At 40.9% G+C, this 72,089-nt stretch overlaps 1 protein-coding gene and 1 pseudogene across 1 annotated transcript; one reads left to right on the top strand and one right to left on the bottom strand.

Annotated features, from left to right (window-relative positions):
• Window positions 1–13,705: 13,705 nt before the first annotated feature.
• On the bottom strand, window positions 13,706–14,146 carry LOC127101543 (uncharacterized). The gene has a single exon (XM_051038987.1). It carries the CDS (start codon window positions 14,144–14,146, stop codon window positions 13,706–13,708), a length of 441 nt encoding a protein of 146 aa, XP_050894944.1.
• Window positions 14,147–31,249: 17,103 nt separating this feature from the next.
• Window positions 31,250–33,702, top strand: LOC127101533 (mitotic spindle checkpoint protein BUBR1-like; annotated as a pseudogene).
• Window positions 33,703–72,089: the final 38,387 nt, after the last annotated feature.

The following is a 72,089-nucleotide window of genomic DNA, read 5'->3' as shown; positions in this document are numbered from 1 at the left end:
CTGAGGATGAGGTTGGGACTCCGTTCCAAGCCTTGTCTATTGTTGAGCCTTCTAAGAAAGGAACTTCTTCATTTGCATCCTACAATGATGCGAAGTTGGCCATTGAGCATGACGCAACTACTGGTTTAGGACAAATGATAAAGCTGGAAGACAATAAATCCTGGGATGGCATAGGGTACTCTTCAGGCACTTTCAACAAGCACGGTCTGTTTTAGAGTGGTGGTTTCATCCACACGGTCGAAGACCAGGAAGCTGCTGCTATAGTGGAAGATGATGCAGAGGAAGATTCTAGCAACTTTGTCATCCCTGGAGGAGTCTGCAATAATTGGGTCGCTGTTGATGTTCCAACAGTTGTCCATAAGTCCACGTAATGTTCATTTTTGTTTAAAAACCCTTCTCCCATGCCAAAAGGAGAAGTGATGACATTGTTGGCACATAAATACAATGATATTCATTCAATAATTACATGTTAAATGTTTGTTTTTCCAAATTATTTTCACTTTTTGCTTTTTTGCATGAAATTGGTGATCACAAAAAACCCTAAAAAAGAGAATAAAATCAATCTTTTCATCTGCATAATGATTTTCCTTGTTTGAATTCTAAAATCTCTTTTATATCCAAAATCATTATGCAGGTTGATCAAACCGATTGAACATAATGATCCAACACCATCTCCCAACTTTGAGTTCCCTATATTTGAGGCCGGAGAAGATGATGTTGAAGAGATTCCTAATGAGATCACCCGTCTGCTTGAGTACGAAGAGAAGATCATTCAGCCGCATCTTGAGAATCTGGAAACAGTCAACTTGGGGTCTGAAGATTGTGTTCGAGAAGTAAAGATTGGGGCACTCCTGGAAGAGTCTGTAAAGAAGGGGTTGATTGAGTTGCTAGAATATGTCGACGTCTTTGCCTGGTCATACAAAGACATGCCTGGTCTGGATACTGATATCGTGCAACATTTCCTACCTTTGAAGCCTGAGTGTGTGCCTGTGAAGCAGAAGCTCAGAAGAAGTCATCCCGATATGGCAGTGAAAATTAAAGATGAAGTTCAGAAGCAAATTGATACAGGGTTTCTGGTGACTTCTACATATCCTCAATGTGTGGCCAATATTGTGCCCGTGCCTAAGAAAGATGGAAAAGTTCGAATGTGTATGGACTATAGAGACTTGAATAAAGCTAGTCCGAAAGACGATTTTCCTCTACCACATATTGATATGTTGGTAGATAATACAGCTAAATTCAATGTCTTCTTATTTAAGGACGGATTTTCCGGTTATAATCAGATCAAAATGGCACCCGAGGATATGGAGAAGACAACATTCATCACACCTTGGGGAACATTCTGTTATCGAGTGATGCCCTTCGGTTTGAAGAGCGCCGGAGCCACGTAGCAACGAGCTATGACTACCTTGTTTCACGATATGATGCACAAAGAGATTGAGGTGTATGTTGATGATATGATTGCAAAGTCGAGAACGGAAGTTGAACATGTAGAGCACTTGTTGAAGCTTTTTCAACGTTTAAGGAAGTACAAACTTCGTCTGAATCCGAGCAAGTGTATATTTGGAGTCTGTTCCGGCAAGTTATTGGGCTTTATTGTCAGTGAAAGAGGTATTGAAGTTGATCCTGCCAATGTCAAAGCAATACAAGAGATGCCTGCGCCCAAAACTGAGAAGCAAGTCCGAGGTTTTCTTGGTCGCTTGAATTATATTTCCAGATTTATATCCCACATGACTGCCATATGTGCGCCAATATTCAAGCTCCTCCAGAAAGATCAGCATCATGATTGGACCGAGGATTTCCAGAAGGCTTTTGACAGTATCAAAGAGTATCTGTCCGAACCTCCGATTCTGTCTCCGCCTATGGAAGGGAGACCCCTGATTATGTACTTGACAGTTCTTGAGGACTCTATGGGTTATGTATTGGGTCAGCAAGATGAATCAGGGAAGAAAGAATATGCTATATACTATCTGAGTAAGAAGTTCACTGATTGTGAGTCTCGATACTCAATGCTTGAGAAAACATATTGTGCTTTGGCTTGGGCTGCTAAACGCTTATGCCAGTATATGTTGAATCATACGACTTGGTTGATATCCAAAATGGATCCAATCAAGTATATCTTTGAGAAGACTGCTTTAACTGGGAGGATTGCCCGTTGGCAGATGTTGTTGTCTGAGTATGACATTGAGTATCGAGCTCAGAAAGCTATTAAAGGTAGTATCTTGGCTGACCAGTTGGCACATCAACCAATTGAGGATTATCAGTCTGTTCAGTACGACTTCCCTGATGAGGAGATTCTGTATTTGAAAATGAAAGATTGTGATGAGCCTACGCTCGATGAAGGGCCAGAGCCTGGTTCCCGATGGAGCATGGTGTTTGATGGCGTTGTAAATCAATATGGAAATGGTATTGGGGCAGTGATTATTACTCCTCAGGGTATACATTTTCCTTTTACAGCAAGGCTAACTTTCAAATGCACGAATAATATGGAAGAGTATGAGGCCTGTATTATGGGTTTAGAAGAGTGTATTGATCTTAGGATCAAGCATCTTGATGTTTATGGTGATTCGGCCCTTGTTGTTAATCAGATTAAGGGTGAATGGGAGACGAATCAGCCTGGCCTCATCCCATACAGAGATTATGCGAGGAGAATTTCAACTTTCTTTACTGAGGTTGACTTTCATCACATTCCTCGAGATGAGAATCAGATGGCAGATGCTCTTGCTACGCTTGCTTCGATGATTATGGTGAAATTCTGGAATGAAGTCCCCAATATTACTGTGATGCGCTTGGATAGACCAGCTCATGTATTTGCAGTAGAAGAAGTGAAAGATGATAAGCCATGGTATTATGATATCAAGTGTTTTCTTCAGAGTCAGATTTACCCGCCTGGGGAATCTATTAAAGATAAGAAAACTTTGAGGAGATTATCTGGTAGTTTCTACCTCAATGGCGATGTGCTTTATAAGAGGAATTTTGACATGATTTTGCTCAGATGCGTGGATAGACATGAAGCAGACATGTTAATGACTGAAGTCCATGAGGGTTCATTTGGTACTCATTCCAATGGACATGCCATGGCAAAGAAGATGTTGAGAGCAGGCTACTATTGGCTAACAATGGAGTCTGATTGCTGCAAATATGTGAAGAAATGCCATAAGTGTCAGATTTATGCGGATAAGATTCATATTCCCCCGACACTTCTGAATGTAATTTCATCACCATGGCCTTTCTCCATGTGGGGAATTGACATGATTGGCATGATAGAGCCAAAAGCGTCCAACGGTCACAGATTTATTCTCATAGCAATTGATTACTTCACCAAGTGGGTTGAAGTGACATCATATGCAAATGTGACCAGGCAAGTAGTTGTGAAGTTTATCAAGAGCCAACTCATATGTCGTTATGGTGTGCCAGACAAGATCATAACTGATAATGGATCTAACTTGAACAACAAGATGATGAAAGAGTTGTGTAGCGAGTTCAAGATTGCACATCATAATTCTTCTCCTTATAGACCCAAGATGAATGGGGCGATTATTTAAATTTAAATTAAATGATAATAGAATATTGAATATATCTTAAAATAGATATTTCTATTTTTATTTCTATTGAAGATAATATTCTATATACTCTTTACTATTTTCTATATATATATTATCTATTTCGATCCGATTTATTATCCCCAATCAATCCAAAAAGGAACTAATGTTTCTGAATAAAAAAAATATTATTTTATATTATTTTTATAATTTCTATCAAAATAAACAAATGTTGTTAGTTAATGAATATATTACTTTTAATAATATTTTGTTTCACTAGCAAAATATGGAAAGCATATATACTTTCCATAAATCGTCGAGAACCCTTTCAATCAAGTAATGTAATGATTCAAGGGGTTCTCACAAACAACAAACATATTCAATTATAATTTCAATTTTTTAAGTGAATATAAAATCTAACGGAAAAATATTTTTTTTATCTTTTTGATTCATTTATTCACAAAAATCATCGTTAATGATATATATGGTCTAGTAATCAGAAATTTTGTAATATTATTCCAATCAATATTTAGAAAATATATTCTATTACCTTCATTGATAATCACTAAAAATATAATTCGTATATAAAATGAAAGAAGGTTACAACCAGCAGAATTCTATTAAATCCATATAGTAGAAAGAAATAAAATCAATTTGTTTCTACTATATTATCTATTACGGTAGGAAGGATAAAAATAGAATGTTTTACTAAAAAAAAAAAGAGTGAATATGGAGGAACCAATCTATCATTTTCTTTTCATATGGATATATGGTTGAAGCTGCTAACAAGAACATCAAGAAGATTATCCAAAAGATGGTTGTTACGTACAAAGATTGGCATGAGATGCTCCCATTTGCTTTGCATGGTTATCGTACATCTGTCCGCACTTCAACAGGGGCAACCCCTTTCTCCCTTGTTTATGGCATGGAGGTTGTGCTCCCCGTGGAGGTTGAGATCCCATCAATGAGAGTCTTGATGGAAGCCAAGTTGACTGAGGCTGAATGGGTTCAAAGTCGTTATGACCAGCTGAATTTAATTGAAGAGAAGAGATTGACTGCCATGTGCCATGGTCAATTATATCAATAAAGGATGAAGAAAGCCTTTGATAAGAAGGTCAAGCCTCGTGTGTTCCGAGAAGGTGACCTTGTGCTCAAGAAAGTTTTGTCTTTCGCGCCCGATTCCAGGGGCAAGTGGACTCCAAACTATGAAGGTCCATATGTTGTTAAGATAGCCTTTTTAGGCGGTGCTTTGATGCTTACAACTATGGATGGGAAGGATTTCACTCGTCCTGTGAATTCAGATGCAGTCAAGAAATACTTCGCCTAAAATAAAAACAGAATAGCTCGCTAAGTTAAAAACCCGAAAGGGCGACTTAGGCAAAAATGAGCGTCTCGGTGGGTTGAAAACCCGAAAGGGCGATCCAGGCAAAAGTTAGAGACAAAAAAATGAATATATATATCCCGCTAGATTGAGTACCTCACCCTGGGGCAATCTAGGCAAAAATTAGGGATTTGACAAGTAACTGCATCCTGACAAGACTTTGTTTTTCGGCCGTCTTCTGTCAAAGATTCTCACTCAGTCATCATCAACTGAAGCTTCAAATACATCGGATTCAGAGTTGGTGGAGAAATGGTCATTATGTTCAATGTATCCCTTTTTCCAATATATATCACCAATTTCAATTTTGTAAAGATTCATGGAGTCTTGCCATTTGCAGACTATCATTCCATCAAATAAATTTGAGCCTTTATCCAATTCCTTGCACTCTTATTTGTTTTTGTTTAACAAATGTTTGCATGTTTTAATTGATAGATATCATTGTTTTAAACAAATAAAGTTTTTTATAACCTGTTTTTAAACAAAGTGAACATTCTCAATGACTGAAAGGATGAAATGGAAAGTCTTCAGTGCTCTCCCAAGGATAGTATGATCTCCAAAAGGGTAAGACATTTGTTCATATTCCTAGCATATCTGTTATCCTCTTCATCATCTTTCAAGTTTGTCTCCTCAGTGAGTGCAGAAGAAGGTAATACACTACCAAAATCCCCAGAGAATCTGGAGTTTGGTCTCAGTCTTCTAGCTCCCAAGTAAGTCTGGATCTAGCATATGTGTTTTATCAATTATATGGTTGTCATCCCTTATGTGGATTGACCTAAAATCCCTTATAGATTGATAAATTGATGTGCTATCTTTTTCGAGGAAGTTGGTATTCCCTCATTCAGATTGGAAATCTCCCGCAGAGTGAGCAGGTGATCCTAACATGAGTAGAATTTTTCAACCAGTTGGTTTGTAGCTTATCCTCAGCGGATTCACATACATTGATCTCCAGCAGGTTTGCCTCCTGTTCATCCTCAACAGGGTTGCTCCCATTAGACTTCCCCAGTTTGGTCACCAGCAGGTTATTCCAGCTAATCACCTACAGGATATCTCTGGTTCAATCATCAGCACTTTTCCCTAATGGAGTTGCCTGATCGGAGCTTGAACGTTGTTACTTCCTCCTTCTCAAATATTTTCCTCCTAGCAGAGCGGGTGATGAAAATGTTTATTTTTTATCCCCAACGGAGCGTTGTTTCTCTTCTCGGCAGAGATGGTTTCTCCAGCAGTATGAGGAATGTGTTGGTTATTGGAACTTTCTGTTTGGTGGATATTCCCCAAAGAGTTTCATATATTCTCCTTAGTTTTTCCCCAGTAGAGTTACCACTACGGTGGATCTTATCCGTGTTGAGCTCCCTAGTGGTGACTGAGTAGTTTCTCCAGCTAAGGCTCTACCTGATCTCAGTTTGGCTTTGGAACTTCGAGGAAGATGCGTTGATTCCTTCCCTAGTGGAGTGACTGGTTCTCCTTCTCCACAGCAAAGATGTTTTCCTTCTATGGTTAGAAACGAATGTTGTTTGATGTGTTTCTGTTTGGTGGTTGTTCCCCACAGAAATCCATATCACCCCCTGATGAGATCCCCGATAGAGTTCTTCTATGACTGATCTTATCCTTGTCTCTGTGTAATGTTGGAAGATCCCCAGCTTTAGTGGTTGTGACGCTTTGCTTATTCCCAACAGCGGTCTCTGATCCCCGGTGATCCTGCTCGTTCCCCTAGCAGTGGTCTTTGTCCCTGGCAGCGACTTTGCTCGATCCTCAACGATGATTGGTTTCCTGGTATTTGTTGCCCCCCACCAGATTGGATTATTTACTTTGGGCTTGGCTTTCTCTTTCGAGATATTGTACCGGATATCTGTCCAATTGATCCTTGGACCTATTTGTGCTAGATATGTCTGTTTGTTAGCATTAATCATACATAAACCACGCATATACATGCATAATTACAGCATTCAAATATTCATGTTGCATTCTTTGCCATATATCTTTGTTTGTTATCTCCTGCTAGTGGTGAAATATTTCCCCAAGTTGATGATTGTGTATGATCTCTCCATATAGAGTCAGCCCCTTAGGCTGAAAGTGTCTATCCTTTCTTCCATATTCCCCACTGAGTTATGTCCTCGTGGATGATTTTTGGTTTCAGTTTCCTCCCAAAACATGTATTGAGATGGAATTACTCCCCTGAGTTTGTATCCTCATTGGGTTGAGTCTTGTTTCATTGCATCTCTCTAGTTTGTTCCTAAACTGACTCCTTTCTTGTTATTTCCCCTGCAATTCCCTGTGGTTCAGGTGATCAATTACTCAGTAAACAGTAATTGTTCATTCTTCCCCCAGCGGATGTTGTGGCCTTCTACCCAGTAATCAGTAGTTGTAAGTCCTATTTCTGTGGTTTACTACCCAGTAACTGGTAGTTGTAAACCCCATTTTGTCCCCTTGCAGAGTTAACCTTTGCTTGTCGTTCATCCTAACCGATGACGGTTACTCTCTTCTGTGGTTTTCTACCCAGTAACCGGTAGATGTAATCCCCTCTTTGTTGATTATCTTTATCCAATATTCGATATTGATATTCCTTTGTTTCTTGAGTATACCACCCAGTAACCAGTGATATATCTCTTGGATAATTGCGCTGATCAAGCAATTGATCCCCAGCGAGTCATCTTTCATTTACCCTTGTTTGGTAATGTTTGTTTCTCCCTTTGATTGGTTATCATTTTATACCCAGTAACCGGTATCCCGATGTCCTTTCTTTTTCGGTCGATTTATCCTTTATTAACCCAGTAACCGGTTATGGATAATCTTCCATGCGAGTATGTTATCTACGTTCTGACGGTAATAGATAATATATCTCATGCGCTCTTCAGTCGAAGTCTTTTTCTTCCCCAGTCGAGTAAGGTTCGTATTTCCTTATGGAATCGAATGTCCATCCTGTAAATCGAGTTTTCTTTTTCAGCCCTCCTTTCGGATGATGAGTGTCTTGGAAATATTCCCCAATTCACGCCTGGTTGGTCACCTATTATATGCCCAGTAACCGGTATCCCTGGTGTTCCTTCCTTTCTGCTCCCTATTATGACTTTTTGTCCCCTGCGGAGTCAGATTTTCCTGAGTTGAAATATACCTTTTAGGTCTTCCTCAGATGTTTTGGATGATTGATATCTCTCACCCTCATACCGGTCTTAGATATTCCTTCTCCCTGAGCATGTTGTTCTCTCACCCTTATACCGGCATTGTGATCACATGTCTCTCTTTGAGATTATTACCCAGATGTTGGTAATATCTCGTTTTGTTTTCCTCAGCCGAGTCCTTAGTGGATATTCCCCACCTGAGTCCGGATTTTTTATCCGAAGTATCCTTTGGGGATGGTTTCGCTGTATTGGCATATTCCCCAATACATGCATCTTTGCGTCAGCTCGAGTCTTTCCATTGATTTATTTTCATGGAATCCCTTCGTGTCTCCCAGCAAATTTGAAGTCGTGACCTGCTCACACATTTTCCCCTTTATTCCCCAGTAAAGTCCCCATAGTCTCTGTCCCATTTATGAGTGTATTACTCATGTGGATTTTCAGTTTCTCCTAATTTCTTTTTCTTTGTGGACATATATCCCCATAAAGTATTAACTTTTGCATACATACATTTGCATCATGAGGTCTCTTAGGGACCAAAATTCGTCTCTTTGTTATTATTTAAGCCCATTCTACCTCGTCGAGACGAGGATTTTAACCTTCATATCTCCGGCTAGAATGACCTTAAATAGGGGCATTTGTAAGACCCTAATTTTGACCCTAAGATCCCTCATGGCATCATATCATTGCACATTGCATTTGCCTCAAGGATCATAGAACCTTGACTCCTTAACCCTAGGGTTGGGACTTGTGTGAGTTGGTTTGAGACCACCAAACATACTTGAATTGTATATTATTGCTTTTCTTATTTTGTTTACTAACTAAAAGCACAAAAATATGTCACTAACTTTGTTTGTTTTGAAGCTTAAGCAGTCATGTGATCCAAGGCTCCTAGGAGGCTCTCATGCCCATTGAAGTGGCCAGATGAAAGTGAAAGCAAGCATGACAATGGTTCCCAAAGCTCTCAATCATCATATATGCCTCCGAAATATCTCAATTTCTCAATTTGATCAAGATAAACCAAAAGGCTTGAGGCTGGTTCCCCAAGGAAACCCTAATTCGGCTGTGCATTGACTGTGCCTTGCTCATGAAGCAAACTCAACCTATGATCAAATACAATCAAGGTAAGTTCTTTAATTCATCATTTAATGCATATATGATCCTATGTGAGTGTCCTCAATCATTAATTCATCAAGACTTGAAGTTTGGACTTGAGAAGTTGATCAGTCAATTCATCTAACTATTTTGAAATCCACTGGGACCTAACTTTTGATGTGTTTGTAAAATGAAGATGACCCCAAGAGAAACAATGTTCTTAAGAACCATATGAATAACTTTCATGTTCATAAAAAATTCATTTGAGACATGGAAGGTCATCATTCATTTCAAAACATTATAGGTCATTTTGACTGAAACCCTAATTTTGGGTCAACTTCCCAAGGACCTAACTCCTTCATTTTTTATGATTTTAAGGTGAGACCAAGTGCATTGGAAATTTTAAGATGCCTACTTAAATTTTTATGTTGGACAAAATTTCATAATCCTAAAATAAACACATGTGATAATACAAAACATTATAGGTCACTTTGGACCAAAGTCATTGAAATGTGAAAAAGTCCAACTTCAAGTGCCCATAACTTTCTCATAAAAAATCCAAATGATGCGAAATTTAAGTCCAAATTGATTGTCTTGAAAATATATACAACTTTTATGTTGAAGGTTTTCTCATTTGAGGCTTTCATCATTAAAACAGAAGGGTTTGAAGTTGGTCCATTTTGGCAAAATTTCCATATACATGTTTTGTACCTTGAACTTCATGGCCAGTTTTTAATATTTTCCAAACTCCAAATGGATTTTTGTTCAACATAACATTTGTTCCTCATGTCAATACCTTTCCAACCATTACCCACATGCCTATGTTTCATTTTTGCAAATGGCATTTTCGAAGAGGTGAAGTTTTGGTTTCAATTAGGCATACCATGTTAAAATTCCATGCACAAGCTTACACATTGCAATCTGCACGTCCAATTTCATTTGGTTGATGTTTAGCACTCAATTGCCATTTCTTTTGGGCCTCACATGCGCCTGTACAGGCCCATGCATGGAGGACCCAAGCTCATGCACACACGAATTCTTCATGGCATTGCATCACCCTTGGCTATAAATAGAATACCTTGCACACTTCAAACTTCAACCTAAAGGCGCCTGAAGCTCTGTACAAGTGAAATCCCAACCCTCCATTAAAGGAATTCTGAGTTTTCTTTTCAATTTTCAAGTTCAAATTTCAACTTCATTGGTTGATCTTTGACCTTCAATTCCTTAGCCTTGCTTCCTTGTTACTTCAAGAACAAGCTGCATTGAAGATTTGGATTGGATCAAGAACTGAAAAGTTGCTCTTCAAAGGTTTTCCCTCCAACTGTTTTCCTTCGAATCTCCTTAGATATTGAACATTTTTTGTATTGGTTGGCACCTCTGAAGTCCTCATGTGAGAGGCAATTGATTTGTGCTTTTAATTTTGTGAATTGAGCAAGTTCAGATTGAACACCTCATTTTTCTATCTCAGATTTCTCCTTCTATGAGAGTCTTGAGTAGAAATTAAGGGTACAGAGGTGATGTACATCACCCCAGCTTTCGAATGATGTATGGATCGTGAGTTTTGGTGAAGGTTTTGAAACCTGCAACTTTGGCCGGAAACAATGAGGTTCACCGGAGAAGACGGTGGTTTCCACCACCGTCCCACGTGGATAAGTTCCTGGCCCTTGGATCCATTGCTTCAGATCTAATCTTGGCTCTTGGTTTGATTGACTATTTTAAATGCTTTGTGCTTCGCTGTTGACTCAAGTGTTCCATGAGCGCGCGCTTCTTAGCCACCAGATGCGCCACGTCAATTAATGAGCCACGATCCAAGCGCTCAGGATTTTTGTTATTTTTAATTTCTATTTTTATTTTCTTTTATTCCATGTTACTTTAAAAGTTCATAACTTCTTTATTTGGAATCACAAAAATATGGGACCAATTGCAAAAAAAATCTCTTAAATTCTAGTTTCTAAAAATGATTTTTAATTATTTTTGTGATTCCATTTAATATTTTTTGTAAATTATTTCTTTTCTGGTTATTTTTAATTCATTTAAAATACTTTTCAATATTCAAAAATGCCAAAAATATTTTCTTAACATCTTTGGATGATGATGAATCTATGAAAAATATTCTCATCAATTTCTTAATTGATTTGAGATTTATTTGAGATTTTAGTTCAATTATGTTATTTTTCTTCATTTTTAATTGTTTAAAATTAGTTTCTGTTTTCAAAAAATGATGAATTTTTTTTTCAAACCTTGTTTGACCATGTTAGACTTATGATGATCCAATTGGACTGTTCCAAGTTGATTTGAATTGGATTTGAAGTTTGACCTTTATTTGTCCATTTTATTTCAAGTATTATTTTAATTCCAAAAAATACCAAAAATATTTTTATTATTTCTTGACTTCTAAGCTTCATCTCACTTCTGTTTACCATTGATTGATGTTGATTCCATTCATGTTTGATCAATGTGATTTGCTTATGTCTTTTGAATTTCAATTATGTACATTCCATTTCCATCTTCTTCTTCTTCTTTTTCTCTTTGACCAATGAGTTAATGATTGGTGGTTAGCCTTGACACATGATAGGCTTAACCTTCTTTAATCCAAATCAAATTCATCTTGATCAAAGATCAAGTGAATTGCTTTGCATTAGAGATAGGTTGCTTCTTGGTCAAGCAAAAAACCTAAAACGATACAAGGTCATTCTCCTTTTCTTTTGGCATGGCAAGTTGTAGAAGCTTGGCTTACTAGTCATGGTCTCTAACTTGTGTTCATTTGCCTATAGTTTTATTGACCGGCCTCAGATAGGTGTGACTACTACATTAGTCCACTTACGATTGCTTAACATAGCGCTAAATTGCCTTATGGCACACTAACATTAACTACTAATTACTAACTTTTAATTCAAGCATTTAATTCTTGCAATTTAATTTAATGCAATTTAATTTCTTGCTCATTAATTCATTTGTCTTTGCCCTTTTCTCACTTGAGCTCATGTTTATGTTAATGCAATTTGCCTTTTGCTCACTTGAGCACATTATTGTGTATATACTATTGCCTTGTGTTTGTTTTGTTTTGTTTGTGTGAACCCAATGCAAATGGAGAAAGGACTTAGATTTAGGACCTTACCTATGTTAAATGAAGTTTTAAGAGCAACTAGGCCTCATGCCTTTAGAATGATAAAATTGTCAAAGAGAAACTAGGCCTCATGCCTTTAGAATGCTAAAATTGTCAAAGAGAAACTAGGCCTCATGCCTTTAGAATGCTTAAATCTTGAAGATGACCTTGAAAGGACTCCTATTTCTAAACTCACTCTTGTCCATTCTTTTTATTGCATTGTGGAACCTTTTGATTTGTGTGTTCTTGTGATAGGGATACCAAACTTGAGCTACTTAGAAGGACCATTTTCATGAGCATCCAAAAATGAGAGACAATAGCCAATTGGAAGATTCCTAGGAGCTTGATTGAATACTTGCTTGATTTTTTAAGTTAATTGCTTATTGCTTGCTAAGTCCAAAGAAATGAGCAACTTGGATCATCTTTATGATCTCAAGAAGGTAACTCCAAGCGGTTTTATTTCTCTTCCCTCATCTTTGCATGTTTAGGACCTAGCCCTTCTCTTCTTCTCTCCACTCTAACCCAAGCCAAACCTTTTTGTGCAAACATTAACATTGCTTTCAAAATTAGAAACCTAGGCACTATGCCTTTGATTTTTTTCAAACTCTTTTCATAACACTTATTTTGAATTGAATCTTAAGTCAACTTTGACCTTATGTTGTGAATAATTTTCATTTGTAAATACAACTCATTCAAATTGTTTTGTGGTTCCAATGACCATTTGTGTTAAGGCTTTTCATAAACATTAGCTATTAGGTTTGAGTTATCGTAGAGGTTGATATAATACTCACCCGTATCCTTAGTGTTGGATTATAAGACTTCCATGCTTATTATAGGGTTAACCCCTCACTAGCATGTTAAAGCTTTCCTCACATGGTGGATTTGTGGTTTAGGTTGAGTTTTCTCGCTTTGATAATAAAAGATCTTAAGGCTTTTGACAAATCAATTCACCAACTTCTTTTGAGATTTTTACCCCGAACTACGAGGTTTTGATCCTACCTTTTTAAGATGGTACGTAGGCAATGGGTTTATCCATTCAAATACAAAATTGTAAATAAATTGTATATTCTTTTCTCATCTCCCCAATCATGTTTGCACAAATATTTTTAGAAATACCAACCTACCATACAACATTTGTAAAACGGGCTCCCTTAGAGTACTAAGGATGTTTTGGGTGCTTAAAACCTTCCCATTGCATAACCAACCCCCTTACCCAGATCTCTGACATTTTTATTGGTTTTTGATTTGATAAAACTTCTCGGTTTTTGTTCGCTTTCTAACCTTTCCTTTGGATAAATAGAAGTGCGGTGGCGACTCAAATTGTATGATTTACTTTTGATTTAGTCAATAAATCTAAAGGTAACGAATACCCCGCTACAACAACTCTCCCTCACTTAAGAAATTTTCGCCCTCGAAAATTACATGAGGAAAGCATAGTCAGATACGACTCCCTCAACTTATTCCCACGATCCTAAGTCATGCTCCCACCAGCTGGTCCACCCTTAACTACCTTCACTAAGGCAATCTCTTTACCATGAATCTGCTTCACTTCTCGATCCTCTATCCGCATAGGTGATACCTTAATAGTCAAGTTATCTCTCACCTGCACATTATCCACCTGAATCACATGAGATGGATCCAAAATGTATCTCCTCAACTGAGACACATGAAACACATCATGAAAATTCGCAAGCGGTGGCGGTAAAGCAATCCGATAGGCCACCTCTCTTATCCTCTGTAAAATCTGGTACGGACCAATAAAACTCGACCTGAGCTTTTGAGACTTCAAAGCTCGACCAACACCAGTTACCAGTGTAACTCTAAAAAACACGTGATCTCCCTCCTGGAACTCAAGTTCTTTCCTGCTATTGTCATGGTAACTTTCTTGACGACTCTGTGACGTTTTCATCATTTCTTGGATCATCTTGATTTTTTAAGTCGTCTAGTGAACAATCTCAGGTCCGAGCACAACAATCTTGCCTGACTCATACCAATACAAATAAGTTATATACCTCCTACCATACAATACCTCATATGGTTCATTTTGATACTAGAATAGAAACTGTTGTTGTAGGTAAACTCAATCAACGACAAATAGTTATCCCAAGTACCTCCTTGTTCTAGCACACAAGTCCTCAACAAGTCCTCCAAAGACCGGATATTCCTCTCTATTTGACCGTCCGTCTACGTAAGGTAAGAAGAACTCAACTTCAGCTTAGTACCCAAAGTAGCTTGCAGACTCTCCCAGAACCTCGATGAAAAACTCAGATCTCTATCTGACATAATACTTGAAAGATAACCATTCAGCTTCACAATCTCATCAATATACAATTCATCCAGCTTTTGCAAAGGATAATTGATACATATTCGTAGTATCAGGATGAATACTCAATCCACATCTATGACCCTCCTCAAGAATAATCCTATTAAATTCGGGTACATCAGAAACACAAAATCTATCTCTGAACATCATCACACCATTTTCATCAACTCTAAAATCACACTCATTACCTTGGTCGATTAATGTGAGACGATCTATAAAACTCAAATCAGATCTCTGACCTTCTTCGATCTCTTCAACGATACCACTCGTCAGATTCAACATACCCAACTTCACACTGTTAGGGGTTTCTCCATCCACTAACTTATATCTTTGAATTTCTCAACCAGTTCTAACTCTCGAGCCATAAGCATCGACCTGTATAAAGAATTCTTACTCATCGCATCAATTATAACATTAGCTTTACCCATATGGTAACTTAAATTAAAAGCATAACCCTTCAGAAGTTCAAGCCATCTCCCATGCCTCATATTCGACTTTTCCCATCAAATAAATATTTCAAACACTTTTGATCACTGAACACTCCGAGTTTGGAGCCAAATAGGTAGTGCCTCCAAATATTCAACATGAATACCATTGTTGTCAACTCAAGATCATGCGTAGGGTAATTCCTTTCATGAAATCTCAATTGTCTCTAAGCATAAGCCACAACCTAACCATTTTGCATCAACACACCGCCCAAACCCATCTTCGAAGCATCACAAAATACAACAAAGGACTCACTTGGATTCATCAAAATCAAAATTGGAGCAGACATCAACTTCTTCTTGATTTCTTGGAAACTCATTTCACAATGCACATCCCAAACATAGGCTTGACCTTTTCAAGTCAACTGAGTTAACGACATTGCTAAATTTGAAAAACTGATCGAAAAAATAGAAGTGTACTATTTTGCCTATTATAGTAATAACGGGGAAATTCTCCGAATATCGATTTCAAGGACTGCACGTCAATATCGAGTTCAAACTATCATTCAATTAAACAAAAAGTATGATTTGGGTTTTTTAATTCAAAATTAGAAAAATAAAGGCAAAGGCAAATAAGAATGAAAATAAGGGTTTGCAAGGTAAGAGGAACAATGTCATGGAAGGTGTATGATTTATCCCCGTAACAACTCTGAGTCACTATTTCATCAACAAATATCAATTACTACCAGTTCTCAAGGGTATTTTCTCCCAAGTCCTTGGTGAGAAAACCTTTAATCAATCTACCCTAATTTCTATGTCCATATGCAATTAAGGTGAAGTTAAGCTTTATTATATTAAGAACACTCTGGTTCATACAGGGTACCCCTAGTCCTAGGTGATATCTACTGCAGAGTAACCTTATGAAAATCTTACCAATGGCGATCCAGCCTAATTGATAACCATAGAACAATCTCGATTGGTCCGAAAGAGAAAGCATTAAACATATCAAAAGGTTGCCGTAAAAATAAAATTATAAATGCAAATGTAAACTCAAATTCGTGACAATTCTAAATCAGGGACATCCCCTAGCATTGGGGGGATTTAGCTACTCATATTGTTCAAAATGAATGTATGATGAAAATTACACATTACAAGTATTTGGATGACTCCGATCTTCAATCGCTTCCGCTCATGAAAACCTTCAGCTCTCCGAACTCCTTGCTCTCTATAATACTTGATTGCTTGACAATAATGTGTTTTGCCTCCTTCCAAGATGATATTTTCTTTGGTAGAAGGTTCTCTTATATAGTGAAAATTCCAAGCAACAGGTGGACATGTCTAAAAATCTCTCTGCAAGTCCGATAATCAAAAGCCCGATGAAAAGGGAAAATTTTGGTATTGGGATGACACGACCCGTGTCAGCTGACACGGGTGGCCGTGTCAGCTCACTGCTTCCTGTGACATGCCCATGGTGCTTGACACAGTTGGGGATAAGGCCTGACACAGCCCGTGTCAGCTGACACGGGTGGCCGTTTCAGGCTACTGTTTTCTTTCTTGCATTCTCCTTCTACCTGACATGGCCCATGTCAGGTGACACGGGTGACCGTGTCAGGCCTCCTGTACCGGGATTTTTCCTTTCCTTTGCTTGTCGAGATTCCGCACTGTCTTGCTCCGAGTTACTCGGTTCTTCCCACCCGGACCTGTTGGACAAAAACACAGACATCCCACGCGTAAAATCATGAAAATATGAATTAAAACATGAGAATGAATGGAAATGCTTAAATATTAAACGGGAAGTAAAATAGCCTTAAAAGGTACCAAAATGCTTGCATAGTGTCTCAAAATCCTCGGTTTCTTGTCAGATAAGTAACAAAAACTTAATGAAAATGGTGACTGATCACAACCCCAAACTTAGCTCATTGCTTGTCCTCGAGTAATGTTTCATATGACACTGCGTGTTACTCCCCAAGATTCTTTATTCTTCCTAACACTGCTGAGATCATTCGCTAACATCTTCACTCTTCCTTTCATAGTTCTTATTTTTCCTTGTGAGTTTTCAGTCGCACTTCCACTTCGAGGCACCGTTTCACCTGTCAGCTTATTTCACATTCTCTCCAATTCTCTCGGGGTTAAGTGTTTTCACTCATAATTCAGAATATGCAATATCGACTCACAAGTTTGAATAGTCTCTCCTTTCCTATCACCTACACACAACACACACACTTTTTGAGGTCTTTCGGGTTGTAACGGGGCTTGGGTTATGGTGTGGATATTACAAAAAAAGGGAAACAAGTGGTTTTTGGTTCAGAGGCAATGTTACCATTATGTTCACTGTGTTGGTTTGTTTTTCTTTAAAATTGTCTTTCTTTTGTTTTTCGCTCGGTTTTTCTTTTCCATTCTTATTTTTCAACCGAGTTCCCTTCTTTGGCTCGTGCTTCTTTTGAACCCTCGAGTTTATTTTCTTTTTTTTTCTTTTTCTCTCTCGATGATTCTCTCTTTTTTCTTTGTTTTCGCATCTACCTGGGCTTTTGGAACTCATGGGGTTTTACCCCAAACTTAGAATTTCAACACAGCTTAATAATATCAACTTGACTCTGGACAAGGTAAGGAAGTGTTTTGGCCGCATGGTACTTTTACGGGGTTATACAAAAAAAATGGATACAGGCTCAAATGGGGTTTACAAGGGATAAAATTATTTGGGACGGCTAGAAAGGCTCAAGGTTATATTCAAACAACGTGGCTCAGTGTATGTAGTCATGCAATGACAGTCCTAGAGAATCTACACAAATTTAGAGTGATAAATACATACCTGAATATCGCTCATGATGATCAATGTGTTTGGCTTTCTATGACTCACCCTGTTAGGTTAAGCTTTGACAGTATCCACAGTACCTCTAGTATGGTGCGACTTCTTTCTTACTTCGGAATGCACATGGCACTTGTGTTGGTTAAGTTGTATACGTTGCGTCCGATCTTTCTTCTCCAGTAGTGTCGACTTCCTGGGGAGATACTTCACAACAAGAAATGGTAAGTGGAGTGATCCTTTCATCCACTCCCAATCATGATCATTACTAATTTCACAATAACACCACATACCGGAAACACTTGCATCATAATGTACCCTAAAACAGAAAAACCAAATATAGAACACAATAAAGTAAAATAACAAAATTATTAGCAAAATAACAAAATACTGAAATTAACAATACTGAAAATAACTTAAAATCTCCTCTACACTTGAACTAAATATTGGCCTCAATGTTTGCGAACAAGAGCGAAAGAGGAAACTCACAGTACTCTACTAAGGAGGTGGGTGTGGAAAATGCAGCATCAATTGCCGCATCATACTGCTCATCTCATCCAACATTGCCCCCTGTCGGGCTTGCTCGATATCTTGCCGTTGTTGCTCCGTCCTTAAGTCTCCCAACTCAGTTTGTACCCAGGTCCATTGGTCAGTGGACCAGGAAGAGGATCCTGCCTTCTGCTGGGTAGGCTCCGGATGTGGGGGTACAAACTGTTCCTAAGGTTCCTCCTCTTCTGCCTCTGTGGCATCTACATGGTCACCTACAAACCGGTCACCTGCAGCAAAATGCTCAGTGTCATGGCCTTCCTCAGTGTCGGGGTCAGCACTTACATATAGCCAGTTTGCACAGTTAGTAATACTAACTCTGTCCGGATCCGGAAGAGCCATAATAAACCGTTTATGGATAAGCACAAAATAATAAGTGGGAGCAACGACAATCATACCTTGCTGCATCAGAGCTGACATGTCAATTTTGGTTTTACCTGCAATTGGAGTGTCTTCGAGCAAAACCACCTGATACCCGAAATGTTCAGCAATTTGGGTGATCATGCCGCCGACGGATATGCCTCCAGAGTCTGCTCGGCCAACCCTGCCCAGATAATCAGCTGCAAAGGCAACTACATTGATGGCTTTGTTTTACGCCATCGAGTACATAAAATAATTCTCGCTGAGTGGCTACCCCTGTGCTATCACCTCTTCCAAACAGGGTGTAAGACAAACCCTTTTAGGCATAGCGAAAACATGGATTTTGGATGTCGGAGGCCTTAGCACCCTTGGAGGTTTAATCCGTCCTCCCCGTGATGGAAATCTAGAAATCCTTTGGCGAGAACCCATCTAGGACCGCTCCTGGTCCGTACAGTGGGAGTCGGAGTATCCCTGCCAATTCTTCCATAGATAATTCATGAAAATTATTGAACAGGCGGAAATGCAAAGTCCCGAAATAGTACCTGGTAGTGTCAATCCAACGCTTTTCGAGTTGGAATTCCAGCGTGCTGAGGAATTCGAGCTTGATGTGCTCATATGCCGGCGCTTCCAGACTCATAAACTTCAACATCCCTAAGACGTTGAACATCCTGTACACCTCAATTTTTAGCCCTAGAGCGTTCAGAGTGTGCTCGCACATATACCTGGTAGGTGTGAGCTTCCGTTTCCAGTGGACTTGATACCGCTTCTCCTGTTCTGGATTGTCAAATAAAATATTGTGCGAATTTGGGTTTCGGTTTGGTCACTTTCGTGACCTTGACATCTCAGCAAGTTGTTGCTTTCCGGTGAGAATTCTCCTCAGGGGCATTTTGGACCTGCAAAAAAATTGAACTTTTTGATATAGGGAGTTAGAAAATTCTGAAACCGTGGTTAGAACGGGGATGGCGAATGGGGATTATGGAAGCTTTTAGGGGGAGTTTTAATGGAGTTTTGTAAGGGTTTAGAGAGAGAGAATGATAATGATGAGGTTTATGAGGTTATGGTAAATCTGAGTAATGATAGGGTAAAATCTGGGAAAGTGTGGTTAAGAGAGAATTAAAAGGTGGGCCCCACATAAATTTTGAATTTTAAAAAAAAAATCAAAAAACCCGTCTGCCTGACACGGGCCGTTTTAGCTGACACGAGTGCCTGTGTCAGGTCACTGCCACGCCCAAATTTCCAATTTTCCTTCAGTGCTCCTGACACAACCCGTGTCAACTGACACGGGTGGCCGTGTCAGGCCACGCCCCAAATATGCTCAACCTTCAGTGCTCCTTACACGGTCCGTGTCAGCTGACATGGGTGGATGTGTCAGGCCACTGTTTTACCCTCTGTTTCCACGATTCACCAAGTTTCTAACACAGGCCGTGTCAGTTGACACGGGCACCCCTGTCAGGATGCACTTTTGGCCATTTTTCGGATTTTTTTTCCGTTCAACCTCCGGTAACGTTATTTTTCCGTTGACATGACTTAGACATTTATTGAAGTGATTTTCCCCTCCTTTGTAGAGCTCCTGTGTAAACCTACAAACATACACATATTGATTAAAATTAAAATTGCGTGGGTTGCCTCCCATGAAGTGCTTCATTTAACATCGCATGGCTCGACGGTCCTTCGTCTTTTAAGGTAAGACGAATTTTGTCTATCAGACCACCCTCCTGGTCTTGTAGGTACGCTTTGACTCTCTGCCTATTTACCTTGAACATGTCCCCGTTTGCCGGATTTCTTAGTTCAACGACTCCATGCAGGAATACTTTTTGTATTATAAAGGGTCCCGACCATCTCGACTTTAGTTTCCCAGAGAACAACTTCAACCTTGAATTAAATAATAATACCAGTTGTCCTTCCTGAAGTTCTTTCTTCTGAATGCGCCAGTCGTGCCATGTTTTGGTTTGTTCTTTGTATATCTCGACATTCTCACCTGCTCGATTTCTAAATTCTTCTAGCTCTTGTAATTAAAGAATCCGGGATTTCCCCGCGTTGGACAGATCATAGTTGAGAAATTTGGTAGCCCAGAATGCCCTATGCTCGAGTTTGAGCGGCAAATAACAAGCTTTACGGTAGGCCAGTTGGTATTGGGACATACCTATGGGAGTTTTGAATGTTGTTCGGTATGCCCATAGTGCATCCTCTAGCTTGATCGACCAATCTTTTCGTGATGCGCAAACTATATTTTCCAGAATCTACTTTATCTGCCGATTTGATACTTCAACCAGTCCACTTGTCTGGGGATGGTACGGTGTGGCGATTTTATGCTTTGCATTGTATTTCCTTAGCAGGTTATCCATCAGCTTGTTCAGAAAGTGGGTACCTTCATCACTAATTCGTGCTCTTGGTACCCCAAACCGAGCGAAGATACAATTCTTTAGGTAATTGATCACCACTTTAGCATCATTCGTGGGTAGTGCTACTGCTTCCATCCATTTTGACACATAGTCAAATGCGACCAGAATGTATTGTTTTCCAAAGGACGGTGGGAAGGGTCCCATAAAATCTATTCCCCACACATCAAACAGTTCTACCTCTAACATGATATTATGAGGCATCTGATTTCTCTTTGACATGTTACCTGTTCTCTGACATCTGTCGCACTCTTTTACTATCTCTTGTGCATCTCTGAACAATGTAGGCCAGTACAGTCCAGACTGGAGGACTTTTTCTGCGGTTCTATCTCCGCTAAAATGTCTTCCATATTCTGAGTTGTGACAAGCTTTGAGGATGTCCCTTTGCTCTTCCTCTGGAACACATCTCTTTACCAGGACATTTATTCCCTTTTTGTACAAGAACGGATCGTCCCACACATAAAACCTGCAATCATGCAATTTTTTATTCTTCTGTTAGAGTCAAAATCATCAGGTATTAGTCCACCTACCACAAAGTTCGCGTAATCTTCGAACCAGGGGATATGCGTAACAGCTAGGATATGTTCGTTGGTGAACTCATCTTTGATGGGGTGTGTTTCTTTTGTTTCTTCAATCGGAGTCATCTGAGACAAGTGATCAACAACAATGTTTTCACTCCTCTTTTTGTCTCTGATTTCCAGGTCAAACTTTTGTAGTAGTAGGATCCATTGTAGCAACCTTGGTTTTTATTCCTGTTTGGCAAAAAGATATTTTAAAGCTACATGGTCAGTATACACAACTACCTTTGATCCCTATAAATAGGATCTGAACTTATCAAAAGCATACACAACCGCAATGAGCTCTTTTTCGGTTGTTGCATAGTTCATTTGAGCAGGGTTTAATACGTGGCTTGCATAGTAGATCACATGCAGAAGCTTCTCCTTTCATTGCCTTAATATTGCCCCTACTGCATTATCACTAGCATCACACATTATCTCAAAAGGGAGAGACCAATCAAGGGCAATAACTATGGGGGTTGACACAAGTTCCTTCTTCAGGGTCTCGAAGGCTTTCATGCATTCTTATTCAAAGAGGAATGGTGTATCTTTCACTAGTAGACTAGTTAGTGGTTTTGCGATCTTGGAGAAATCTCTTATGAACCTGCGGTAGAACCCCGCATGTGCCAAGAAACTTCAGATGCCTTTTTCATTTACCGGAGGTGGTAAATTAGCTATTACCTCAACTTTTTCTATGTCCACTTCGATACCTCTATTGGAAATCTTGTGTCCTAACACTATCCCTTCACGCACCATGAAATGACACTTTTCCCAATTCAGGATCAAATTTGTTTGCTGGCATCTTTCTAACACAAGTGACAAGTTAGTTAAACATTTATCAAATGAAGAACCGAATACTGAAAAGTCATCCATAAATACTTCCATATGCTTTTCGAGCATGTCAGCAAAGATTGATGACATACACCTTTGAAAAGTGGCAGGTGTGTTGCACAACCCAAATGGCATTCTTCTATAAGCGAAAATACCATAGGGGCATATGAAGGCAGTCTTCTCTTGATCTTCAAGGGCAACCATAATCTAATTGTATCTCGAGTACCCATCTAGGAAACAATAGTAGTCATGTCCGGCTAACCTTTCCAGCATTTGATCAATGAATGGTAAGGGAAAGTGGTCCTTTCGTGTTGCCATGTTCAGTCTCCTGTAGTCGATGCACACTCTCCAACCTGTAACAGTTCTGGTTAGAATTAACTCATTCTTCTCATTCTTAATCACCGTAGTTCCCCTTTTTTTTGGTACCACATGGACTGGACTTACCCATGAGCTGTCGGAAATAGGATAAATTAATCCTGCATCCAACAATTTTATAACCTCTTTTGTGTACCACTTCTTCCATTGTTGGGTTAAGTCTTCGTTGTGGTTGCACCACCGGCTTGTAATAATCTCCCATTAAGATCTTGTGCATGCAAACGGTCAGGCTTATACCTTTCAAATCCTCAATTGCCCATCTGATTGTGCCCTTGTATTTTTTAGCACTTGAATGAGTTCTGCTTCTTGGACACTTTTTAGACTGGCATTGATAATATCTGGGCATTTTTTTTCAGTATCCAGAAATACATACTTCAGATTTGTTGGTAGTTGCTTCAAATTTACCCCTGTTTTGGGTTCTTTAGTGACATCTGATGGTGGCGGTGGTCTTAAATCTTCCCACTGGTGTGGTTTAGATCTAATCCATTCAGGTTGTTTTTCCATCATAGTGAGCACCTCAGAATCCCCCTCATCTTCATCACTTTCAAAAATCGATAGACTTAAGACACGTTCTAATGATGACTGGGGCATATGCTTTTCAATTTCTTGAGCAATTACCTGATCTATTATCTTTACAGTGTGGCTTATGCCAATATCATCTTTGTATTACATTGTGTTCCACACATATATCTTTAACTCTTCATCATAGACTTTGAGTGTCATTGTTCCTTCCTCTATGTCTATCATACATCGTCCTGTTTCCAAGAATGGTCTGCCCAATATGAGAGGAATCTCCTCATCTTTGGGCATTTCCAGAATGACGAAGTCAACTGGGAAAACAAACTTGTCAATTTTTACAAAAACGTCTTCCACAATCCCATAAGGTCGCCTAACAGAGCAATCCGCAAACTGAAGTGTCATTTGAGTATCTTGAACGGTGCCAATGCCTAATTTCTTATAGATGGATAGTGGCATCAAGCTTACACTTGCTCCTAAGTCAATAGAGCCTTCTTGAATTTTCTATCACCAATAGTGCATGGAACCAATCCCCTATCTTTCTTTTTTACTGGGATTTCCATACCTTAAATAATGGCACTACATGTTTCAGTTAGGATGATCGGGTCTATATCAGTGGAACGCTTTTTGGAGATGATGTCTTTCATGAACTTGGCATATATTGGCATTTGTTCTAATGCCTCATAAAAATGGATGTTTATATCAAGCTTTTTAAAAATTTCCAGGAGCCTCTCAATTTTTTTTTCATGTTGATCTTTCTTCTTCTGTCTTGGAGGGTAAGGGAGTTTGATGACCGGTTTCGGAACTTTTTCTTTCTCCTTGAAAGGTGGCACTACCACTTCTTCATCTTGGTCATTGGTTTCCTTGATTTCTAAATCCACTTCTAATAATTCATCTTCCTCCATATTGTTTTCTTCCGTTGACTTCCCACTTTGGGTTACGACAGTGTTAACATTGTTATGTTCCCGCGGATTTGTTACTGTACCACTGGGTAGGGTACCCGAGGCTTGAGAATTTGAAGCTAACTGTTGTGCTATCTGACCCATTTGGACTTCGAAATTTTTTATGGAGGCAGTGGTGTTTTTCTGATTGGTTAACAATGGAGGTCCAACAGAATTGATAACCATAGAACAATCTCGATTGGCCCGAAAGAGAAAGCATTAAACATATCAAAAGGTTACCGTAAAAATAATCTTATAAATGCAAATGTAAACTCAAATTCGTTACAATTCTAAATCAGGGACACCCCCCTAACATTAGGGGGTTTATCTACTCATATTGTTCAAAACGAATGCAATATAAAAATTACACATTACAAGTATTTGGATGACTTTGATCTTCAATCGCTTCCGCTCATGAAAACCTTCAGCTCTCCGAACTCCTTGCTCTCTGTAATACTTGATTTCTTGACAATATTGTGTTTTATCTCCTTCCAAGATGATATTTTCTTTTGTAGAAGGTTCTCTTATATAGTGAAAATTCCAAACAACATGTGGACATGTCCAAAAATCTCTCTGCAAGCCCGATAATCAAAAGTCTGATGAAAAGGGAAAATGTTGATCTTGGGCTGATAAGGCCCGTGTCAGTTGACACGGGTGGTCGTGTCAGCTCACTGCTTCCTGTGAGACGCCCATGGTGCTTGACACGGTTGGGGATAAGGCCTGACACGGCCCGTGTCAGGCTACTATTTTCTTTCTTGCATTCTCCTTCTGCCTGACACGGCCCATGTCAGGTGACACGGGTGGCCGTGTCAAGCCTCCTGTACCAGGATATTTCCATTCCTTTGCTTGTTGGAATTCCGCACTGTCTCGCTCCGAGTTACTCGGTTCTTCCACCTGGACCTTTTCGACAAAAACACAGACATCCCACGCGTAAAATCACAAAAATATGAAGTAAAACATGACTATGAATGGAAATGCTTAAATATTAAACGGGAAGTAAAATAGCCTTAAAAAAATACCAAAATGCTTGCACAGTGTCTCAAAATCTTCGGTTTCTTGTCGGATCAGTAATGAAAACTTAATGAAAATGGTGACTGATCAAAAACCTTTAATGAACTTCCTATAGTAACTAGTCAATCCAAGAAAAACTTCTAATCTCAGTGGCATACTTCAGAGTCTCCCACCGTAACACGACATCTATCTTCGATAGATCTACAACTATACCACTACTAGAATCACATGACCAAAGAAACTCACTTCCTTTAACCATAACTCTCATTTGGAAAAACTTTGCGTACAAATGGTTCTCTTTCAATACCTACAATACAATTCTCAGATCACTCATAGCCTTATACTACCGTCCCTCTTCTTCATTAATAACACTTACGCACCCCACAGAGAAACACTTGGTTGAACAAACTTCTTCTCAAGCAAATCTTCTAGTTGCTTCTTCAATTCTCCAACTCTGAAGCAGACACCCTAAAAGGAGTCATCGACACCAGACTAGTACTAGGTACTAAGTCTATAGAAAAATCCACTTTGTGCTCTGGAGGCAAATCACTGATGTCTTCAGGAAACACTTTTAGGAAATTCACACACTCTAGAAAGATCCCGAACTACTCTCTTTCCTCTAGATTCCAACGAAGCTAACATCACAAACACTTGTGTCATATCCTTCACGGACTTTCTCACTTGCTTAGATGATGCAAACGTCAACTCTTCACCTTTATCGAATTCAAATTCACGCTCTAGAGGCAAGTCACAAATATCTTCAAGAAAACATCAGGAATCACACAACACTAGCATAACACTAGTAATCACATTTCTCTTTACTCTCTTAGAAACAACATTAACAATACCTGACTGTTTTCCCTAAAGACTTCCCAACTTGACCGACAGACAAGAATCTCAAATCCAGAACATCTTCAATGTTAGAAACAACATAACTTTACCATCGCCTGAGCTCTTGCAATCAGCGGCACACTGCACCAACTTATAAAAATAATAGGTAAACACTTGTTTTAACTCCAACCAATTCATTCTAAGAATAATGTCAACTTGTTCCAACAAAATACAAACCGTACACATCCTCAGGGAATATGTCACGATACTCAACACACCAATGACTCATCTCTGGCCAAAACATCTCCTTCCCCATCACAAGGAAGCGACCAATGAGAACACCTAACTGTATTCCCTCAAGGATCACACCATTTTTCTAACAGACACCATCCTCGAATTCGACCTCTCTTTGGGTTCAGGAAAAGCACAACATTCTCAAAACAGGTCAACTAGCCAACACTGCACTCTTGCATGCAACAACATAATATCCAAGCTCGATACAATTGGAACATCCAAGATAAGCAGGCGCTTTTCCCCCTCTTGTTTCATTCCCAACCTGCAAATGGAAAATAAAACAAGTATCTACAATGTTCTCACACACATGTCACATACTAGGGAACAAACATAATTAAACAACCTGGCCGGACGGACCGACCTGCTCTGATACCACTAATGTAACACCCTAAACCCCACACATAATTTATCACGTAAATTAAATATAAAATAAAACCACGTAGGATGTCACACATTCATAACACATATGACCTGCTCCGTGAAGCTAGCAGAAATATACCCGAACGTATCGCATGCTTGAACATACAACATAGTCGCCATCGAACTTTATTTATCCCAAAAGGGAAGGAAAAACATCGATAAAACCTGGGGGAAAAGAGATATGCTGGATAAGGAAGTCGGTTATGCAAGGGGAAGGTATTAGCACCCCAAACATCCATGGTACTCCATGGGAACCCTTTTGATCGTTCTCGCTCGAATAAGTGTTATATCTAAAGATTACTCACAAAATAATAGGAAAAGGAAAATAAAGTAGAAAAAGTGCTCGGTGAGGATTGGGGCCCTCATGCCTACGTATCCTCATAGTGTAATGAGGAATTCAGAGCTTCGTAGTTCAAGGAACTAGATGTGGGAAGTGAAAAGAAGTGTGATTAAAGTATGGTCTGAACCAAAGGATAATATGATTTGAACTCCAACAAGGGGTGACAATGTGAACCCAAGAGTAAAACTGATATGGACCAACAAGTAAGGGCCAACCAAATTTAGATGATCCACGACAAAGTTGCTTCATAGATTATGATTGGGGCAATCCGTGCAGGTACCCAAGCCTGGGGCATCAGAAGATCCAGTGGTACCCAACAATTCTCCAGCAGTATATAGATGTCAGGGAGTCATGCAAGATGCAGCTCGCACCCCGTGAATCAGAAGCATTGTAACCCAAGCAGATGTACCTCTGTTCATGGTACACCACACCCAAGCTTGGGGCATCTGTAGACCCTCAAACCATTGCACAAGCCCGTCATGCATAATTCATATAATCTCATGCATATCATCCTATATAATCATGAAGCTCTCTAAACAAGAAAGAAATAAGTCCAAAACTCTCTTGGCACTACTCTATAGCCCATATCCGTCGACACCTTCCTTGAATCCAACCTGGTGGATAAACCCTCTTTCAATACCCCCGCATCATTCAGTCCTAGTCGGGAGAACCATTTGTAAGTCCAGTTCCATTGGCCAAACCATCCTCAGAGTCTCGTTCTGTTGGAAACCCATACCATCTCCTTACAACGTCAAATGTACATACTATTAGACCTTCATGTGTGTCTTGGCAAGTTTTATTATGTTTGACCAATCCGTTCTATCCTTTTCCCCAGCCGTGTTAAACAAACATAATATCAGACCTTCATATGTGTCTTTGCAAATTGAGTATGTTTGACCAAGCCTTCCATTCGTTTTAGAGTGAGTCACATGGCTATAGCCCTTCTCTTCCTATTCCAATAAGGTTAACTTTGGGGCAACACCCTTAGTGGTGCCTCTATCCTTTTCTCTTCCTGATAAGGTTAACTTCAGGATACTTTTCTCCCCTTCCCGATAACGTCAACTTCGGGATACATTTCTTTTCTTCGTGATAAGGTTAACTTCATGATTCATTTCTTTTCTTCTTGATAAGGTTAACTTCAGGATTCATTTCTTTTCTTCCTGATAAGGTTAACTTCAGGATTCACTTCTCTCCTCTTCCCGATAATGTTAACTTCGGGATCCGTTCCTTCTCTTCCTAATAAGGTTGACTTCAGGATACATTTCTTCTCTTCCTGATAAGGTCAACTTCAGGATTCATTTCTTTTCTTCCCGATAATGTTAACTTCGGGATCCGTTTCTTTTCTTCCTGATAAGGTCAACTTCAAGATTCATTTATTCTCTTCCTGATAAGGTCAACTTCAGGATTCACTTCTTCTCTTCCATATAAGGTCAACTTTAGGGTTCATTTCTTCTCTTCCTGATAAGGTCAACTTCAGGATACCTTTCTTCTCTTTCCGATAAGGTTAACTTCGGAAACCTGTTTCCATTTCTTCTCTTCCTGATAATGTTAACTGCAGGACCCTTTTCTTCTCTTTCCAATAAGGTTAACTTCGGAAACTTTCTTCCCTCCCTGAGAAGGTTAACTTCAGGACCTTTTTCTTCTCTTTTCGATAAGGTCAACTTCGGAACCAGTTTTCATTTATTCTCTTCCTGATAAGGTCAACTTCAGGGTCTATTTCTTCTGTTCCTGATAAGGTTAACTTCAGGTTATTACCCTTCTCTCCCCGATAAGGTTAACTTCGGGACCCGTTTCTTTTCTTTCCGATAAGGTTAACTTTGGAAACCCTCTTCTCTTCCTGATAAGGTGAACTTCAGGATCCTTTTCTTCTTCTTTCGATAAGGTTAACTTCGGAAACATGTTTTCACCCCTTCTCTTCCTGATAAGGTCAACTTCAGGATTCGCTTCTTCTCTTCCTGATAAGGTCAAATTCAGGGTTCATTTCTTCTTTCCCCGATAAGGCTAACTTCGGGATCTGTCGCTTCTCTTCCTGATAAGGTCAACTTCAGGATCCCTTTCTTCTCTTTCCGGTAAGGTTAACTTCGGAAACCCTCTTCCCTTCCTGATAAGGTTAACTTCAGGACCCGTTTATTCCCTTTCCGATAAGGTTAACTTCGGAAATCATTCACTTCTTTTCTTCCTGATAAGGTCAACTTCAGGATTCATTTCTTCTCTTCCGATAAGGTTAACTTTAGAACCCCCTTTTTCGTGTCTTCTCTTCTCGATAAGGTTAACTTTGGGACCCCCCTATTTTTCTTCTCCAATTCCAATAAGGTTAAGTTTGGAATGCTTCCCCAGCGATGTCGCCTTTTCTTTTCTTTCCGATAAGGTTAACTTCGGAACTAGTTTTCATCTCTTCTCTCCCCGATAAGGTTGACTTCAAGATTCATTTCTTCTCTTCCTGGTAAGGTTAACTTCAGGATACTTCTCTTCTATCCCCGATAAGGTTAACTTCGGGATCCCTTTCTTCCCTTTCCGATAAGGTTAACTTCGGAGCCCCGTCCTTCATCCTTTTCTTCTCTCTCTGATAAGGTCAACTTCGGACCCCATCCCTCAACAAAGACGAATTGTGTTTGGCCTACCTCCCTTTCTTTCTTCCCAATCATAAATGAACGAAAAAATAAAGTCCAGGTTCTACTTGGTAAACCATGTTTCGAAAAACACTTTCACTCTTTTCTCCCTGACGAAAATTTTTCTCAATGAATGCCAGAGAGTTTAAAAAAAAGAGAAAAAAAGAAAAACTTGTTCATAAAAATATAGAGAGCTTGTTGTGGAAAAAGAGAATAATCATATCGCATTAGCATCATGCATATGCCATTCACCTCTAACCTCTCATAAATAATCGACCAGATAACACTTAAATCCCCAACAGCTGCCTTGCACAAAAGCTACTTTGCTCATTCTATATCTCAGTGAAGAATTTCTTCGTGACCTATCTTCACGTTTTATTTGTTCTTGGTGGGTAAATTTTCTAATATTTTAGTATTTAATCCTCTCATACCTTGAAGGTTCGGAAGTTATTACTATCCATACATTCAGGTTTGAGAAGATTAAATAGGGGCAGCTGTCATACCCCAAAATTCACCCTACCCTTCACAAGTTCGTCTAGGTCACTAACTCTAAGCATTTGCATATCCTGATAAGCATTCATCTCAGCTACATATTCATCGTATCATAACACATTCCACTTGCATTTGAAAAAAAATCATAAATCATGGGCTCAAGGGTTTTATCACACAAGGCATGGAATGAAGGTTAAGTCTCCAGGCTAGAGTTCATGTGATGGACATGGTTGTGTAGGAGCCTTTCATACTGATTGTATCCATCATGGAGCGTAGCTTGAAACCCTAGTTGTTGGGTGTAGTCATTAGCTTAAGTAATATTCAGGGTCCTGATTCATTGATTAGGTTTCATTCAGGGGTTCACCTGTTCGTAATCTTTTGCTTGGTTGGTGGTCATTGGTTCAAGTCTAGTGCGAAGGAATTACAAAGCTCATTGGTTCAAGATCAGTTCAATAACACAGATCATTTGGTTCAAGAGCATTATGGTCCACATTCGATTGTCCATGTAGATTACACAAAAATACATATTTTTACCTAAGCCGACTTTTGGTCACCTGTCGACTTTTTGGTCAACCAGTTGACCAAAGTCAACTAACCACCCTGAAACCTAAACACATCTCGTGGATTTTGATGTTCACTTGCTTCTAGTTTGATTCCTTCCATTCCATATTCATGTATTTGTTAAACCATGTTCATTGTCCATTCATGCTCACCCTTAAACCACTTTTAACCATGTCCTTTCTTCACGTTTCTTTACAAGTCCACTGGATATCATATGACCATAAGCCAAGTCTAATTGACATTCCATCAATTTTCCACAAATAACATTCATGGCATTAATCAAAGTGCTCTTAATTGATCATTTTTTTATTTTGTATTGACTACATTTAAGTAGGAATCAAGGCATATGAATATGAATATGGTAGCCGTTTTATCCATTTCATGAAAGCATTGCATACACATTTCAAAAATCCTTTACAATTCGAAAACATAAACTTGCAAAAAAGAAGAAAACTAATTGAAGCAATTGAGGATTACGAAGGAGAAGATCCTCTTTTCCCTTAGGCACAGTGTATGAAATGGGTTCAGGAAGCGTTTCCTCCAGGCAGAGGTTAGTCAGGCTTGGTGTTGATTTAGGAACAATGCCTGCGTGCTTTTTGGAATTCGGAATGGTATAAAGATGATTTGCGCTACCTCAAGGTGTGGTTTGAATATGCAGATAATTGTTATGATAGGGAAGTTATATTTTTTTTTTTGGATGCAAATGGAATTAAAAAAAGGAATCATTCCAATTTCTACATTTCATATGCTTTGCATTTGGAATCTAAGAACAAGTTAAAGCGGTTAACCAAACGGTTGAACTTGACATATCTAGGAATGCTCAACCCCTTGAATAATTGAACCCTGCTTACAGAAAATTTCTTGTACATTCCATGTCAAGGACTAATGCCATAGATGAAACAGTGGAAAAACAGGCTCCTGTGCGTAGCTTTGGAACCCTTCTCGCCAAAGGAGAAAATAATACCTGGTTGGCCTCTTGGAACAGTGATCATTCTGCTAAAAATGATAGGACTCAAGCAGCTCCACTCTCCATTTATAAATATTCAAATTCCAGTGATGAAACTTGCCCACCACGTAGGCCAGACCTGTCACACTCTTGGCGAAACCCTGGAGCTCGAGCTGAACGAAATAAGGAAGACAATGAAATTCCTGCCAAATGGAAATCCTACAAGGTTCCACGGCGACCAGGGGCTAGAACTGCAGTGGCTAGTGCAAGTGCTCCTGCATCCCAATGTTTGTTGTTTAAGAATGTCAAGGTTCATCAAGTCCGAAAACAGAACGGTAATGGAGGGATTTTCAACCTGCATAAATACATTACAAAATGCATAAAAAAAAACTGAATCACAACACAGCATAACTACATTCCAACAGAAAAACCACACAATGCACTAGAGCCACCATGTAATAAAACAACCGGAACAGTATCCATATGATCCATATCAGTTAGGCAAGGCCCATAACAGTATAGAACAATGGTCAAACAAGAAGCAGAGAGTACGCATGGAAGCCAAGTTCGAATGCAAGCTAAAGATGTTGTTGTGGAAGGATTTCCTTCTGTGGGAGTCTATGATCCAGGGGTTGCATCTCCAGTATCTAGTCAATGAACAAAGGCCCGAGATGAACATGGAGCTGCAGCAATGCAAGATAAATTATACATGTACGGTAGAAATCACAATAGTCGTTACCTTAGTGATCCTCATGTTTTGGATTTGAGAAGACGAGCATGGTAAAGGCTCGAGGCTAAAACTGGAGACGAACCCTCTACAACTTTGGACCCTTGTGCTGGCCATTCTTTGATTGCATGGGAAAATAAGCTCCTGTCTATTGCTGGCCACGAAAAAGATCTCTCAGAAAGTATCCAAGTGAAACAGTTGATCTGCAAACAGCAACTATGGGAAACCTCCAAACCAGTTCTTGAATGACCCTGCATAATAAATAGATTTTCAAAACCGGCAACCGAAATCAAAAACTTCCAGAGCAAAACTTATAATCGAAACTTCTCCCATAATTAACTTCTTTCAAAAAATAGCATAAGAGAATCACCCTCAAACCCCTAACAGTTTTTGAACCATTGGAACCAATACCTAACAGAATCGAAACCGCATAACAATCTCCAACTTTTATAACAACTCCAAACCGCTTTCTAACTAACCAACCGCATTCCAACAAACTTCCCTAACCGAATCTCACTCCCTCTTAATAAAACTTTAACCATTTTCAACAATAAAAAGGAAATCCTCCATCACAATCCGGGGGAGGATAACTTCCATCAATTCTTCAACCTGTAAGCTCAACCTTCATATCATTTTTTTCATCTTCCAAACTGAACCAATCTTCTTCACTTTCCAACTTCTCCTTCACCTTCACTCCAAACCTCCCTCAAAATTCTGGCAACAAACTGATATAACAGAACCACAAAACCTCCTCTCGAACCTCTTCATCACCTTCACTCCACAATTGATAACAGATTCCTAACCACCCTCACAAGAACCAACTATGAATCTCCTGTAACTCCCCCTAACCTCTTCAATGCCAACAGAATCAACCTCCCCGTAACTGGAACCAACCTCCACAACAGAATTCCGATCAACCACCAATCACAACCAGAAAAACGGAAACAGAAGCAAGAAAGAAGGAAGGTTGGAGGAAAAGAAAAAGAGAAGACTCACGGCAATTTAGAGGGCCTCATTTGTGACAATTGGGATTCACCGAAAAGAGTTCAAGAAGTGATTTTCTTCACTCTTCAGAAGAAAGACGATTCATCCTCCTCACCGCATTTCCACGGTAACACGCGCCATCATGACCGCGAGTCACATACAATGGCAACGACGTAACGGAAGCGGAGACATTAGCATTGGAATTGAAGAATCAACGATGAACAGATCATGCCTCAGAGCCACTATGCCGAATTTGGTAGGTCACTCTTTGCCCTTCATTTCCCTTATCCGTGCGCAAGAGCGAGAACACAGAATCCGGTTTTACATTAGGTTCCACTTCCATTTCGATCGATGGTGATTGGATGCTGAGCTCGAACATGGATTGAGGTTCATTATCGGTGGAATGGTGGAAGTGAACTCTCAGATTCTTGATTTTTCTTATATGGAGTCGAACTGAGGAAGGAGCTTCTGAATCACATTTCGTGTCCGAAGTTCATGTCCAGAGGGTTCTTGGACCTGGTAGCCATGGTACAAACTCGTTTAGCCCCATGAATTCAGGCTGAGTGTGTGGAAGCTTGGGCGCATTTTTGGCTTTCCTCATGCACTAGGCATATGGATTACAAACTCCCCATGATCCAATATTGACTGCATGCTTAATCCTCTTTAATTTATGTTAATTAATGTTAATCTCATTTATTTCTTGTTGATTAATTCATGTTCCTGATCTTTCTCACTAGGGTAAAATTAGGACTTTCTTATTGATTAGATTTAACAAAAAAAAATTGGTGATTAGATTTAACCCATAATTAGATTTAATTAGGAATATAGTTTAATTCATTAATTAGGTTGATTTTGATCATATCTAGAAATTAGGTTAATTTTGATCATAACTAGAAATTAGGTTAATTTTGATCATAACTAGAAATTAGGTTTAATCATGTTAATTTGATTTTTTTTTCTTTTTTTGAATTTAACTCAATTGTAGTTTGATCATGCCATGAGTAGTATGATTTGCCATTAGGTTGATAATCAATTTTGATCATTTTTGTAGTTTTGGATTAGTACAGCTAGATATTGATTTTACCATGATGTTCCCATTAGACTAATTTTCACTCAATTTGATTCGTATAATCATAGTCATTAGATTAATTTTTGATTTTGAATTGTGAATATCACTTTCGATTGATTTCGATCCTAATGCATGTTTAGGTAGATTTTAATTTTTAGAATTTATAGTCACTTTAATTGTCCGTTTAATCGATTCGTTGGTTTATAATCATATTGTAAATTGAAAATCTCATTTCAATTTGGGTGATGGATACTTTGTATGTCTAATTTCATTTGCCATGATCATAGGATATATCTTTGATTGTTTTTCTTTGATTAATCCATTACCTTTTGAATTGATTCTAACCATTGTATGTACTTACATATTGTTGCATCATTCTCCTTCATTCGACTTTATCTCATGCTAACTCGTTTGTTGTTTTGTGTCCACATGTTGACTTTGAGATGTAAGATCACTCCTAGCTAGACATGCTCCTAACCATTTCATTTTCATCCAATAGCTATGTATTGTTTGAAGTACCATGTCACTTGTATGCCTTAGGCATGGTACATAGTTAATAGTTTATAATTTGTATTTTGTAAGATCACTGCCTTAGGCTTTGCCGATTCTGACAGGCATTGTTAATTATTTCCCAGCGGAGCGCAAATTGTTCGTTTGTTCTTTGTATTCAATCACTCTTCACCCTGATCATCTGAAAAGCCGAGGTTGTTCATATCGACAGGTTCATAGTGGGTTGAATAGGGAGAGCTGTAACACCTCAAAATTTGCCCTCCTCTTCTTGGGACTAGTTTCACACGTTGCATTTCATGTTTTAGGACATTAGGCATTGCATTTTGCATATCATATGAAAATGAGAAGGTCATCCTCCAAAGTCTTTTCAGAGATGGAGAAGTTATATGATTCGAGCCTGAGGGTTACTATGAATTGATGATCAACTATCTGAGGGTTTGCTTTTCAATTAGGGTTTCCTGATCCTTCAAAGGTCTTGAGCATCATCTTATTTGCAAGAATATATTACCATCATCATGGTTCTATCATTATCAAGGGCTTCATGATTCATTCTCAAGTTCCTTTGGATTAGGGTTTTGACCTCTGGTCAACCTTAATCAATGACATTCTTCCAACTAGGGTTTCTCAAGGAGATGAGGTATTTTATTGGGATGAGGATCACATGAGTGTCATAAGGAGCTTACATGAGCTAGGATTTCATTTTTGAGCAATTTCCTCAAGTGGTAGAGGCTCAAGCTGATCAGGCATTGCAAGGTCATTTGAAGACCAACAAGTCAACTGTGCAGTCAACTGAGGGCTATGAGGTGGGGAGATTAGTTGAGACACCTCATTCATGTTCAAAAGAGGTCCATTTGTCATTCTAAACATCTATCTTGAAGATTTTGAAGTCATGGCAAAAGTTTCCAAAAATGGAAAATGACCTGTAATTCAAAGTTTCCAAAAATGGCAAGTTTTTGGTTCACATTCAACTTGACTTATCAACATCAAAGAAGTTTCAAATGGATTTTTGGTGAACATTAAAGTTGAAGATCTTTCTATCCCCTTTTCAAAAAGTCCTATTTCATGATCATCTGATGATTGGTTGAGAAGTTATGGCCAAATGATCACAAAGTATACATGGAATTTCAAAGTGGCATAACTTTTGATTCAAGACTCCAAATTGGTCCATCCTTTTTGCAAAATGCTTGTCATGACCAAGAGATTCCAAATTAACATTTGCCATGCATGGAAGAAGCTCATATGATCACTTGTTCATACATGTGCATTTTGGAGGGAATTTTGATAATTCAAATTTGGATGATCATGCAAGCAAAATACCACTTCCATCATGTTTATTGGTTGGTTTTAAGTGAAGATGAAGCTTAACATGGTATTGTTCACGTGTGGATTGGTCATGCTAAGCTCACTTGCAATTTTGCACTTCACTTGAATTCTCACTAATCATGTTTAACACCAGGCCTAAGTGGATTAGCATTGTGATTAACACATCATATAAATAGCAAACCCTAAGTGTATTTGCTCATAACTAACTTTTCAGATCCAAAATCTCAATTTCCCTCCAAAAATTCTCTCTCTTTGAAACTCCAAATTCTCCACACAAACGCCAATTTTCTTTGCATAATCTTGATCATCATCCTTCATTGATCAAGATTCAACCTCTGTTTTGGATAATTGAGCTGGAAATCGTGCCATTCAAGAACACTCACATGATAATGGAATTCTGAAATTGAACAAGATCTAGGTGATTTCAACTGTTAATTCTTGCACAAAGCTTCAAGACATAAGCATAGGAAGAGATCTGGAGATTTTAAAAGCTTGAGGACACGTGTACAGCAACTGCCATTTTCAAGTAGGTTGAATTTGATCCTCACATTTTGATGTTTTATGTACATAATTGTGTAGATCTGATTGTGTGGAGCATGTTGATATGATTACATTTGAATTTGGTTGAGAAATGAGAATGTGGTGATGAATCGAAGTTTTGATGTTGATTATGTTTTTGCTCGATCCAGAGAATTCATGATGAATTAGATGAAACTAGTATGATATTTGGTTTCCTTGTTGAATGCTGGTCCGAACGGTGTATAGTTTGTCCAATTCTGGAAAATTCGCGTTGAATGTCACCGGAATGCTACCGGAGAAGACGACCGGAGAGTTATCTCCGCCGTCTGGTTAATATGTTAGGGTTTTATCCTATGTGTCATCCGCGTATGCGCCTGCGTGTGTTTTTCATTGGCTACGATTGCATTGACTGCGCCACGCATTGTTTGACTTGCTGAGTGGCGTGGTGATTAGATTAATGAAACGCGTCGTTTCATTTAATTGAGCTGGATGCTTATGTGTCGCTTGCATGCACGATTGATTGGTTGCTATTGTTTTGACCTTGCCCTGTGTGCCATTGACCTGATGACATGGCTGCTAATTGTGTTAAATGATGCGCTGCATTTTGGCTTAAGCGCTTTTGGATCCTTTGTGCATGTGTTCGATACCTGGTGTGTGCATTTTCTGAATTTAATTTGAGTTCTCATTTCCTTAGAGCGTGGGTTCGATCCCTGGTATGTGCATATGCTGATTTATTTCAAATTTCATTTTCCCTCCTATTTTCCATGTTTATTTCATTTTATTTGTTCAACTTTGAAAAATCATTAAAAAATGAAAAATGCTTCAAATTGATCCCAATTTTTTTTCATGGGTTTGTTTTAATGTCTAGTTTTTTTTTTGATATTATTTTCATGATTTGTTGATGTCTGATTTTATAATTGTGAATTTTTGATTGGACATTATGCCAAATTGACATGTTACATTCAATGCCTTGTGAAATGCTCATTGTTGATCCAATTGATCTGAATTTTTGTGTGCTTAATCTCCATATGTGATTTGAATTTTTGGAATTGGTTTGGAATTTTTCTCATATGCCATCACTGTTTTGGACACATGAAGATATAATGTGACAATTTGTGTCACATTTTTGGCCTTGCATTTGTGCATTTTTATTCATCTATCATTTGATCTCTTCTGGATTTGATATTTTGCACACTGATCATTCATAATATGTGGAACTTACATAAAAAATCTCAAGGCCATTGGATGCATTTATGTTTTGATTTGGATTTTCTAACTTGGATGTCCATTCTGTGCTCATTTGCTTGCCTTTGCTTTACATTGATCATTTGAGCTACTTGCCTTATGAATTGATATTGGTCCTTTTGAGGATATTTTGTTGATTGGTTGAATGTGCTTTATGAAAAAGATTGACTTCTGTTTTGATCATTTGGTTTGGTTTTGGACCTAGTCTTTGTACTAGTGTTTTGTATATAAACTAACCTTGTCTTGTGTTTCAGATTTGGACACTTAGCATTAATGGTTGAGTTGCTCACCTTTTGAGATGCAAATTGGATTGTGTTCTGACTTCTTTGTGTTTTGTAGGAGTTTGAGTTGATGTGTTGAGCTCATTGCGTCATTTGATTGTTTGAGTGTTGCTCATTGAATTGTGTAACAGTTGGACTGTTTGTCTGTTTGTTGTCTGATTGAGATACTAACTGGTTAGCTTTTGTACAGGTACATTAGTTGCTTGCTAGCTTTTGCTTTGCTTAGGCTTTGGATTGTGGTTGATACACCACTTAGGTAATTACCTTCTTACTCCATGTAGTCTGGAAGTCATGTCACCTTTTTGGCAGGCATTTGGCTGGCTGAAGTCCTCCTTAAGAGGCTCTGTTTGTGATTGTTTACATTTGTGCCAAAGACCTTCAAGTGAGGCATGTTACTTGTTAAGTCCTCCTAAGTGAAGAGGCAATTGACGGATAAAAGGGATTAGCAATCAATCCCCCGTTATTCAGTGAGTCGTTCATTATGCTCGCACTACGTGCTGATGCTCTAGAACATGTGCCCAAGATATTTGTACAATGTCTGTCAAGTGGAATAGGGTCCCTCTTTCTGGATCCCCACGCTTTCTTTGTCATGAGCTCACCCAGGCCAGGGTTAAGAGCATGAGGTCTCATCCTCATTACCATTTTAATCTGCTCACCCTAACTCTCAATGTTAGTGGTTAAGAGCTACAGATCACCCATTACAGATTGGCTTGTTTGTCGAGGTTGATATGACCCCTCTTGACTAAAGCCTACCCATTGTTTGGGCCTCTTGTGTGGATATAGTGTGTGATGCTTGTTCATTTGTGTTGGTGTGTTTATTTGCTTTCCTCTGAATTGACTTGCTTCCTGTGTGAGTTAGTTTCTGATTAGAGACATCAACTTAGGGATTATTGTTTGCATGACAACTATTAGGCTCGAGTCAGTCTCCCTATTAGTTTGTTGTTTCCCTGGTCTCTGGTTAGGAGAGAGTTTCTCCCCTATTAAGGGGAACTACGTCGCCCTGATTCTCATACCAGATGAGATACGTAGGCAGGAGATCGAGCGAGATCTCTCCGGGCAACCTTTGCCTTTTTTTTAGATGTTTGTGTGTGTGTTCACCTTCTTTCTTGTTTTGGTGTGAGTGCTTGTTTTTCCAGCGTGGGCGTGTGTGGTATGTTTATACCTTATGGGGTTCATTTGTGACGGTCGTCACTCACTTGGGGTTCATTTGTGATGATGGTTATCATCTTTGGGGTTCATTTGTGGCGGTTATCATATTTGGGGTTCATTTGTGGCGGTTATCACTCATTGGGGTTCATCTTTGGATATCTGTTTACTTTGTTGAGGTTCGTTCTGAGAACCTTTTTCTTTGGTGTACGCTGGTTAGCGTTTGTTGTTGTTAGGAGTCGGATATAAGTCCATGTATTGGCATTCTGTTTCCTGTTTGTTTGTTGTTGTTAGGAGTCGGATATAAGTCCATGTATTGGCATTCTGTTTCCTGTTTGTGTGTTGTTGTTGGGAGTCAGGCGTAAGTCCATGTATTGGCATTCTGTTTCCTTTTGAGTGTTTCTCTTGACGTCTCAGCGTCTCTTTTCGGTGTTTTGTTTCGGCGTGCGTTGGCCGAGCTACGGGTGCTCTGATTCTTCCATGGATAGAGAAGATACGTAGGCATAGGATGCGATGTCCTAACGAGCATGTCTCCCTTTTCCCCGAACTACGTTGACTCTGATGTTTGTTTCTGACGAACTACGTAGGCCCAGGACGCGACATCCTGCCGAGTCCCTTCCTCCATCTTCTTTCACCTGTTTTATTATTCCAGTTTGTGCAGTTTTCTTTGAGCAGTTTTTTTTAACAACCTTATTCTATTCTTTTCCTATTCTTTTGAGCATGGATCCCGTCGAGTACGACGGACGTGAGGGGTGCTAATACCTTCCCTTTGCGTAACCGACTCCCGTACCTTGCAATCTCTGGTCTTAAGACCATTCCTTTCCCTTTCTTAGGTTAGTCCTGCGCTTCCTTTCCGTCATATGATGAATAGCGTCGGTGGCGGCTCTGTAAACATTTTTTTTTCCGCGGTTGTTTTTCGCGTTGCGACAACTGGCGACTCTGTTGGGGACAGGAGTTGACCTCTTGCTGGTCCATCTTCCCTAAGCGAGTCAATCCTAGCGCTCTTTAGCGTAGTTTTTAGGGTAGTTTGGGTTGCTTTTACTGCTTTATTTATTGCGTTTGTGATTATTATACTGTGATCGTATATATTTGCATATATGTTTGTATGCATCATATTATCACTGTGTTGGATTCTGGACAGGTGTGGTTCCTTTGATTTGGGGTGGATGTTCTGAGTGGGGCTAAAACCCAGGCCCGAGTATACACCTAGGATTAGCATGGTCTCACGTCTCCTCACATGTTGGATCAGCATGTTGTTGCGACGTGACATACCACAGCCAGACGAGGTTCCTTTGAGAGAGCTCTTCCTGGTGGAGTCTCCACTATGGTTGAGTTACCTCTTTTAAGCTGTTGACTTCGGTGACCGTTTTTCCTGGATCCTTGGTTTAGATGATCTTATGAGAGCTGCAACAACACACCCGAAAGGGGAAACCCGTTGAGTATCTTGTTCGATTGTCGAGACCATTATCCGCCTTAGGATGACCTTATTAGAATTCACCTGTGAGGGGAGGGTTTGATTCCTACAGATACAGATTCTGTTGGTGACTCTTTGATAGTGACTTTGGTTCAGTCGGATTTATGGATATTTATTTCTGAGACGCCGGGGTTCTGTCCGTGGTATTTATCAGCGGGTTCCATTTATTTCGGATCCCCGGGTTGAATTTGAGGGTACTTGTTTAGAGGATCTTGTTGTTATCAGATCAATGGCTTTCCTGTAATGATGGTGATATATCCTTCGGTTCCGTTTATTTCGGAACCCCTGAGTCGGATTTATGGTTACTCGGTCCCTCAGATGGTTGTGATCAGTTCTAAGACCGAAATCCAGTATAGTGGATGTTCAGATGACTTGGAGGATGGCACCATGCATCGCATTCATGCATCAGCATCATTCCCATTTTGCATTTATCCGCATCTAACTCATGTTTTATCCATATGCAGGGTACATTCTTGATTGAGATCCTGGTTGAGAGACACCCTTGTTCCAGATATGAGGGTCGACTTGAAAGATGATGTCGTCTACAGTTTCTTTGATCCAGAGATTGGTGTGCTGAAAGATATGATAGCATTGATTACACCTGACCAGTTTTATGATCCGGGTTTGAGATGCTTTGTCTTCCCGGATTACTTGTTGGGACCTTTGATGGAGGACTATGCTGGTATCCTGGGTATTCAGATCAGAAACCAGATTACTTTCTTTGTCACTAAGGAAGAACCTGATGTTGGTGAGATCTCTCGTGCTCTTTATTTGAGCCCCGAAGTGATTAAGGGAGGTTTGAAGGAGAAGGGAAAGTTGCCTGGTTTTCATCTGAGTTTCTTGGAGGCTAAAGCCAAGGAGCATGCTGTTTTGGGTAATTGGAAGGCCGTTTGTGCTTTACTTGCTGTAGGCATTTATGGAATCATCTTGTTCCCTAATCATAAGAACTTTGTGGACATTAATGCCATTCGGGTGTTTGCTCAGAGAAATCCCATTCCTACCTTGATTGGGGATGTTTATTACTCGGTCCATAATCGGAATGAGAAGCGGCGTGGAGGATTGGTTAGATGTTGTGCTCAACTGTTATACAAATGGTTCATGGGATATTTGCCTTCCAGACGTGCTTTTGTCTTTCTTGATCATACTGTCAAGTGGGCAACCAAGTTGATGGGTTTGCGAGCCAAGGACATAGCTTGGACTCACAGTGGTATGGCTGGACGAGATTTCATTTGCAGTTGTGGGAGTTTTCCCAGTCCTCTTATAGGAGTTCAAGGTTGTATTAATTACAACCCGGTGCTTCTTATGAGACAAATGGGATTCGCTATGGAGGTTCCTCCTCTCGAGTGTGAGATTCAGGAGTCTTTTTACTTCCCTGCTGAGGGTAATCAGACATTGTTGAGGCAAGTGTCTGGGGCATGGCGCCACATTCAGAGGAAGGGCAAGGTTCCTTTTGGTAGAGCTAACAACAGGTCTTTTCCTCCGTTTGATGATTGGCTCAGAAAGAGGGTTGAGCTCACGCATCTACCATTTCCTGTGGGTGATCCTTGGTATCCGTTGATTGAGGAGCCACGTTCTTCTGTCAGTATGGAAGAGTTCCTTGAGATGAAGAGGGAGAGAGATCAGCTGCAGACAGAGAAGACTGAGTTAGAAATGAGTGTTGCTAGAATTCAAATGGCTAATCAGGAAGTCAAGAGGGAAGCAGAAGACCGGGCTAAGAGACATGCTCTGGAGGTGAAGCGTTTTGAGAAAGATACCGCCTATTACTATAAGATCAGCCAAGCTTTAGAGTCATCCACGAAGGAGCACGACCGCACCAAAGAGCAGTTGGCTAGAGCTTTGAAAGTCATTGAAGATGAGAAGAGGAGACAAGTCCTTGTGAAGACTCAGAGGGAAGCTAGAGCCAAAGCCCTTACCGCCGAGTGGGAAGCAAAGCTGAAAGTTAAGGAAGAAGAGAATGCAAAGATTATGGCCGGGAGAGATCACTATCTTACTGAGAGAGACCATTATTTCCGACAGAGTTGGGAAGACTTCAGCAGGAGAGCACTGAGCTCAGGTTCGCTATGAAGTTTACCAGGATGGTTGATGATGCAGAGCCTTCTATGGGACCTTCTTCAGTTTAGACTTTTGTTGCAGTTATTATCATGTGTTGGATTACCGTCAGGCATGTTGACGGAATTCATTTGCTTGTATTTCTTTCTGATTCTGGAGGATTGTAAAGCTGATTTGTATCAAACATGATGTATGATTCTCGCACGTGTAGTGCACTTTTGCTATACAGTGGTTATTGTCATCCAATGATTGATCTTCAAGCTTTATTTGCTTTTCTGTGTACACTCACATAACACACACATGGTCGGGTAATATCTTTGCTAAATCATAACTCTCTGCTCTATATGGTAAAACCAAATGATTGTTGTCAGACTGATGCTGTTGGATTATTATTCGTCTCAATGAAACCAGGATCGAAAGACAGAGTGTTCCTCATAGGGATAGACATTGCATTCATGCATGAATCATATTAACTTGTCTTTGTTTTGCAGGTGTCGGTTTCTAACGTGTTTGATTGTTTCAGGAATCATTGCTCGCGCACGCAGAATCATTCATTTGCACGTAGCACGTCCGCACAGATAACCTACCAGACGCAACAAACCCAGACGGATGGATCCACCCAACGCTGACATTCTCGAGCTGAAAGAGAAGATGAGTGAGCTGATCAACGTCGTGCGAGGGTTCGCCTTGGGGCAGAAGGCACTTGTTAAGAAGGTGGAGAAGCTTGAGCGGGCTTCAGTTACCAATAGTGGCAATAATCAAGAGGGTATCTCCAACAATGGTCTTGGTGGTTCTAGGGATGGTGGTTTCCTCAGAAGGAAGGCAACTACTGTTGGTGTACTGATCAACAATGGTGGTGGTTTCAGTTTCGCTGGTGGATTAGGTCCTGTGGGCAATAATCTGAAGGATAATCAGTTTCCTCCTTTTTTTTGGGCCGTGGAGGATAAAGAAGAAGATCAGTTCTCTGTGCTGAACAAGCAATTTGGTCAATATGGTGTTCAACCACCAAACAAAGTTCAGGTACTAGCAGAGAAGATCAGGGCTCTGGAAAGCCATACCTCTCCTGGGGCTATCAATATGACAAACATGGGGATGGTTGAGGGGATTGTGATCCCACAGAAGTTTAAAGTGCCCACGTTTGACAAGTACAATGGGAGTTCTTGCCCGGAAACTCATCTTCAGGCCTTTGTCCGGAAGATATCTGCCTACACCATGGATCAGAAGCTCTGGATGTACTTCTTCTAGGATAGCTTATCGGGTGGGTCTCTTGAGTGGTACACCAAGTTGAGATCATCAGATATAAAGAGCTGGCAGGATTTGGGAGACGCTTTCTTTAAATAGTACCAATTCAATGCTGACATGGCTCCTAGCCGTACCTAGTTGCAGGGTATGTCTCAGAAGCCAAATGAAGGGTTTAAAGAATATGCACAAAGGTGGAGAGAGTTGGCTGCCAGAGTTCAACCACCGTTAGTGGATCGGGAGATGTATGGTTTGTTCATGGGTACCCTTCAGGGGACTTTTGCGGAAAGGATGGTGGGTTGTCCCGTCACTGGTTTTGCAGACATAGTAGTGGCTGGTGAGAGAATTGAAAGATGGTTAAAAATGGGAAAGATACAGGGAAATGCTTCGTCGTCTGGACCGAAGAAGCCATTTGGGAACGATCAGCGTAAGAAGGAGGGTGACACGAGTGTTGTGTATGCCCAAAGAGGACATGGTAGGGATCGTTACTACCAGCATACTACTGCAGTAACAATTCCTGCTGATAATCAACCTGCACAACAGCCACAGCAACAGCAACGGCAACCATTTCAGCAGAGAACACAACGGGTCGGGTATCAAGTGAGAGCAAGGATGACTGATCGTCAGTTTGATAGGCCACCCGTGACATATGCCTTTTTGTTGAAGAAGTTGAAAGATCTTGGGTTGGTTCAGCTGAGGACGTTGGCTCCGGTAAGACCAGATCAGAGGCCTGCGAGTTATGACGAGAACGCCAAGTGTGAATTCCATTCTGGTGCCCCCGGGCACAATGTTGAGGATTGCAAAGCCTTTAAGCATGTCGTCCAAGACTTGGTGGATTATAAAGCCATCAATTTTGCACCATCGCCGAATGTTAACGCTAATCCCATGCCGACGCATGGTCAGGTGGGGGTGAATGCAATTTCTGAGGATCCAGATCACGTCTGTGCGGTGGATGAAGAGATTGACAGTGACTGCGAGCTCGACTCGTGGATAAAACCGTGCGTACCAGGGATGAAGATCCAAAATTGGAAGGCCGAAAGGATCATCACTGTCACTCTACGTGAAGAGTAATATTTCTGTTTTAATTCTGTTTGCATGAAAGCCATATGTTTTGCCCGAAACGTAATGGTTCATTGTAAGGGCCACCTCATGTGTTTCACTTTGCAACATTTGCATCAGTAATAAAAGGATGTTTTTCACATTAAAAGCGGTGTTCCCTGTTTTTCATATTTTTCGCAGTTTAATTAAAATAAATAAAAATGGCAATGTTTATTTTCAATTTTCTTCCTTTTAATTTGTCGCGTCCCGACTCTAAAGCAATGCATGAATCAACATTCATGCAGATGCGATCATTCTTCGGATCTCATTGATAACAATCCTGTTACACCCTCATATGACTTCGACAATCCGATCTATCATGCCGAAGAAGAAGGCGAAGAAGATTGTGAACTGCCGGAAGAATTAGCCAGGTTGTTAAAGCAAGAGGAGAAGGTGATTCAACCGCACGAGGAGCAAGTCGAGATTGTTAATCTGGGTACCGAGGAGGTCAGAAAGGAAGTAAAGGTTGGGGCCGCTTTGGAGGTGAGTGTCAAGAACAGAATGGTAGCATTGTTGAAGGAGTATGTTGATATCTTCGCCTGGTCTTATCAGGATATGCCAGGGTTGGATACCGATATCGTTGTACACAGGTTGCCATTGAGAGAAGACTGCCCTCCAGTAAAGCAGAAGTTGCGCAGAACTCGACCTGAGATGGCCATGAAAATCAAAGAGGAAGTGCAAAAGCAGTTGGATGCTGGTTTCCTAGCTGTCACTAATTATCCGCCTTGGGTCGCGAACATTGTGTCGGTGCCGAAAAAGGATGGAAAGGTGAGGATGTGTGTGGACTACCGGGATTTGAATAGAGCTAGCCCGAAAGATGATTTTCCATTACCTCAAATCGATGTGTTGGTAGATAATACAGCTCAATTCTCGGTGTTTTCCTTCATGGATGGCTTTTCTGGCTATAACCAAATTAAAATCTCGCCAGATGATATGGAGAAAACAACGTTCATCACACCATAGGGCACTTTTTGTTATAAGGTGATGCCATTCGGTCAAAAGAACGCCGATGCCACATATCAAAGAGCTATGGTGACTTTGTTTTATGATATGATTCATCATGAGGTTGAATGCTATGTTGATGACATGATAGCAAAGTCCCAAACAGAAGAGGGGCATTTGGTAGACTTGGCCAAGTTTTTTGACCGGTTGAGACAATTCAGATTGAGGTTGAATCCGAATAAGTGCACTTTCAGGGTGCGGTCCGGTAAGTTGCTGGGGTTCATTGTAAGTGAAAGAGGAATCGAGGTTGATCCTACCAAAGTAAAAGCGATACAAGAAATGCCTGAACTGAGAACAGAGAAGGAGGTTCGTGGTTTCTTAGGTAGATTGAACTACATTTCACGGGTCATATCTCATCTAACAGCCACGTGTGAATCCTGTCGCATTACGTGAAAAACCGGCGGGAAACAAGAACAACAGAGCCGCCACCGTGCGTTATTTATCCCAAAAGAGGGAAAGGAAACGCTCAGAGTAAACCTGGAAAAGACGTGGTCTCGCGACCAAAGAGAAAGGGTAAGGGAGTCGGTTACGCAAGGGGAAGGTATTAGCACCCCTCACGTCCGTCGTACTCGACGGGATCCACGCTCTAAGAAAGAAAAATGGTTGCTAAAACACTGCTCACACACACACACACACACTGGCTGAAAGAGACACAAGAAAACAAACAAGACTGAAACTGACTCGGCAGGATATCGCATCCTGGGCCTACTTAGTCTATCAGGCATAGACATCAGAGTCAAAGTAGTTCGGACTGGGGAAACGACACATGCTCGCTAGGATATCGCATCCTATGCATACGTATCTCCTTGGACGAAGGAGAATCAGAGCATTCGTAGCTCGGCTAACACGCACACAAAAACAGGCAAAGGCAAACGTGGAGCCCGAATGCCAATCACTGGACTTACATCAGCATCCAAACCAACACACGCACACTGGAACCCAGATGCCACTCGATGGACTTATACCGGCTTCCAAGCACACAACAAGAACAAACAGACAACAAATTGCTAAGGAGTCGGGAACTCGAGCCTAGCAATCGTCAAACAACACACAAAAAGAAAAAAGGCGCCCGGAGAGACCTCGCACGGTCTCCTGCCTACATACCTCGTCTGGAACGAGGATCAGGGCGATGTAGTTCCCCTACAGAGGGGGAAAGGAAGAACATGCAAACTAGTAGGGAGTTGGGAACTCGAGCCTACAAGTCATCAAGCAAACCAGAAGAGACGCTAAGACGTCAGAAGAAACGGCACACACAGACTAACAGGGAGTCGGGAACTCGAGCCTGATAGCTGCCAAACAAAACACACGCAAAAAAGAAAAGGGTGCCCGGAGAGACCTCGCACGGTCTCCTGCCTACATACCTCGTCTGGAACGAGGATCAGGGCGATGTAGTTCCCCTACAGAGGGGAGAAAGGACACGCGAACTAATAGGGAGACTAGAGCTCGAGCCTAATAGTTGCCACACCAACAAGAGGAAACGCTGAGACGTCGAAAGGAACACAAAAGGTTGAAAGGACAAACTAATAGGGAGACTAGAGCTCGAGCCTAATAGTTGCCAAACACACAAAAAAAGAAAAAAGGCGCCCGGAGAGACCTCGCACGGTCTCCTGCCTACATACCTCGTCTGGAACGAGGATCAGGGCGATGTAGTTCCCCTACAGAGGGGAGAAAGACTAGCCTAACCAGATAACAGAGGGAGACACAACTAGGGAGACTACGACTCGAGCCTAGATGTTATCATGCAAATCATCCCTAAGTTAAGGTTTCTAGCTAACTGGCACAGGGAGCCAGCCTATCCTAATCATGACTTGCACAGGAAGCAAGCCACACACACACTTAACTTGCACAGGAAGCAAGCCAAGCAAAACCTAACTTGCACAGGAAGCAAGTCTAAACTAACCCTAACTTGCACAGGAAGCAAGTCAAACAAACATACAAGCACAGGTAGCACACACTATACACAAGCAAGGGGCTCAAACAAGGCTAGGTTTTAGTCGAGGGGTCATATCAACCTCAACAAACAAACCTCTGGAACTGGGTAAATGTTGCTCTTAACCTTGACATTGAGAGCCAAGGTGAAGCAGATGAAAGGAGATGAGGGGTGTGCCTCATTGCTCTTATCCCTGGTCAGGGAGAGCATTTGAATATCAGAAGGTGTGGGAGTTCAGAAAGTTGGAACTCTCTCCACAGATTATTGACTCGATAGATCTTGGGTTAGGATCTCAATGCTACAACCATGTCATGGGAGCAAGGAGAAGACTCACAGAATAGTGGGAGATAGACTACATATCTCTTATATCCACCAATTGCCTTATTTAAAGGACTTTTCCTGCTTGGGACAAATGTAAACACACACAAGCATTGCCTCTTAAGGAGGACTTCAGACAGTTGCCTGGCCAAGTAACAGGCCAGGTCTTCCAGACTACATGGAGTAAGGAATTATACCTTAATGCAAATTGCTTATCAAGCAAAGCAAAGCAAAGTTCACAAGGAACTAAAAGCAACTAAAGTACCTGAAATCAGTCAAGCACAGTTAGTATATCAGACACAAAGTTAGAACAAACAACATAAACCAAACAGATAAAACAGTCAATCAGTTGTGCAAAGCACAAGCTCAAAGCAAGTGAGATAAACAACCTACAAAACACACAAGTTAGTCCATGATAAAACATCAAACTCAAGCAACTGGTATTAATCTCTTTGAAGCATTTGTTGCTTAACCTGAAACAACAAGCTTAAACATGAGCAACAAGACCACTAGGACAAGCCTAGGGTCAAAAAGAGATAAGAAAGTCAAAACAGCAAGTGGCAAGTGTCCAAAATCAAGCTCAAACAATCAAGAAACAAACTCAATTGGTTTCACAATCATATCATTCATCATCATCATTTTATAAGCAAAAGAAGTCAAAGCATGGCATATGGAAGCTCATAGAAGTCAACAGCAAGACTCAACTCAAAACCAATCATAAACAATTCCAAAAATCATCAAATAATTCATGCTCAAACATAATCCATAACATGATATGCATATCAAATTTCAACTCATTTGGACAAGTAGAAGGTGGTCAATGAAAATCAGAAAGGCAAGGCAATTTCAAGCATACTCAAAGAAGTCAACCAAACATGCACCAACTTGAATAATTCATAAAACAGTGATAGCATATGAGAAATGAATGGGACTAAAACCATGGCAAAGCTTAAGATGTCTACTAATCACATGTCAAATTTCATGTTCATCCAATAAAGTATGAGAATTTCACAAATGAAATGGGAACATGTGTCACAAAAAGTCAACATATGACCAAACAGGGGAGAGAAATCTCAATCAATTGGAAAATGCCATAAACAAATCCACAAAAAATCACATGTAAACTAGACATACTCAAGTGCAATCTTGCAAAAATTCAAAGCAATTTGAGGTCAAGAAGCATGGTAAAGAAAATCATGAAGTTGCACATCAATGGTGTGACACAAATTGTCACACCCTACTTCAAAAAATCATAACTCAATGACCAGAAATGATAAATTCATGAACTCTATACCAAAATCACCATGGATGTGTCTAGTTTGAGCATAAAAAATTTCAAGGCCACCGGATAATGCATCATCATTTCACAAGTGTTTTGGTAAAAGGTACAAAATATTGTCACATGTCACAAAACCCTAATACCAATTAAAATCCACTTATCCAAAAAATCAGGAAAAATCATGATTAAAAACTAGAGATCCAGATGAACACAATGCAAAAATTCTCATGAAATTTGGATTAACAATGAGTGAGCTATGATTTTTGCAAGATGATGCATCAAAATGAAATAATTATTGAAAACAAACATGGCTTAATGGTTTGATTTGGGCACGGTGGCATTTTTGTAATTACTAAAGCCACTTAACAAAACGCGGCGTATTGGCAAGGAAAACGAAATAATCTGATTGGTCCGCTTAATGTAACAGTGCCATACACATGCAAAACACGTGAACAGGATTCTGGGCAAAAATGGAGAATTAGGGTTTCAAGCACACAGTACCAGCTTCATCTTCTCAAAAAAATCGTGCCAAAGAAATTTTCCAGAAATAGAAATTGAGCATATCATTGGATTCAGCAAACAACATACATGCATAATCTAACAACCAAATTCATCAAATCATGCTAACAAAGAAGCAATAAGCAAAAACATGTTTGGATGTAAAACTTGAAAACCAGATTTCTCACACATAGCTCAACCATTTTTAGTGATTTAAAGTTCATTGTGACCAGCAAAGCATAATCTAACTAAAGCATGGCATGATTTAGGAAATAGAGAGACTCGAAATCTTACCAAAGTTGAAGCACAGTGATGATTTGGATGTTGTTTGCTCGTGGATGCTCGAAACAGATGTGCAAGAAGGCTCCAGGAGGTGAATGGAAGTAAGAAATTAGCTCAATAACCTTGCTACTAGCTTAAGTCGAAATCTGCCATGGAAGGAAGCTTGAAGCAACAGTCACGATTCCTTGACTACAGTTGAGATTTGTGGTTTGAAAAAGACTTAGAAATGATGGCAAGTGATGAAACACACCAACCAAGCTTGAGGCCTTTGGAGTTTTTAGCAGAAATTCAAAAATGGGAGAAATGAGCAAATGAGAGAAATGAGATTTTTCTGTTTTGGATAATGGCTGCTAGCTAGGGTTGTGTTCAGAGTGAATGTGATGTATATATGCTGTGATTAGTGTTTGTGTTAGTTGGTTAATGGAATGATAATCACAATTTGCTAATTGGAGTGTTTTTGCTAAATGGTGAAATTCCACTCAAGTGGTGCAGGTGCATGAGCTGGCTGCGAAAATGGGCTTTGTACAAATCCAAAATGCATTTTCTGAACTACCTCAATTGGCAAAATGTGTTAGAATTGGTTATTTGGAAAATTCACTTTTTCACCTTACTTGAAATTAATTTATGCAAGTTCAAAAATGCCATTTTGATTGGTGAAGTTTTGATGAATGATGATGACATTTTTGGAAAGAGGGGATCAAATGTGACTTGTTGCAAAAAACCCCACCCAATTTGGCCAAATGGTTTGAGAGATATGGCCTTTTGAAGTTCAAAAATTTCTGAAAATGATTTGATCATAAGTTGCCAACCATACATGGGAATTGAGTGTTCTTGGACTTTTTGGAAATGGGAGAACAAGATCTTCAACTTTCATGTTGGGCAAAAATTCATTTGAAGCTTTTATCATGATGTAAGTTTGAGGATCAAGACTTTCCATTTTTGGCAAATTCCAATTACAGGTCAACTTTCTATTTTTGGAAATTTCTTGTCTGGCTTCAAATTCTTCCATGATGGTGTTTGACATGTTATATGAGGCCTATATGGACATGAATGAACCCCTTCAAACCACTTCCCACCTTGAAATCCATAAAATCAGGCACAGTTGACCACAGTTGACCATGGTTGACTTTTTAGGGTTTCTGGTGAACTGAGCCATGACTGATGACTTCTGGGCACCCAATCCTTGACCAAAACACTTCCAAAGGATCCCTAGGTCATGTGAACATGTTGGACCAACCCTAGGGCCTTGGCTCAATGAAGATTGTACTTGTTTGCTTGATTGACTGATCTCCTGACCAGTTTGACCTAACTTGTCAGCTGAACTTGCACTTGGGCAAATGGACAATGCAATGTTATGCAGTGGACTATATCATGTTAATGAACTAACGATGAAAATGTATGTACAAAATGTAGGTGCAAATTTGAGGTGCTACAGCTGCCCCTATTCAATCAGCTGGGAACCCGAATGGATGAGAGCAACGGCTGTCAGACTTTCAGGGTACACAGGGATTGAATACCAAAGAACCGTAGAAATTTGCACTCTGCTGGGAAAATAATTAACAACGCCTGTTATAATCGGCAAAGGAACAGTCTTGAAACAAGAATCCGTCTGGAACGGAAAAAGTCGGCCTGATCACCGAAATAGTAACGTCGACCTGGATACCAAAATAAACGGTAACGCAGGGATAACCATGGCCTGAACACCACACGTCCGCTAGGGATTATTATCTCTCCTTTTCATGCTTTTCTTGAACCCCGAGATTTTTCTTTTGCGCAAATGATCCCCGATCGCTGCAGTTGAACCCCAACATCTTGTTTTGCCAAAATAATGAACCCCATTCTCCAATTGGAACCCCGGTCGCCTGACGATAACTCGCGATCGCCATTGTGAACCCCATTCTCCAGAAAATGCCGCAACATCTCCTTTTCTCCATTTGAACCCCGCTCTCCAGAAAATGCCTCAACATTTCCCTTTCTCCATTTGAACCCCGTTCCCAGAAAATGCCTCAACATTTCCTTTTCTCCGTTTGAACCCCGCTCTCCAATTTCTTGTGATAATTCCGCTGGCAACGTCGGAAATAACACCAACACCACTCTGAGGGCGACATATCAGAGGGTATACCTTCACAAAAGGAAGGTAACATGTGCGTCTCTTCCCTGGAAGACACCTATAACGACCTCCATTGGCCTCAGCCAAAGTCTAAGGTGACACATGAACAGAAGATAATCCTGAGGACCTCCGGATATAATCTTCAACTCCAATCTCCATTTGAACCCCAGAAAATGCCGCAACATCTCCTTTTCTCCAGTTGAACCTCGATCTAAAAAAAATGTCTCAACATTTCCTTTTCTCCAGTTAAACCCCGTAATCGCGCTGATCGCGTAACGTCCTTTGATTCCATTTCCTTCTCCGCTTGACAGAAAAATTTCCTCCAATATCGCACTACTGGGGAACATTGCTGATCTGACGTCATGATGCTAGACTCCTCAGAGTAACATCTTCCAATGGCTGTCTCGCACAACAGAAAATTCCTCCAGTATCGCACTACTGAGGAACACCTCTGATTCAAAATCAAGATACTAAACTCCGCGGAGCAACACCTTCACTTTTGATAAAACCACCTCTCAAACGGTAACCACGGCTTCAGCCTAGCTTATGCGTGCAATATGATGCATGATTGACTTTTCTGCGTAATGCTCCATAATTATGGAAATGCTACGCGATTTATTATGCAATATGCTATGCTTATTCTTCATGATGAATGCATAAAAAATGTCCCCCTCAAGGGATTCTCCTGCGGAATCCGAGACACTCTGCTGAGGAACTCGCCAATATTCCGATTCCACCCTATCGGGGAATGACGCTGCTGTTGGGAAAAGGTAACCCTTGCTGGGGAAAGCCTCCTTTGTACCCAATCCGCTTGGGGAATTGCTGAGGGATAGGAACCACCAACACTCAGTGGGGATACCTCGATCTTTGACTTGCGGGGGATATCAATCCCGACACTGCTTGGAGAACCCTCACAGATACCTGACGACTTCACTGGGGAAATGCTCACAGATACTCCGCTAGGAAACAGCAACCTCCAGGCCTGGCAACTGGGGAAGCATCGATCTAAAACCTGCTGGGGATAACCATCCTGACCCTGCTAGGGGAAACGAATGCTACTCCGCTGGGGACAACCCATGCAATCCACAGGTAGAATCAACTCAGCTGGGGATGCAGATATCAGTCTGCTATGGAACCTCGTCCAATCCACTGGTAGGATGAGCACCGCTGGAGATATATTTCATTGCAACCCGCTCCACTCGGGGATAGCAACCTTCGGGCCTGCTGCTGAGGAAACATCGTTTTAAACCTGCCTGGGATAACCATCCTGACTCGACTAGGGGACCCACAGACCTTGGATCCGCTGGGGAGTTAGTTCTCACGACTCTGTTTGGAGACTACGCTGGGGAAATGAGAAAAGTTGGTACAGAACACCCGTCGACTTGTCGAACCATATTATCCGCCTCCTAATCTCGTATCAGCTTTCCACTTTTGAGAATTCCCAGACTCGTCTGGACCTTTTCTGCTCCATCATCTTGTATTCCCAATCGCTCCGCACTCGACGAAGATCGAACTCCTGGGACTTATACAGAAATTTCAATCTTCCGACTTTGAAGAGTCTTCTTGATTAATTTCAAAGGCCCTCGGACGTCCTTCGCCGTCTCTTCACCGTTTCTCTACCCACTCATCCGTCCCTGATTAGACCCTGCGGGGAATTTCTACAGACTTTCCAATCTTCCGACTTTGAAGAGTCTTCTTGATTATCATTCAAGGATCGTCGCACGTCTCAACGTCTCTTCGTCATCCCTTCATATTCATTCGTCCCTGACCGGACTCCACGGGGATTTGTCTTGTCAAAAGCTTCCACATCACAACCTGCAAGTGAGCGAAAATATCTAACAGCACCTGCAAAAGGAGATCGTCAGATAAAACCGTGCCCCAGGCGTGTCAAGATTTCAACACTTGGGTCCCTCAACCTTCCGAATAAGATTTCAAGCTCTCAATCTTATAAACATGCATTGGAAGGGACCTGTATGTCTCAAAATGCAAGATTCTTTATAAAAAATAATTGGATGTTTTTGCAATCAAAGCGGTAATGAAAAACAAAAACAAAATTATTTGACTGAATATGCATTTTATTGATTGAAAAAAGTGTGGCTCAAATGAGCAATACAAAGGAAGCAATTCCTGAAAAGAGGTAATTGCGCACAAAAGGAAAAATCTATCCTAATGGCAATGTGAAACCCGTGATCTCATCGAGTTCCAACTCAGTTACACCCCATATATCCTCAGACTCTCCATGCTTTCTGCCTTCTGAACAAGACGTTTCTGATTGATCCCCACCGGGTATTATCCATGATGCTTTAACCAAAGCGCAAACGATCATGCTGGACGCAGTTGTTCGTTTCAATCCCTCTTTTGCCTGGACCGCCCTTTCGGGTTTTCAGTCCACCGGGATACCCTTTTTTGCCCAAGTCGCCTTTTCAGGTTTTCGACTTGCCGGGTGTACATTTTTCATTTTATCCCTAATTTTTGCCCGAACCTTTCTTTCTGTTTTTGGTTCGTCGGGATGCCCATTTTTGCCTGAACTGTTTTATTCTTTTCGTCCAGCGGGTCTCTTTACACGAAGTATTTTTTAACTGCGTCCGCATTCACAGGGGATGGAAAATCCTCGCCATCCATGGTCGTTAGCAACAAGGCTCCGCCAGAGAAGACCTTCTTGACCACGAATGGACCTTCATAATTCGGTGTCCATTTGCCCCTTCGATCGTTTTGAGGAGGAAGGATCCTTTTCAGCACCATATCACCTACGTGATATACCCGAGGTCGCACCTTTTTGTCAAAAGCACGCTTCATCCTTTGCTGGTATAACTGCCCATGACAGATGGCCGCCAGCCTCTTTTCGTCAATTAGGCTCAACTCCTCGTATCGGGTTCTTACCCATTCAGCCTCTTGCAATTTCACGTCCATCAGGACTCTCAAAGAGGGAATCTGAACCTCAATAGGTAATACAGCCTCCATCCCATACACCAATGAGAAAGGAGTTGCCCCAGTAGATGTACGCACCGACGTTCGATACCCGTGCAATGCAAACGGCAACATCTCATGCCAGTCTTTATAGGTTACCACCATTTTCTGCACAATCTTCTTGATATTCTTGTTGGCTGCCTCAACCGCCCCATTCATCTTCGGACGATAAGGAGAAGAATTATGATGCTCGATCTTGAATTCCCGGCACAATTCTGCCATCATCTTACTGTTCAAATTAGAACCATTATCAGTAATGATTCTCTCGGGAACCCCATATCTGCGAATGATGTCTTTCTTGAGAAACCTGGCCACAACCTGCTTTGTCACGTTCGTATAAGAGGCTGCTTCAACCCACTTGGTGAAGTAATCAATAGCCACTAATATGAACCGATGCCCATTCGAAGCTGTAGGCTCAATCTTTCCGATCATATCAATGCCCCACATAGCAAACGGCCATGGAGACGACATTAAGCTCAAAGGATTTGGAGGCACGTGCACCTTATCAGCATAAATCTGGCATTTATGACACTTCCGCACGAAATTAAAACATTGGGCCTCCATTGTCATCCAATAATAACCTGCCCTCAGCAGCTTCCTTACCATTGCATTCCCACTGGCATGGGTACCGAACGATCCTTCATGAACCTCTTTCATTAATTGGCTTGCTTCTTTATCATCAACACATCTTAGCAAGACCCAATCAAAGTTCCTCTTATACAAAACCCCATCCTTATTCAGGTAGAACACCATGGCCAACCTCCGCAGAGTCTTTCGGTCCTTTTTAGATGCTCCCTCGGGATACTCTTGAGTCTCCAGATAGCGCTTGATATCGTAATACCACGACTTCTCATCATCAGGCGCTGTATCAACAGCAAACACATAAGCCGGCCTATCCAAACGTCCAACCTCAACACTGGGGAACTGATTCCACCACTGCACCTTAATCAAGGCGGCTAGAGTAGCCAAAGCATCTGCCAAAGGATTCTCCTCTCTAGGCACATGATGCATCTTCACCTTGGTGAAAAACGTCAACAATCTCCTCGTATAATCTCGGTAAGGCACTAAATGAGATTGATGCGTATACCACTTCCCGTTAACCTGATTTATCACCAGGGCTGAATCTCCATATATGACAAGGTTCTTGATCCTCAAATCAATCGCCTCCTCAATTCCCAATATACAAGCTTCATATTCAGCCACGTTGTTGGTGCACTCAAATGTTAGCCGGGCAGCAAAAGGAATGTGGGATCCTTTCGGCGTAACCAAAACAGCACCAACACCGCTTCCATTCACGTTAACGGCCCCATCGAACATCAAAATCCATTCGGATTCAGGGTCAGGCCCCTCCTCCGGGATTGGTTCCTCGCAATCTTTCGATTTGAGAAACATGATGTCCTCATCAGGGAATTCAAACTTCATCGGTTGATAATCATCAATGGGTTGCTGAGCGAGGTAATCAGACAATACACTCCCCTTGATAGCCTTCTGAGAGGTATACTGTATATCATATTCAGTCAAAATCATTTGCCATCTCGCAACCCGTCCGGTCAATGCTGGCTTTTCGAAAATGTACTTGATTGGATCCATCTTGGAAATCAATAAAGTGGTATGAACCAGCATGTACTGCCTTAGTCGGCGAGCAGCCCAGACCAAAGCACAGCAAGTTTTCTCGAGCAGTGAATATCTTGTTTCACAGTCGGTAAACTTTTTGCTAAGGTAGTATATGGCATGCTCTTTTCGACCAGACTCGTCATGCTGCCCCAATACACACCCCATAGACCCCTCAAGGACCGTCAAGTACAGAATTAACGGTCTTCCCTCCACAGGAGGCATCAGAATCGGAGGCTCCTGCAAATATTCTTTTATTTTTTCAAATGCCGCTTGGCAATCATCATTCCACCTGACCGTTTGATCTTTTTTCAACAACTTGAATATCGGTTCGCACGTGGCTGTTAGATGAGATATGAACCGTGAAATGTAGTTCAATCTACCTAAGAAACCACGAACCTCCTTCTCCGTTCTCGGTTCAGGCATTTCTCTTATTGCTTTTACTTTTGCAGGATCAACCTCGATTCCTTTCTCACTTACAATAAACCCCAGCAATTTACCGGACCGCACTCCGAACGTGCACTTGTTCGGATTCAACCTCAGTCTAAACTGTCTCAGCCGGTCGAACAACTTGGCCAAATCTACCAAATGCCCCTCTTCTGTCTGGGACTTTGCTATCATGTCATCAACATAGCATTCGATTTCATGATGAATCATATCATGAAACAAAGTCACCATGGCCCTCTGATAAGTAGCACCGGCGTTCTTGAGACCGAATGGCATCACCTTGTAACAAAAGGTACCCCACGGTGTGATGAACGTTGTTTTCTCCATATCATTTGGCGACATTTTAATTTGATTATAGCCAGAAAAGCCATCCATGAAGGAAAACACCGAGAATTGAGCTGTATTATCTACCAACACATCGATGTGAGGTAGCGGAAAATCATCTTTCGGACTAGCTCTGTTCAGATCTCGGTAGTCCACACACATTCTCACCTTCCCATCCTTCTTCGAAACTGGCACGATATTTGCAACCCACGGCGGATAATTAGTGACAGCAAGGAAACCAGCATCCCACTGCTTCTGCACTTCTTCTTTGATTTTCATCGCCATGTCAGGTCGAGTTCTGCGCAATTTCTGCTTTACTGGAGGACAATCTGCTCTCAACGGTAGCTTGTGCACAACAATATCGGTATCCAACCCTGGCATATCTTGATAAGACCAGGCAAAGAAGTCGACATACTCTTTCAACAGTGCTACCATTCTGCTCTTGACACTTTCCTCCAAAGCAGCCCCGATTTTCACTTCTTTTTTGACCTCGTCGATACCCAAGTTCACAACCTCAATCTGCTCTTCATGCGGCTGAATCACCTTCTCCTCTTGTTTCAACAACCTGGCTAATTCCCCTGGCAGTTCACAATCTTCTTCGCCTTCTTCTTCAGCATGATAGATTGGATTGTCGAAGTCATACGAGGGTGTAACAGGATTGTTATCAATGAGATCCGGAGAAGAATCACATCTGCATGAATGTTGATTCATGCATTGCTTTAGAACCGGTGTGAGACAAATTGAAAAAGAAAAATGAAAACATTGCCATTTTTATTTTATTTTTATTTTTAAACTGCAAAAATAAATGAAAAACAGGGAACACCGCTTTTAATTGAAAAACATCCTTTTATTAATGATGCGAACTTGCAAATTTAAACATGAGGTGGCCCTTACAATGGACCATTACGTGTCGGGCAACACGTATGGCTTTCATGCACATAAAATCAAAACAAGAAAAATATTACTCTTCCAGCAGAGTGACCCGGATGATCTTTTCAGCCTTCCAGTTTTGGATTCCCATCCCTGGTGCGCACGGCTTTATCCACCGGTCAATGTTGTAGTCGCTATCAGCTTCCTCACTCATCATGCAGATGTGATCCGGATCCAGCATTCCGGCGCTTGTGAATGTTACTGACGTACGGCGTCCTCTGCCTTGTCCTGAGCCTCGGCCCGGCTGGTAACCCACTCCGAAGCGATCTTTCTTTACGGAGATATCCATCATCCTGCCCCAACCAGGAGCCTCTCCATTCTTTACCACCTCGGCGGCCTGTTTGTACGAAGCAATGGACGGTTTCTCCTCCTCTTTGGCAAACAGAGCATTCTCCACCTTAACGGTTTCGAAAGCTTGACTTGGCGTCTCCCAGATTTCGCCATCCATCTCCACATATTTGAATGAGGACAGGTGGCTGACAAAGATATCCTCCTCTCCGCAGACAGTGACGACCTGTCCCTCCCAGATGTATTTCAACTTTTGGTGTAAAGTCGAGGTCACTGCGCCAGCAGCATGGATCCATGGTCGACCCAACAGGAAACTATATGCCGGTTGAATATCCATGACGTAAAAAGTCGACTTGAACACCTCTGGGCCTATATTCACAGGAAGCTCAACCTCTCCAAACACGGCCCGCTTCGACCCATCGAATGCCCGCACTATTAAATCAGTCGGAGTCAGAATCAGTCCATCACAATTCAACTTTGCCAGAGCCTTCTTCGGCAACACATTCAAAGAGGAGTCGGTATCAACCAGCACATGCGAAAGCACGGCTCCTTTACATTCCATCGCTATGTGTAACGCCCAATTGTGATTTCTCCCATCCACAGTCAAGTCCATGTCTATAAAACCCAACCCATGGCTGGCATGCATGTTAGACACGACCGTCTCCAACTGGTTAATGGTAATCTCTTGAGGAACATAGGCTTTCCTCAAAATCTTCAACAAAGCCTCCCTGTGACCCTCAGAGCTTAACAGCAAGGACAAAATGGATATTTTGGAAGGAGTCTGCTGCAGATGGTCAACCAATTTGTACTCAGACTTCTTGATGATTCTCAAGAATTCCTCTGCATCATCATCAAGTTTTTCTTCCGACCCAAGCGGCGCCGGTGTCACCACTGGAGTACTATCACTCACCACTGCTTTCCCTTTTGCCCTGGCTAAAGCCTCGGCCTTTTCTTTTTTCTCTTTTTCTCCTTCTTCTCTCCTTAAGGCATCCGGAGCAAACAGTCTGCCACTGCGAGTGAAACCGCTAGGACCGGCATTATCCACCTTCGAAACGGTGGTTTCATCCGCAGTCTGATCCTCTACCCTCTCACCATTGCAGTATACCTCTCCACCATAATGCCATGGTACGGCATCCTCTTTGTCATACGGAATGGGTCCAGGTACCGTGATGGTAACTGGAGCCGCCTCCGCCAGGGTAGACAAATCTACCGGGTCAAAATAAATTGTTATGGTGGAGACCTCTTCTTTTCCCATATCAACCTTCTCAATCAAAATACTCCCATCGTCCATCAAACTCTGGACAGTCTTCCTTAAGAGTTCACACCCATCAGGGGCACCAACGCACTCAGCACATTGCTCATCACAGCCTGGATAAACCCCATTCTTTAACAATTGCCTCTTGACCTCAGCCAGAGGAGCCTTCAACTGATTAACACTTGACAACCCAACTCTGCCCTCCTCAGAGATAGCATTCACCCCCCTTTGACCATGCGCGGGCATGGGATTAGCATTCACGTTGGGAGATGGTGCAAAGTTGATAGCTTTCGAATCCACCAAGTCTTGAACTGTGTGCTTAAAAGCTTTACAGTTCTCTATATTATGTCCGGGAGAACCCGAATGGAATTCACACTTTGCATTTTCATCATAGTTGGCTGGCCTTTGATCAGGTCTCAAAGGTGCCAGAGTCCTTAGCTGTACCAGCCCCAAGTCCATCAACTTTTTAAACAGAAAAGAATAAGTCACAGGCGGCCTGTCAAACTGCCTATCAACTGCTCTCCCCCACACCTGATAACCAGCCCTCTGAGGCCTCTGCTGAAATGGTTGTCTTTGCTGTTGAGGTTGTTGTTGTTGTTGTTGCTGTGCAGGCTGATGCTCAGCAGGAATGGTTACCGCAGTAGTATGCTGGAAGTAACGATCCCTACTGGGTCCTCTTTGTGCGTATACTGCACTGGTATCACCCTCCTTCTTCCTCTGTCCATTCCCAAAGGGCTTCTTTGACCCAGACAACGAAGCTACACCCTGAATCTTCCCGAGCTTCAACCAGCTCTCAATTCTCTCCCCAGCCACAACTATATCTGAAAAGTTGGTCACCGGACAACCAACCATCCTTTCAGCATACGCCCCTTGCAAAGTCCCCATAAAGAGATCAGACATCTCTCTGTCAACTAGTGGAGGTTGCACTCTGGCAACCAACTCCCTCCACCTCTGAGCGTATTCTTTAAACCCTTCGTTATTCTTTTGAGACATACCCTGCAGCTGGGTACGACTCGGGGCCATATCAGCATTGAACTGATACTGCTTAAAGAATGCGTCCCCCAGATCTTGCCAATTCTTGATATCTGAGGACTTGAGCTTGGTGTACCACTCCAGTGAGCCTCCGGACAGACTGTCCTGGAAGAAGTACATCCACAACTTTTGGTCCATGGTATATGCAGAGATCTTACGGACGAAAGCTTGGAGGTGAGTTTCTGGACAGGAACTCCCATTGTATTTGTCAAATGCGGGCGCCTTGAACTTTTGTGGGATCACAATCCCCTCGACCAGCCCCATGTTGGACATGTTGACAAACCCCGGAGTAGCATGGCTTTCCAGAGCCCTTACCTTCTCTGCAAGCAACTGAATTTCTTTGCTCTGTGGCTGGACACCATATTGACCGAATGGCTCATTGTGCATTGAAAACTGATCAGCCTCTCGGTCCTCCTCTCTGTCATCCTCAACCCCGAAGAATGGAGGAAACAGACTATCCTTCAAATTCTGCCCCGATTGACCACCAGCAGCACCGAAACCCTCAGCGGTGTTATTCGCCATACCCACCGTTGCTCTCTTTCCACCATCTCTAGAACCACCCAGCCCCTGGTTGGAGACACCATCCAAGTTTACACCACTGTTTGCTGCTGAAGCCCGCTCGAGCTTCTCGACTTTGTCAGCCAAAGCTTTCTGACCAACTGCAAAACCCTGCATGATGTTGATCAGCTCAGTCATCTTGTCCTTCAGCTCGAGGATATCTGTACTTGGAAGATCCATCAGTCTAGGAGTGTTGCGTCTGGTGAAGTATCTGTGAGGACGAGTTGAGTGCAAAGGTACAGTTCTGCGAGCACGAGCAATGATTCCTGCAAAACAGCAAACAGGTTAATATGCATGAATGCAACGTCTATCCATATGAGGAAGCTTCTGTCCTTTGATTCTGGTTTCATCGAGACAGATAATATTTTTCCAATAACATTTTGACATTCAGATGTCTCTCAACCAGATTCTCAATCAATAATACTCCTCATATGGCTAGACGTAGGTTTGATGCAGATGAATGCAAAGTGGGAATGATGCAGATGTATGAATGCGATGCACTGCCATCCTCCAAGCCATCTAATCATCTGTTACTCTGAATCACAACCCTGATCTCTGAACCAATCACAACCATCTGAAGTCTGATTAACCATAAATCCGACTCAAGGGTTCCGAAATAAACGGAACTGAAAGATACATCATCATCATCATCACCAACCAATCTCTGATCAGATACCCATAACCTCTGAATCGGCCCGGGGAATCCTGAAATAAACGGATCCCCACTGATAACTCGGACAACACTCCGGCGTCTCGGCAATAAATGACCATAAATCCGACTTATAAATATGACTCTGATCCACGGAACAAAAAAATCACCATCTGAGTCACCATCTGAACATACCTCTGTAAGAATCACCCTCCCCTCACAGGTAAATTCTAATCAGGTCATCCTAAGGCGGATAATAGTCTCGACAATCGGGCAGAGATACTCAATGGATTTGCCCTTTCGGGTGTGCCATTGTAGCTCTCCTGAGATCGTCTAAACCAAAGATCCGGGAAATGATCGGTCACCAGAGTCAATAGCCCAAAAGAGATAATCCAACCTAAGCGGAATAACTCCACCCGGCAAGACTCTCTCAAATGAACCTCGTCCGGCTGTGGTGACATGTCTCCGCATCATGTCGTACAACATGTGAATAGACATGAGACCACGCTAATCCTAGGTGTGTACTCAGGCCTGGGTATTGGGCCTCACTCAGAACACCCACCCCAAACAGAGGAACCACCTGCACAGAGGACGGCAACATGATAGTATGATGCATGCAAATATTTATGCAAATATATACACAGTCAGAATAATAAATGCAATAAATAAAGCAAACAAACAACCTAAACTAATCCTAGAACGCTAGGAAAGACTCGCTTAGGGAAGATGGACCAGCACAGGTCTACATCCGCACGTCCCCAGCAGAGTCGCCAGCTGTCGCATTACGCGAAAAACCGGCGGGAAACAAGAACAACAGAGCCGCCACCGTGCGTTATTTATCCCAAAAGAGGGAAAGGAAACGCTCAGAGTAAACATGGAAAAGACGTGGTCTCGCGACCAAAGAGAAAGGGTAAGGGAGTCGGTTACGCAAGGGGAAGGTATTAGCACCCCTCACGTCCGTCGTACTCGACGGGATCCACGCTCTAAGAAAGAAAAATGGTTGCTAAAACACTGCTCACACACACACACACACTGGCTGAAAGAGACACAAGAAAACAAACAAGACTGAAACTGACTCGGCAGGATATCGGATCCTGGGCCTACTTAGTCTATCAGGCATAGACATCAGAGTCAAAGTAGTTCGGACTGGGGAAACGACACATGCTCGCTAGGATATCGCATCCTATGCATACGTATCTCCTTGGACGAAGGAGAATCAGAGCATTCGTAGCTCGGCTAACACGCACACAAAAACAGGCAAAGGCAAACGTGGAGCCCGAATGCCAATCACTGGACTTACATCAGCATCCAAACCAACACACGCACACTGGAACCCAGATGCCACTCGATGGACTTATACCGGCTTCCAAGCACACAACAAGAACAAACAGACAACAAATTGCTAAGGAGTCGGGAACTCGAGCCTAGCAATCGTCAAACAACACACAAAAAGAAAAAAGGTTCCCGGAGAGACCTCGCACGGTCTCCTGCCTACATACCTCGTCTGGAACGAGGATCAGGGCGATGTAGTTCCCCTACAGAGGGGGAAAGGAAGAACATGCAAACTAGTAGGGAGTCGGGAACTCGAGCCTACAAGTCATCAAGCAAACCAGAAGAGACGCTAAGACGTCAAAAGAAACGGCACACACAGACTAACAGGGAGTCGGGAACTCGAGCCTGATAGCTGCCAAACAAAACACACGCAAAAAAGAAAAGGGTGCCCGGAGAGACCTCGCACGGTCTCCTGCCTACATACCTCGTCTGGAACGAGGATCAGGGCGATGTAGTTCCCCTACAGAGGGGAGAAAGGACACGCGAACTAATAGGGAGACTAGAGCTCGAGCCTAATAGTTGCCACACCAACAAGAGGAAACGCTGAGACGTCGAAAGGAACACAAAAGGTTGAAAGGACAAACTAATAGGGAGACTAGAGCTCGAGCCTAATAGTTGCCAAACACACACAAAAAAAGAAAAAAGGCGCCCGGAGAGACCTCGCACGGTCTCCTGCCTACATACCTCGTCTGGAACGAGGATCAGGGCGATGTAGTTCCCCTACAGAGGGGAGAAAGACTAGCCTAACCAGATAACAGAGGGAGACACAACTAGGGAGACTACGACTCGAGCCTAGATGTTATCATGCAAATCATCCCTAAGTTAAGGTTTCTAGCTAACTGGCACAGGGAGCCAGCCTATCCTAATCATGACTTGCACAGGAAGCAAGCCACACACACACTTAACTTGCACAGGAAGCAAGCCAAGCAAAACCTAACTTGCACAGGAAGCAAGTCTAAACTAACCCTAACTTGCACAGGAAGCAAGTCAAACAAACATACAAGCACAGGTAGCACACACTATACACAAGCAAGGGGCTCAAACAAGGCTAGGTTTTAGTCGAGGGGTCATATCAACCTCAACAAACAAACCTCTGGAACTGGGTAAATGTTGCTCTTAACCTTGACATTGAGAGCCAAGGTGAAGCAGATGAAAGGAGATGAGGGGTGTGCCTCATTGCTCTTATCCCTGGTCAGGGAAAGCATTTGAATATCAGAAGGTGTGGGAGTTCAGAAAGTTGGAACTCTCTCCACAGATTATTGACTCGATAGATCTTGGGTTAGGATCTCAATGCTACAACCATGTCATGGGAGCAAGGAGAAGACTCACAGAATAGTGGGAGATAGACTACATATCTCTTATATCCACCAATTGCCTTATTTAAAGGACTTTTCCTGCTTGGGACAAATGTAAACACACACAAGCATTGCCTCTTAAGGAGGACTTCAGACAGTTGCCTGGCCAAGTAACAGGCCAGGTCTTCCAGACTACATGGAGTAAGGAATTATACCTCAATGCAAATTGCTTATCAAGCAAAGCAAAGCAAAGTTCACAAGGAACTAAAAGCAACTAAAGTACCTGAAATCAGTCAAGCACAGTTAGTATATCAGACACAAAGTTAGAACAAACAACATAAACCAAACAGATAAAACAGTCAATCAGTTGTGCAAAGCACAAGCTCAAAGCAAGTGAGATAAACAACCTACAAAACACACAAGTTAGTCCATGATAAAACATCAAACTCAAGCAACTGGTATTAATCTCTTTGAAGCATTTGTTGCTTAACCTGAAACAACAAGCTTAAACATGAGCAACAAGACCACTAGGACAAGCCTAGGGTCAAAAAGAGATAAGAAAGTCAAAACAGCAAGTGGCAAGTGTCCAAAATCAAGCTCAAACAATCAAGAAACAAACTCAATTGGTTTCACAATCATATCATTCATCATCATCATTTTATAAGCAAAAGAAGTCAAAGCATGGCATATGGAAGCTCATAGAAGTCAACAGCAAGACTCAACTCAAAACCAATCATAAACAATTCCAAAAATCATCAAATAATTCATGCTCAAACATAATCCATAACATGATATGCATATCAAATTTCAACTCATTTGGACAAGTAGAAGGTGGTCAATGAAAATCAGAAAGGCAAGGCAATTTCAAGCATACTCAAAGAAGTCAACCAAACATGCACCAACTTGAATAATTCATAAAACAGTTATAGCATATGAGAAATGAATGGGACTAAAACCATGGCAAAGCTTAAGATGTCTACTAATCACATGTCAAATTTCATGTTCATCCAATAAAGTATGAGAATTTCACAAATGAAATGGGAACATGTGTCACAAAAAGTCAACATATGACCAAACAGGGGAGAGAAATCTCAATCAATTGGAAAATGCCATAAACAAATCCACAAAAAATCACATGTAAACTAGACATACTCAAGTGCAATCATGCAAAAATTCAAAGCAATTTGAGGTCAAGAAGCATGGTAAAGAAAATCATGAAGTTTCACATCAATGGTGTGACACAAATTGTCACACCCTACTTCAAAAAATCATAACTCAATGACCAGAAATGATAAATTCATGAACTCTATACCAAAATCACCATGGATGTGTCTAGTTTGAGCATAAAAAATTTCAAGGCCACCGGATAATGCATCATAATTTCACAAGTGTTTTGGTAAAAGGTACAAAATATTGTCACATGTCACAAAACCCTAATACCAATTAAAATCCACTTATCCAAAAAATCAGGAAAAATCATGATTAAAAACTAGAGATCCAGATGAACACAATGCAAAAATTCTCATGAAATTTGGATTAACAATGAGTGAGCTATGATTTTTGCAAGATGATGCATCAAAATGAAATAATTATTGAAAACAAACATGGCTTAATGGGTTGATTTGGGCACGGTGGCATTTTTGTAATTACTGAAGCCACTTAACAAAACGCGGCGTATTGGCAAGGAAAACGAAATAATCTGATTGGTCCGCTTAATGTAACAGTGCCATACACATGCAAAACACGTGAACAGGATTCTGGGCAAAAATGGAGAATTAGGGTTTCAAGCACACAGTACCAGCTTCATCTTCTCAAAAAAATCGTGCCAAAGAAATTTTCCAGAAATAGAAATTGAGCATATCATTGGATTCAGCAAACAGCATACATGCATAATCTAACAACCAAATTCATCAAATCATGCTAACAAAGAAGCAATAAGCAAAAACATGTTTGGATGTAAAACTTGAAAACCAGATTTCTCACACATAGCTCAACCATTTTTAGTGATTTAAAGTTCATTGTGACCAGCAAAGCATAATCTAACTAAAGCATGGCATGATTTAGGAAATAGAGAGACTCGAAATCTTACCAAAGTTGAAGCACAGTGATGATTTGGATGTTGTTTGCTCGTGGATGCTCGAAACAGATGTGCAAGAAGGCTCCAGGAGGTGAATGGAAGTAAGAAATTAGCTCAATAACCTTGCTACTAGCTTAAGTCGAAATCTGCCATGGAAGGAAGCTTGAAGCAACAGTCACGATTCCTTGACTACAGTTGAGATTTGTGGTTTGAAAAAGACTCAGAAATGATGGCAAGTGATGAAACACACCAACCAAGCTTGAGGCCTTTGGAGTTTTTAGCAGAAATTCAAAAATGGGAGAAATGAGCAAATGAGAGAAATGAGATTTTTCTGTTTTGGATAATGGCTGCTAGCTAGGGTTGTGTTCAGAGTGAATGTGATGTATATATGCTGTGATTAGTGTTTGTGTTAGTTGGTTAATGGAATGATAATCACAATTTGCTAATTGGAGTGTTTTTGCTAAATGGTGAAATTCCACTCAAGTGGTGCAGGTGCATGAGCTGGCTGCGAAAATGGGCTTTGTACAAATCCAAAATGCATTTTCTGAACTACCTCAATTGGCAAAATGTGTTAGAATTGGTTATTTGGAAAATTCACTTTTTCACCTTACTTGAAATTAATTTATGCAAGTTCAAAAATGCCATTTTGATTGGTGAAGTTTTGATGAATGATGATGACATTTTTGGAAAGAGGGGATCAAATGTGACTTGTTGCAAAAAACCCCACCCAATTTGGCCAAATGGTTTGAGAGATATGGCCTTTTGAAGTTCAAAAATTTCTGAAAATGATTTGATCATAAGTTGCCAACCATACATGGGAATTGAGTGTTCTTGGACTTTTTGGAAATGGGAGAACAAGATCTTCAACTTTCATGTTGGGCAAAAATTCATTTGAAGCTTTTATCATGATGTAAGTTTGAGGATCAAGACTTTCCATTTTTGGCAAATTCCAATTACAGGTCAACTTTCTATTTTTGGAAATTTCTTGTCTGGCTTCAAATTCTTCCATGATGGTGTTTGACATGTTATATGAGGCCTATATGGACATGAATGAACCCCTTCAAACCACTTCCCACCTTGAAATCCATAAAATCAGGCACAGTTGACCACAGTTGACCATGGTTGACTTTTTAGGGTTTCTGGTGAACTGAGCCATGACTGATGACTTCTGGGCACCCAATCCTTGACCAAAACACTTCCAAAGGATCCCTAGGTCATGTGAACATGTTGGACCAACCCTAGGGCCTTGGCTCAATGAAGATTGTACTTGTTTGCTTGATTGACTGATCTCCTGACCAGTTTGACCTAACTTGTCAGCTGAACTTGCACTTGGGCAAATGGACAATGCAATGTTATGCAGTGGACTATATTATGTTAATGAACTAACGATGAAAATGTATGTACAAAATGTAGGTGCAAATTTGAGGTGCTACAAATCCATATTCAAATTGTTGAGAAAAGATGAAACGGTCAGGTGGAATAATGATTGCCAAACGGCATTTGAAAAGATAAAAGAATATTTACAAGAGCCTCCGATTCTGATGCCTCCTGTGGAGGGACGACCGCTAATCCTGTACTTGATAGTCCTTGAGGGGTCTATGGGGTGTGTACTGGGGCAGCATGACGAGTCTGGTCGAAAAGAGCATGCAATTTACTACCTTAGCAAAAAGTTTACCGACTGTGAAACAAGATATTCACTGCTCGAGAAAATTTACTACCTTAATGTCTAGTTTTTTTTTTATATTATTTTCATGATTTGTTGATATCTGATTTTTTAATTGTGAATTTTTGATTGGACATTATGCCAAATTGACATGTTACATTCAATGCCTTGTGAAATGCTCATTGTTGATCCAATTGATCTGAATTTTTGTGTGCTTAATCTCCATATGTGATTTGAATTTTTGGAATTGGTTTGGAATTTTTCTCATATGCCATCACTGTTTTGGACACATGAAGATATAATGTGACAATTTGTGTCACATTTTTGGCCTTGCATTTGTGCATTTTTATTCATCTATCATTTGATCTCTTCTGGATTTGATATTTTGCACATTGATCATTCATAATATGTGGAACTTACATAAAAAATCTCAAGGCCATTGGATGCATTTCTGTTTTGATTTGGATTTTCTAACTTGGATGTCCATTCTGTGCTCATTTGCTTGCCTTTGCTTTACATTGATCATTTGAGCTACTTGCCTTATGAATTGATATTGGTCCTTTTGAGGATATTTTGTTGATTGGTTGAATGTGCTTTATGCAAAAGATTGACTTCTGTTTTGGTCATTTGGTTTGGTTTTGGACCTAGTCTTTGTACTAGTGTTTTGTATATAAACTAACCTTGTCTTGTGTTTCAGGTTTGGACACTTAGCATTAATGGTTGAGTTGCTCACCTTTTGAGATGCAAATTGGATTGTGTTCTGACTTCTTTGTGTTTTGTAGGAGTTTGAGTTGATGTGTTGAGCTCATTGCGTCATTTGATTGTTTGAGTGTTGCTCATTGAATTGTGTAACAGTTGGACTGTTTGTCTGTTTGTTGTCTGATTGAGATACTAACTGGTTAGATTTTGTACAGGTACATTAGTTGCTTGCTAGCTTTTGCTTTGCTTAGGCTTTGGATTGTGGTTGATACACCACTTAGGTAATTACCTTCTTACCCCATGTAGTCTGGAAGTCATGTCACCTTTTTGGAAGGCATTTGGCTGGCTGAAGTCCTCCTTAAGAGGCTCTGTTTGTGATTGTTTACATTTGTGCCAAAGACCTCCAAGTGAGGCATGTTACTTGTTAAGTCCTCCTAAGTGAAGAGGCAAATGATGAATAAAAGGGATTAGCAATCAATCCCCCGTTATTTAGTGAGTCGTTCATTATGCTCGCACTACGTGCTGATGCTCTAGAACATGTGCCCAAGATATTTGTACAGTGTCTGTCAAGTGGAATAGGGTCCCTCTTTCTGGATCCCCACGCTTTCTTTGTCATGAGCTCACCCAGGCCAGGGTTAAGAGCATGAGGTCTCATCCTCATTACCATTTTAATCTGCTCACCCTAACTCTCAATGTTAGTGGTTAAGAGCTACAGATCACCCATTACAGATTGGCTTGTTTGTCGAGGTTGATATGACCCCTCTTGACTAAAGCCTACCCATTGTTTGGGCCTCTTGTGTGGATATAGTGTGTGATGCTTGTTCACTTGTGTTGGTGTGTTTATTTGCTTTCTGTAACACCCCAAAATTTGCCCTCCTCATTCATTCATTCATTTAGCATTTCATATTGCATTTCATCATGTCAATCAGAATTAGATCCAAAAAAAAAAGAAAAAAAAAAAAGAAAAAAAAATAATAATAATTTTTTACAAAAAAAAAAAAAAATAATAACATTTTTTAATTAATAAATTAATTAATTAATTAATTAATTAAATAATTAAATAAATAAAATATAATAAATTTTTTTGGACTTGGGTCTCTCTCATTTGAGCCCACAAAACCATGAAATTCAGTCTATAAATACCAAGGCTTCACTTGAGAGAACACAGAACAAAGGGGGATTTTGAAGAGAAGCAAAATACTCTGAGGTTTCCTTGGAACAAAACCCTGAGGAAAAAGATAGTGAGAGAAGACCTAACGGAGTTCAGAGCAGCCTCCAAACCCCGAAGGGAACTCAACTACACAGAATCACCTCTGCCTCACATAAACCCTGAAGATTGTTTTGTAAACCTCACGGGTGCAACTCAATTTCAATCAAGCTCTCCAATCAGGTTTGCCTTTATTCCCATTACCTTTTGCTTTGAAGTTGAATACTCTGAATGTATGAGGTATGATGGATGAATTTCATTAGGTTTTTCGCCCATGGGTTTAATATGTACATGAATGTATAAACAATGCCTTGAATGTTTAACCGTTTAATTTTTGAGTGTATGCCACAGGGTTTGAGGTTTCTGAAACCATACTGTTATTCATGAAAAAAATGCTTATGATGTTTCACTAACCCTTTTGTTGAATTTTTGTGAGGGCTCACATGACTTTTGCAGGGATAACTTGCGTGGTTTCCCACTTTATTTGTGGGATAACCCCTGGAGGTTCATTCCGATTACCTGTACTGACTCACTTTTCTTTGATGACATTAGCTTGGAAGGATCTCAGGGTTTCCCATTCCTCTAATTGCTGTTACTTCGGATCTTTATCCGCGTGGTACTTCTACATTTTTCCCGCATTTTACTGCTTTCCTAGCTGGAAGACCTCGATAGGAGGCAACGTTGAGCCCCTTGGTGGCATTTTACTTTGAGATACATGTTTTGTGTTTTGTATTCATATCCCTGCAGGTAGCGCGGTTCCTTCATCAAGGACTGCCTTTTTGCCCTCGAGCATCCCAAACCCTAAAACCCAAAGCAACACGCTAACTCCTTCTACTACAGGCGAGTAAGTCTCCAAAG

The sequence above is a fragment of the Lathyrus oleraceus genome, chromosome 1 (assembly GCF_024323335.1).
Source record: "Lathyrus oleraceus cultivar Zhongwan6 chromosome 1, CAAS_Psat_ZW6_1.0, whole genome shotgun sequence".
NCBI lineage: Eukaryota > Viridiplantae > Streptophyta > Magnoliopsida > Fabales > Fabaceae > Lathyrus > Lathyrus oleraceus.
Note: the sequence above shows the minus strand (reverse complement) of the source record. Positions and strands in the feature narration are given on the sequence as shown.

Coding starts and splice junctions, on each gene's coding strand:
- LOC127101543 (XM_051038987.1), bottom strand. CDS start 14,146: ATGATGAAAACGTCACAGAGTCGTCAAGAAAGTTACCATGACAATAGC.